The 72089-nt window shown below is 39.2% G+C and overlaps 2 protein-coding genes across 2 annotated transcripts; both read right to left on the bottom strand.

Annotated features, from left to right (window-relative positions):
• Window positions 1–27821: 27821 nt before the first annotated feature.
• LOC132624070 (uncharacterized) lies at window positions 27822–28730 on the bottom strand. The gene has a single exon (XM_060338904.1). The coding sequence runs from the start codon at window positions 28728–28730 to the stop codon at window positions 27822–27824; it is 909 nt and encodes a 302-aa protein (XP_060194887.1).
• Window positions 28731–41675: 12945 nt separating this feature from the next.
• LOC132624069 (uncharacterized) lies at window positions 41676–42377 on the bottom strand. Its single transcript, XM_060338903.1, has 2 exons — window positions 42204–42377; window positions 41676–42056 (listed from the first exon to the last, which is right to left on the bottom strand). Exons 1-2 carry the CDS (start codon window positions 42375–42377, stop codon window positions 41676–41678), a joined length of 555 nt encoding a protein of 184 aa, XP_060194886.1.
• Window positions 42378–72089: the final 29712 nt, after the last annotated feature.

Genomic DNA, 72089 nt, shown 5'->3' with positions numbered 1-72089 from the left:
TGGTTGTTGTGTTGTGGATTTTATGTTGCAAATAAAAGCTTAATGAGCTTAGTGAAGTTTAGTAGTTGGAGGTTTGTTTTGGAAGTGTATGTAAATTGAATCTAATGTTCTTGCATGTATGGAATATAATGTTGTTAGTATGATGTGGTTAGTGCATAAATTATTAGGTTGTTAATATTCTTATTGGAGTTGGAAGGTCTTGGAGGAAGTAGTATATTGATTGAGTTGTTAGAATGTACCTTGGGTTGATTATTGAAATTGTTAGTATGACTGTGGGCATTGTTGTCGATGGTTTGGCCGGGTTGAATTCCCGGATTGTTGTTGATTCAAATTGGCCAAGTTATATTTTTGGGAATGGTGTATTTACAGGGGAAGTGCTGCCGAAATTTCGGTAGATAAGTGTTACTTTAACTTTCCACTTCTAGGGGTTCTAATTAATGTTTGGTAAATGTGACCATTTGTAGATTTTGGAGAATTTGGAACTTGAGTTTGAAGTAGCGTAAGAAGCGGAAAAGGTATGTAAGGCTTTACCCTTCCTTCTTTGGCACGTCTTAGACATAATAGGTTTGGGTACGAGCCTTGGGGACAATTCAATTCCCAGAAATCCAAGTTTGAATTTGACCCTTTTTCATTCAATAGCATTGAACTAAGTTTTCATGTTTTGTTGAAATAATTGCTTTAACATCCATAACTTGCCCCAAACGGAACCGGATGACGCCAAGACTTTCGTAAGTGACTCCATAAAGCCTAATGTACGTAATTTGAGTACGCCACCTCTGTTGACCCGAGGTAGGCCCACTATTTCCGGATCCTCCCCTGTTATTCTATTTGACTTATCTCCGCACGGTAAGTGAAGGAAACCTTTGGTTATTGTTTCGACGTTAAGATTTCACATTTGTTTTCATATCCCCTTGATCTCGAAAGTTAGATGTCATGACCCCTGAAGCTACGATTTCATAATCGCTCCCGTATTTTACTTATTTTTGAAAGATAAATGTTTATGACTCTATAGCATGATCCTCGTAATAGTAACTCGTAAATGTTTTCCCAAGTGTCTATATCTTCCCGAATAAAGGTTTATGATTTTGTAAGTTTATTGACTACAACGACGGACACGTATTTACAATGATAATGGTGATGCCAAAGAAGAGAATATGTCTAGGATGGTTATGACAAGAATGGCTTTATGTCTAAAAGTGTAAGTTAAGAAGTCAATATGAACATAAGAGGGAGGAGTTAGTTCTTGATCTTTAACTTAATTCCTAGAATACGACTCTATTTCTAGAGATTCTAAAGTGTATGAATAAATGTTTTATAAAGCTTATGATCTTGTTCCACGCTTTCTCTTAATTCCATTCTTCCTTGACAGTCTCGCCTTATAAAACTAGTTCCTTCAAGGTGAGGCAGGGCGATCTTGATTATTCCATAATGTAATCGGAGGTTACCGACCTTACGTCACTCCGATAGAGTTGTAGCTTTCACTTGGGCTCTCATGCATGCTTTTATATTTATGTATGATTTATTTTATGACACCGCGCCGTCCAACGGGCGGCCGGGCAGATACATCACTGCAGTGGGCAGATTATAATTACCCCGGACGCGGGCTTATTACACCGTACCTATATGGTCGGGCAGATTACTTACAGATATTTACATGTTTTGTTTTGAAAGCTAGCATGCATGGCATCCGCCCTAAGGGGCATTCAGATGTACAGATTACTCCTTTACCCTATGATATGCTCAGATAGAGTTACACCGTACCTATATGGTCGGGCAGCATTACACCGTACCCATATGGTCGGGCAGCATTACACCGTACCTACATGGTCGGGCAGTTTACTTGAGATTGCTATATGTTATTTCTAGAGGTAAAGTTAACTTGTATGATATCTGCCTTAAGAGGCAAACAGAGGTACAGGTTATATCCCTTCTGTATGTCGTGTTTTATGTCTTTTATTATGATCTTATATTACTATTCATGCCTTACATACCTGGTACATTATTCGTACCGACGTCCCTTCTTGCGGACGCTGCGTTTCATGCCACGCAGGTAAGCAGGTTGACGGTTTTGATTCCTAGGAGCTCCACCAGCGGTATATTGAGAGTGCTCCAGTTCTTCCGGGGCTCCGGCTTATTGGTACTATTTTGTGTACATATTCTGGCACGGCAGAATCCGGCCCATCTTGTATATTTATGTATCCTGCTTAGAGACTCGTAGACAGATCTGTACAGTTAGATGTTTTGCACCTTTGTTTGTCCTTGAGGTTGTATAATATGTTAGTAAAGTTTAATAACACATGTTTATAATTATGTTATTAATGATGGTATTAAGTAAAGAAACGACGGCCCACTTAGTAGTAAGAGTAAGGTACGAGATAAGAGGTGCTCGGTATAAGTATCGGGTGCCCGTCACAGCCCTAGTCGGGTCGTGACAGAGAATCTAAGGCAGAAGGACATAGCTGTTCAGGACTATTACCTCAAGTTTGTGTCATTGTCCAGACATGCTCCTCACATGGTTCCTGATATGAGAGCCGTGGTTAGAAGATTTGTACTTGGGCTTAAACCCGAGTTGCACAGGGATGCCAACACGGCTTCTCAGAATGACAAGATGACTATTTCCAAGATACTGGCATTCATGCAAGGTAACGAGACTAGGCTGAAGGAACAAGAAGCCCTGCAGAAGCAGAAAGATAGGGAATTTAGTAAGAAGGCTAAGTCTACAGGAAATTTCAGTCAGGGTGGAACTCAGGGAGGCAACAATTGTAAGTTCTTCAAGAATAGGTCTTCAGGACCTGCTCCGTCTACAGTCAATGTCCCATCTCAGAGGTCCAAGTTTAGCCAGAAAAGCCAGAATTTTGGTGCAGCCACATATCCTATTTGCAGCAAGTGTGGGAGGAGACACCCAGGAGCATGTCGTTCGGGCATGGGTGGTTGCTTTGGGTGTGGTCAGTAGGGCCATTATCTGAAGGATTGCCCATCCGCAAGACAGAATACTGGGGGAAATGTAGCTCAGTCTACCAATTCAGCGGATCCCCGAAATTCCCAATCCCAGCAGGGGCGCGGAGCAATAAAGCCCGGCAATACAGGCAGTGGTCAGAACAGTCTGTATGCATTATCAGGTCGTCAGGATACAGAGGCTCGTGGAGATGTTGTCACAGGTATGCTAACAGTCTTCACTTTCGTGTATTTTCTCTTATGGACCCAGGATCCACTCTATCTTATGTAACCCCTTACATTGCTAAGAAATTCAGGGATAAAACCTGAAAAATTGCATGAAGCCTTTGAATTATCCACGCCAGTTAGGGAATCAGTTATAGCTAGACGTATCTATAGGAGTTGTCTAGTGTTAATCTACCACCGCAACACCATAGCAGACTTAATAGAATTAGAGATAGTAGACTTTGACGTAATTATAGGTATGGATTGGTTAGAGTCCTGTTATGCCTCAGTGGGTGGTAGAACCAAAATAGTAACCTTTGATTTTCCCGATGAACTTACAGAATGGAAGGGTAATTCAGTAGCACCGAGAGGTAGATTTGTTTCCTACCTTAAAGCCAAAAACATGATTTCCAATGGGTATATTTACCACTTAGTCCGAGTCAGGGATGCAGATGCCCAGACTCCGACTCTTCAGTTAGTACCAGTTGTCAGTGAGTTTCCAGAAGTCTTTCCAGATGACCTACCCGGAGTCCCTCCCGATAGGGAAATTGACTTTGGGATTGACCTACTTCCCGACACTCAGCCGATATCTATTCCGCCATACAGAATGGCTTCAACGGAGTTAAAAAAGTTAAAACCCAGTTAAAAAATATTCTCGACAAGGGATTTATTAGGCCCAGTGTTTCGCCTTGGCCTGCGCCAGTCCTATTTGTCCGAAAGAAAGATGGGTCTTTACGCATGTGCATCGACTACTGCCAGTTGAACAAAGTCACCATTAAGAACAGATATCCTCTTCCCAGAATAGATAACTTATTTGATCAACTCTAGGGTGCCCAATGTTATTCCAAGATTGACCTCAGATCAGGCTACCATCAGTTAAAGGTTAAGGAAGTTGACATTCCGAAGACCGCTTTCAAAACCCGTTATGGTCATTTTGAATTTCTTGTTATGTCATTTGGGTTGACGAACACGCCAGTTGCTTTCATGGATCTTATGAACAGGGTGTTCAAGCCTTATCTCGATTTATTCGTCATTGTCTTCATTGATGATATTTTGGTATATTCCCGTACTGAGGCTGATCATGCTAAACATCTTAGAATAGTGTTGCAGACCCTTATGGATTGCGAACTTTTTGCAAAATTCTTAAAGTGTGAGTTTTGGCTTAAGTCAATGGTGTTCTTAGGCCACGTGATCTCAGGGGATGGTGTTAAAGTTGATTCTCAAAAGATTGATGCCGTAAAGAATTGGCCCAAACCCACGTCAGCATCAGACATCAGAAGTTTCTTGGGTCTGGCAGGTTATTACAGGCGTTTTGTTGAGGGATTTTCTTCTATCTCAGCTCCGTTGACTAAGTTAACTCAGAAGAAAGTCAAATTCCAACGATCAGATTCATGTGAGCAGAGTTCGAAGAGGTTGACTTCTGCTCCAGTTTTAACGCTACCAGAAAGAACCAAAGGGTTCGTTGTTTATGTGATGCCTCAGGAATTAGTCTCGGATGTGTTCTAATGCAGCATGGTAAAGTTGTGACTTATGCATCTAGACAGCTTAAGGCTCATGAAAATAATTATTCGACTCATGACCTAGAATTGGAAGCTGTGGTTTTTGCACTTGAGATATGGCGTCAATACTTGTATGGAGTGCATGTGGATATTTTCACCGATCATAAAAGTTTGAAATATATTTTCAAGCAAAGAGAGTTAAAATCTTAGGCAGAGAAGATGGCTCGAATTGCTTAAGGACTATGATATAGATATTTTCTATCATCCAGGGAAGGCGAATGTTGTAGCCGATGCTCTTAGTCGGCGTTCCATGGGAAGTTTAGCTCATGTTAAGGCAGACAAGCGAACTATGACAAAGGAAGTCCACCGCTTAGCAAGCCTAGGAGTTCGACTTCTAGACTCCGAAGATGGTGGCGTTGTTCAGAATAGGGCTAAATCCTCCTTAGTAGCAGAAGTGAAGGAAAAATGTGTTTAGTGATCCCTACCTATTACAGCTGAAGGAGGGAATTCACAACCACAAGACTACTACCTTTGAACAACGGGGAAATGATGGTACTTTGAGGTATAGGGGAAGACTATGCGTTCCAAACATAAATGGACTCAAAGATCGGATTATGTCTGAAACCCACAATTCCAGGTATTCTATTCACCCAGGTTCCATAAAGATGTATCATGATCTTAAGGAGATTTATTGGTGGAATGACATGAAGAAAAACGTAGCAGATTTTGTGGCTAAGTGTCCAAATTGCCAGCAAGTCAAAGCCGAACAACAGAGGCCTGGTGGGTTGGCTTAGAACATAGACATTCCCGTCTGGAAATGGGAGATGATAAACATGGATTTCATAACAGGTTTACCTCGCTCTTTTCAAAAGAATGATTCGATCTGGGTGATTGTAGATCGACTTACCAAGTCAGCTCACTTCTTGCCAGTGAAGACTACAGATTTAGCAGAAGATTATGCCAAGTTATATATTCAGGAAATCTTCCGATTGCATGGGACTCCTTTATCCATCATTTCAGACTGTGGTGCTCAGTTTACAGCGGACTTTTAGAAATCCTTTCAGAAAGGATTGGGCACAAGGGTGAATCTCAGCACAGCTTTTCATCCTCAGACAGATGGCCAGGCAGAGCGTACTATTCAGACTCTTGTGGACATGTTGGGAGCATGTGTCCTAGATTTCAAAGGTAATTGGGATGACCGTTTGCCTCTCATTGAGTTTTCTTATAATAACAGTTACCACTCTAATATCCAGATGGCACCGTTTGAGGTCTTGTATCGGCGGAGATGTAGGTCACCAAATGGTTGGTTTGAGGTTGGTAAAGCAGAGTTGTTAGGGCTAGACTTGGTCTATCAGTATATGGAGAAAGTCAAGTTGATTCAAGAGCGTTTGAAGACGGCTCAGAGTCGCTAAAAGTCCTATTAGGACATGCGGCGTAGAGACTTGGAGTTCCAAGTTGATGATTGGGTGTTTCTAAATGTTTCGCCTATGAAAGACATTATGAGATTTGGGAAGAAAGGGAAGCTTAGTCCCTGCTATATTGGGCCATATAGAATCCTGCGAAGGATCGAGCAAGTGGCTTATAAGTTAGAATTGCCACCAAATTTGGCTGCTGTTCACCCAGTATTTCATGTGTCTATGCTGAAGAAGTTCATGAGAGACCCGTCTCTGGTTGTTCCTACAGAAATCACAGGGGTTAAAGATAGCCTATCCTATGAAGAGATCCCAGTGGCTATTCTTGATCGTCAAATCCGAAAGTTGAGAACTAAAGTGATTGCTTCAGTGAAAGTACTATGGAGAAATCAAAAAGTTGAAGAGGCTACGTGGGAGGTCGAAGAGGACATGAAGTCCAGATATCCTTATCTCTTTGAAGAGCAAGCAGAAAATGCTTAAGGTAACTAACCTTTTCATTCAGATCCTTATAGTATAATCTCTATGTTTTCAATATTCAGTCAGTTCAGTAGATATTCAGTTTATTAATCATGTATTCATTCAGTCAGTTCAATGATCATGTGGCTCAGTCAGTTAGTTTTAGGTATCTTAGTTACAGAATAAACGCTGCCAAACTTCCATAGAGTCTCAGAATTAGCCGCGATTATAACCAAGACCATCATTCGAGGATAAATGATCCTAAGGGGGAGATAATGTTACACCCCATATCTTAGAACTAAGGTTAGACTCACATCATTAGAGTTTTAGTGGAAAAACTGAAGGTTTGAACGTTTCGGGCAGCCATAACTCCTTGATTAGTTGGGAATTTGGGAAAGTACCCGCAATGAAAGTTGTAGTACGTAGAAATACCTTTCTAACGATATAAGGATCAGGCCAATAAGAGATTGGAGCAAGGAGGTATGATCGTCTCAATATGGCTAACAGTAAGGCACTTAAAATTCTATAGAATCGGCTAAGTTTTCGATACGTCTGCCTTCCAGTCAAATTTTGTGAAAATTCATTGTGAATTTTAGGAAACTTAAAGCATGAAAGTTGTAGCCCTTTTAAATACCTTTCCAACTATATATTATAGATCCTGAACAGGGCTATGTTCAAGAAGTTATTCTCATTTTACCGAACCCTGTGCAGAACCAACACAGGTCCCTTTTGAGGGCACGTGCGCTGGCCCTGCATCACGGGACTATCGCACAAAAACACCCTCTCTGAATATTGACCTACAAGGGGTCGGTGTTGCATGTGCATCGCAGGGCCATTGCATAACAGGTCGGGTTTCGGCTCAAAAGTTGGGATTTCACGTTTTAAGTTATATTTAAGCTTGGGGTTTATTTCCCTAACACCTCTAGTCACGAAAAATTACCGTAAAGTTAGAGGGAAAAAGTCCCAAGCCCCAAGAACCCTCCGAGGTAAGTTTTATCATGATTCTAGGTTGAATTCAAGTCCCTAATCCCTTTCTAACATGAGTAAACCCTTCTAATCAATAAAGTTGTGAGTGGAATATTATTGTTAGGCATGAAAACCCTAGAACCCGAATTCAAGAGGATTGAACTTCAAAAAGGTAATACTTCTACTCTCTAATCATTTATAGTTGTGAATTGATGAGTTCTCGGGAGAATCGTAAATGAGTTTGATAGAGAGTATCATATGAACTATGCTAGGGTTTTGGATTATTAACTTAGGATTGTTGTAGTCATATGGGTGATGGAGAATGATATTACTTTTATCAAATTGAGATTGTAGAATCACCTATAAGTAATAGAATGAGAATTGGGTAAAGAAACACCATTAATGGAGATTGTGGAGCTTTATGTCCACCAACTGTTTGATAAAATGCTTAGATGACCAAAGCATAGATATAATTGCTAATATAAAATCCCTTTGACTTATATTGATATAGATTAAAGTTGGAAGGGTGACGAACGTTGTATTACGCTCAAAGGCTAGAATTAAGTTATGTGAGGCTAACTATCTATGTTAGGGAATATTCATGATTCTCCCTACGCCTCATTCTTCATACTTGTCAGTAATTTGACTCAGATTATAGTTTAGCCCTAGTTTCATGATATGTTGTAGAACTGTTATCTTCTAGGGTTGCAGTTACAGAATTCGTTCATGGTTGTCAATTTGAATATGAACTCAACATGAAATCTTTATAGACTTATGCATTGTTACCACATTAGTCTCAGTTTAGAAATTCAGTATGCTCAGAAACAATTAATGTTTTCAGTTCAGTCCAGCATGTCTAATTCAGTTCAGTATTGTTCATTGTTATTATGGTCTCAGTCTTTATTAATTAACCATAATTGAACATATGTGATTTTTTCCAAGGTCACAGTCTTATGTATATGTATACATGGCCGAGGGCATTGACTGACGCACTACTAGGCCGAGGCCATAGCGTGCATTTATTATTGGGCCGAGGCCATACATATACAAACACATATAATACAGATGATTCAGATACAAAGCAAGGAGTATTCATATCTCTACTTCCTTGCTATTACCGTTACATTTATCAGTTTCAGTTTCAGTTCCAGTATTTTATTGCTTCAGTTGCTTTACATACCAGTACAATTCAAATGTGTTGATATCCCTTTTTATTGCTTGGGGGCCTGCATCTCGCGATGCATGCAACGACATACAGGTTGATGATCCAGCTACTTAAGAGTGTTCGTATCAGCTACTTTGGTGAGCCCCAGTTTCCTTCGGGGCGATATCAGTCATGCAGTTCTTACAGCTTTCTAGACAGTTACCTTTTTGTATTCATTAGAGGCTTCATAGACACAGTTCAGACAGTCAGATATTTGTTATGTTAGTCTTGTTGATAGTTATACTCAGTTGTTCAGTTGTTTTAGTTTAGCCATGTTGGCTACTTTCAGATATTTTCACATTGTCTAAGTATTTCCACAATGTTGGCTACTTTCAGATATTTTCAGATTGTCTAAGTATTTCCGCATTATGATATTTCAGTCAAACTTTCAGTTAATCAGTATGTTAGAGTTTTATTTTATAAGTCAGTTATGTTTTGGTATCACAAGTTGATTCTGCCAGCCAGTTGGTTCGCTCAGGCACCGGGTGCCGTGTTATGTCCAGGCCCAGGTTCGGGCATGACAGTTGTTGATACTCTTATGACACAATTGATATCATCTCACAATAGTTGATCCCCTAAGAATAGATAAGGTGATAATGATGATGTGCTTTTATTTATGTACTCTCTTATATGTGTATATGTAGTCATGTGTGACACCGAGTCCCGAAGGGGCCGGGTACGATATTATCGAGTCCCGAAGAGGCCGGGTACGATATTATCGAGTCCCGAAGAGGCCGGGTACAGATACCACTGAGTCCTGAAAGGTCCAGGTACGGATACTATCGACCTTTACTATGGCCGGGTACGGACGCTACCGAGCCTTACTATGGCCGGTACGGATACTACCGAGCCTTAATATGGCCGGATATGGATATTACTGAAGCTTACTATCGTCGGGTACGGATAATACCGAGCCTATATGGCCGGGTACGGTGTTGTATTGTATTGTATTGTATTGTAATGTATAGGTAGGGACGTAGATGTATGAAATTTCTTCTAGAGAAAGGATAAGTAAGTATGACGAACGTCTTGAAAGGTATTATGAGATGCAAACGGTTCTTTTATCTTCCGTTATTTTTCGTGCTATTATTATGTTACTATTCATGCCTTACATACTTAGTACACTATTCGTACTGACGTCCTTTCTTGTGGACGTTGCGTTTATACTCGTAGGAAAGCAGGGAAACAGACTAGATCCTTAGGAGCTCCATCAGCGAAATCTCAGAGGCGCTCTAGTTGTTCGGGGCCATATTTATTGGTACTACTCTTTTGTATATACACTTAGGTATGGCATAGTCCTGCCCCGTCCTTATGGATTCATGCGTTCTGTTTAGAGGCTCGTAGATAGATGTATGTAGCTAGATGTTCCTTAAACATCATCAGTTCTTATTGTTGTATAATATTTTGGTAGCCTTATTGGCTTACACTTATGGGCATAGCTATTGATGACTGTATTAAGTATGATATTCATGAGTTGTCTCCTGTCTTTGTGGTCCACCTAGAAATGATTATGAAATGTATGTTCAGATGTGCTCGGTGGGTTAGCCTCGGGTGCCTGTCATGGCCCTCTAGTTGGGTCGTGACAAAAGTGGTATCAGAGCAACTCGTCCTAGGGTATGTCTACGAGTTGTGTGTAGTAGAGTCTTGTTTATAGGTGTGAAGTGGGCCACACTTATCAACAAGAGGCTGCAGGGCATTTAGGAATGATTGACCTTTCTTTCTCATCTTAGATAGTGTCGTAGAGCTAAATTACAAGATGTGATGTCCCTGATTCTAATCCTAAATGTTTTGATGGTGGATGAGCAGTTGATTATGCCGCTATGAGGTAATTGATAAGAATTGAAGTTTTTACTCCGAAAGGTATGTTTCCTGCCTTATTGATATTGATAGAATTTGACATAAGCACTCGAGCTAGATGTTACGAGTATTTGTGATCGCCCTATGAGGCATTGGATGTGTTTTCTGGGCTGTGTGCATGAATGAGGCAATAAGAAGTACAGAGGAAACTCTGCCAAAATTTTTACAAATTGAATTGTTTGAAAGTCTATGCTATAGAGAAATAACGAAGGGAAAATGTGACAATCGGATGTTTGGTAAGTCATGATTGAATGAATCATTATGAGATGCTTTCAAAGGGAAGTTTTAGAATGATTTTACTTTAAGGAAAGAACCCTAGAGGGGAAGAATGATTAGTAATTAAAGGAGGTGGAATGAGTGCATTCGAGATTTCGGAGAATTGAGATTTATTGAAGATATTGCGAAAGTTGACACTAAGAATTCAAATGCAACACTAAGATTTATAGATTGGTGAGTAAGAGACAACGAAAAGATATTGATATGGGAAAGGAAGTTAACGAGTAGGGGAAAGTTTTACTCTGGAAATTTATACATATACATAAGATCAGGACGGGTTGATGACAGGCACTCAGACTCGTTTTATCAAACTTTTCATATATGAATGAGTTTACATTGGGATTTAGAAGTCACCAGTCATTCGACTTCAAGGTAATTTTGAGTATTTGATAGTTGGTACTATTCTGAGAATCATTATGGCCGACCTACTTCGGGTATTAATAATGACCTTGAACTCAAGAATGAGAAATGGTTAGGTCAGTTGGTTTGTAATTATGATTGTTTTCTTGATTGTTTATATAACTTCTAAATGTGATGTTGCTTGGCCGATGAAAGAAGTAGATATTGTATCAACTTTAAGAATATGTAGTGTATTTCTAGCGAATCTTTGTAAGAAGGATTCACCTCAATTTTTTTTTTCAGACGGGTGTTGTGAAGGTTATTTGACGATAGAGAAATTAGGTGTCACGCTGGTTTATGTGTAAGGAGAGGAGAGAGTAGGTGTACAAGTGAAGATAAAATATCGCAAGGATCGATTCTGTTGCTATAGGAAAGTAAAGGATGCGAGGTCGATTATCTTAGACAAAGAAACAGGGTACAAGTACGAGTAAAGATTTTAAGTAAGTTATATCGCCAGGGCTCACAGTCAGGACATAGAAAGATATGCTAGGAAGACCTACAGTTTTAGACATACCGGAAAAAAAATATGAGAAACCAGAATAGCCCGAGGGAAATTAGGAGCATATGAGCCTTACAATTAGAATTCTCTGGCTAGTTGGTTAAAATAGACGGGAGATGTATTAAAGCCATAGATTCAGGACAAAATCAAATGGCAATAGGAGATCTCGCAAGAAAAGGTGTTGAAAAGCAATAAAAAGATAAGTCGCGAGTTGTTACATCGAGTACTATGTATACCCTTATGATTGATGTTACAACATGTTAAAAATATTGCTTGTGTTATATGTCAAAATTGAGGTAGCAAGCAATACGGAAAGAATCAGCATTGAGTTTTCTTGGGAATTAAAGTCGAAAAGCGGTAACGCGACCAAATATGTAAGCATGAGCACTGGCAAAAAGAAGGTTATGATATCATGAAAGGAAGATAAACTTAGACGATAAAAACGTATACCCATTGAGGATCAGATAATACAAGTGAGGAAAGGGTTAGGATGAAAGCAGGAAGGTAGACGATAGGATCAAATTTAAATAAATCAACAGGAGATAGAGTAATGTTGTACGTGACAAAGGATGTACTTTGTGAGGATTTCATGATAAGAACAAGAACCGGCAGAACAATAGAAGGACTATAATGCATAGCTGTGATGCCAACAAGTAGTTAAGAAGAATGACGTAACAAAAAGAGCTAAGCTAATGAAAGGACGAGTCGTGGGAATGGATGGTGTGGAAAATTAACTTTTAATCATATAGTATAGACATAAATTGGAATTAGGAACCCAGAGCAAGGAGAATTTCAAGAATATTAAGAAGATAGTCGTGGAGAAAGACTAGGGCTAAAGGAGCAAAGTATAGTCGGACACTCCATAAGGAACTTAATGAATTCCAATGTCCCATTAATTCATTAGCCTAGGGGACTACTAGTCATGAAAGGTAGAAGTGAAAGGATAATAAAGAAGATTATATCCGATATGTATAAGCATTTTTATTTGATATAAGAACTCAACTATCAAAAAGGAAAGTAAGTTAAACTATGTGATGAAAAGAACTCCGGCATTATATGGAATAGAGAGGTTGGAGGATCGCTAAGGTCAGCCAGATGACTATCAAAGACAGTTAACACTCAAGGGTTGGGGGTATATGAGAAAATCCTTTTAAAGGGGGGGTGGGGGGGGGGGGGGGGGAGAACAAATTCAGTTCTAAGATGAGCTAAAATATTCCCAAGCTCAAAACAGGGAAATATATATTGGATTGAAAGAGTCAAATTTCGAAATGAACCGATATGTCAAGAATGTACTAAAGAAAAGTGAGAATGGATTAGATGCAGGTATATCATGAGACAAATATGGGAAGGAGCATAAGTTTCGCCAATGTGATACGTTGCATTCTAGACTATGACTCGAATCAGTCGCACTGAAGAAATTTTAGGAACATTTAGATATGCAGTAAAGTACTCCAACGGGGTAGCAGAAGGAGTAAGGAAGGCCGTATGTGACTAAGGATAAGTATAAGAGACAATCGGGATTACAAAAAAGATCTTATAACACTAGAAGAAATGAAAGCTTTAAAAGAGGAATATTTATAGGAAGTTCCATAATCTCCAAAGGAAAGGAAGATAGTGTGCCTATGGATAGCAAGACAGCAGTACTGCCTGAGATTAGGGAGTATCTCGTAAGTCGTGAAATTCCAAGCTACTGGTTATATCAATTGTGAGAGTATATGACATAGAACTATTTTATGACATAGAACTATATAAACAATCGCCATGATGAAATGGCTAACAGAATAGTGCAAGGACGATGATAAGAAGCCAAAAAAGATTGGAGGTTAGTTTAAGTCTCAATTAGTCACCGGTATAAGCGAGCCAAGGACTTAAGGAGCGAAGCATATGCGTATTGAAAAGAAATTATGATTAAGTAGGATTTTATCTTAGTTCCATGTTCATGAGTTTATTTTGTAATTATGCAAAAAAATGAGGAGATTATATGGTATGTATATAAGGTCGACTAGTACAAAAAGAGATAATCTTAAATAGCACCAAAGAAGCAAGTAAGGAAAGGTGTCATATCTGAACAAGAGAATTTGTCTACTAGTAGAGAAATAAGGAACAATGCAAAAGAATACAAAAATTAAGAGTGCTCACAGATCGGCAGGAAGCCGTAGAAATCATGAGTTAAGGCCATCTTAATGGCAACAGGTCCCAGGACAGTAGTTGGATATCAGTTGACCACCAGTTACATATATGAGGACATGAGCATATGAAAATAATGTGTGAGTTTGACAGAGATTTAAGGAAATATGAAAGAAGACTAATGAGCCCATGGTATAACAACATAGAGAACAACAACTAAAGGAGGATAATCCTTTCAAGAAATTAATGATAGCATCGTAAGATTGCAAGCTACAACATTTGAGGACGAATGTTTCGAAGGGGGGAAGGATGTTACACCTCGCACTTTCAGAGCATGAGCATGAAACTTACCTAACCGTATTAATGGAGTATCAGAGATGTCCCATGAAGTCTTGGAAGGTACAACCCATGGGAAGTACGTAATAATGAAGTAAAGGATGAATTACAATCTAGTAAGAAGTAACCGGGAAGGACAACCTTGGAATCAAAGGACATGACCATTATCAAGTATAATTAATGATAAATATTATGTATGGAGAGTTTCGGAAGATTCTGGGACCAAGCAAATCGAAGAAAATAAGTTTGTAAAAAATTTGGAAAAAAAAAAGAGTTAGCAGAATTTTGGACAGAATTTTAGGTCAACTTTGAAGGGGTATATCTCCAGGTATATTAGGAGTTTTAAGGTGTTTCAAAAGCCTAAAATGAAGTTCGTTGAGTCTAATTTCCAACACAACAAACCGCTTGTCAAGCAACCTCAGAGTAAGGAATTATGGCCATTTTAAGATAACCCTTCAAACTGCCAAATGGCTTTCGCGGGTCCCACTTGGGAAAGTCGATTCCATCGACTTTCAAGGGGTATAAAAACCCCCATTTTCAGCATTTTACACTCTCATGAGTCCTATAAACCTTCTAACACATCCCCCAAACATTTATAGCCCATTAAATTAAGAATTTAATAAGATTACACCAAATTAGTCCATGAAAGGTGATTGTTCTTGCTTCTACTTAATGTTGTGGTGAGTTTGGTCTTGAAAAAAGTTGGTGTAGCTAAAGTTCTTCAAGTATAAGGTATGTTATTTATCCTATCTCTTATTTTGAGTTGATTTGAAGGTTTAGCAAGGCTTAAAAATGAAAATAGTTATGGATGAAAGGTCATAAAGTGTTGTGTTGTAGTTGTTGTGTTTATGGACTGTTTTGAGCATGTTGTGGCTGTGTGGTTGGGATGATTTACATTTATATGAATGGTATCTAATGTTGTTGGTGTGTTGATGAGATTATGCTCCTTGATTGGGAAGAAAGGAAGTGTATATTGTTATTGTATGTTGAAAAACATCGTGCGGGATGTTTTATGGAATATTTTGGTATTGATGATGATGTTGTTGATATTAGTATTGCTATTGTTGGTATTGTAATTTCGGGCTAGGGATATAAACAGGAGAGATGCTGCCCTAATTTCGGCAGATTTTAAAAGAAGTTAATTTGAGGGCTTAAGATAAGTATATAACGACAAGCTTTACAATAATATGAATTCTCTTGAATGTAGATTTACAAGCCTGGGAGGATAGGCGTCAAATAGTAAAAGTTAAGGCGACCGAAAAGGTATGTAAGTATAAACCCATTCTTTCTAAAGTCATGATTCCTATGTTATGATTCCATACATCTTTCCATAACCTCCTTACTTCCAAAGGATAGAAGTTCATGATTCTTAAAAGCTTCTTATGATGCCAAAGATAGCTGTTTTCCATGATGAAAATAATGATGATGATGATCCCATTCTAGAGATTCCAAAGATTATGGATTTGATGCTATTATGAGATTATTGAGCTTATTTCATGATTTCCTTGATTTTATCCATTTTTGTTGATCGCGCCTCATAATACTTGTTCCTTCGAGGTGAGATATAGCGGTGATGATAATTCCATTTCCAATGCCATCCAAGTTCATCGTTCTTGATACTCTCATGACACTGTTGATCTTATCTCACAATAGTTGATCCCCTAAGAAAAGATAAGGTGATAATGATGACGATGATGTGATTTTATTATATACTCTTATATATGTGTATATGTATTCATGTGTGACATCGAGTCCCGAAGAGGCCGGGTATGGATATTACAGCGTCCCGAAGAGGCCGGGTACGGATACTACCGAGCTTTACTATGGCTGGGTACGGATGCTACAGAGCCTTACTATGGCCGGGTACGGATACTACCGAGTCCCGAAAGGGCCGGGTACGGATACCACCGAGTCTATATGGCTGGGTATGGATACTACCGAGCCTTACTATGGTCGAGTACGGATATTACTGAACCTTACTATGGTCGGGTACGGATAATACCGAGCCTATATGGCTGGGTACGGTGTTGTATTGTATTGTATGGTAATGTATAGGTAGGCACATGGATGTATGAAATGTCTTCTAGAGAAAGGGTAAGTAAGTATGACGAACGTCTTGAAAAGTATTATGAGATATAAACAATTCTTTTATCTTCCGTTATTTTTTGTGTTATTATTATGCTACTATTCATGCCTTACATAGTCAGTACACTATTCGTACTGACGTCCTTTCTTGTGGACGCTACGTTCATGCCCACAGGAAAGCAGGGAAAGAGATCAGATCCTTAGAAGCTCCATCAGCGAAATCTCAGAGGCGCTCTAGTTGTTCGGGGCCGCATTTATTGGTACTACTCTTTTGTATATACACTTAGGGATGGCAGAGTCCTGCCTCGTCCTTATGGATTCATGTATTCTTCTGTTTAGAGGCTCGTAGACAGATGTATGTAGCTAGATGTTCCTTAAAAGTCATCAGTTCTTATTGTTGTATAATATTTTGGTAGCCTTGTTGGCTTACACTTATAGGCATAGCTGTTGATGACTGTATTAAGTATGATATTCATGAGCTGTCTTTGTGGTCCACCTATAAATGATTATGAGATGTATGTTCAGAGGTGCTCGGTGGGTTAGCCTCGGGTGCCCGTCATGGCGCCCTAGTTGGGTCGTGACATGTTATTTTCTTGGCGAAAACAAAAAGTGAGAAATAATAATTGAGTATATGAGTGAATGATGTTCTGTAATGAAATTCATTAGCAGAATAAAAAATAATTTTATTAATAATTATCTATTTATACAAGTGAAAGAAACCGGTAACAAATAACTTTATAAATATATTTCAATGCAACTATTTCAAAATATACACACGCATGCATGTAAATACATATATACATACTTAGCGGTCGTTTGGTATGATGGATAAGGAAAAATAGTCCTAGGATAAAAAGTTAGTACGACCATATCCCTTGTTTGGTTACTAATCCTGGGATAAGTTATCCCAGGATTAAAAATAGCATTGGAATAAGATGATGAAAATGACAAAAGTAGCCCTGAGGTCCCTCAAACTCTTTTTCTACTAAATAATGTGGAGGATATTTTTTTTACACAAACAACTTTTTCTTAGAAATTATGCAATGCATCTTACTTTAATTACAATAAGCTAAACAATCAATAAGAAATAATATCAGAATAATTAATCCCAACATAACTAATCCCATTATAACTTTTCTTGAACCAATGGACCCCTTAATACATACAATATTAAAATGAGGAGGAAATGGGCGCACGTTAGCTTCTAGGCAAATTCTCGCGATGCAAATAGCAAGGAAGAAATTGTGACTGGATAATGGACGATGACACACGACAATGCAAGCTCTACCATCGCATACACTAATAACGCCGGCAATTGGAATTCAACAGAGGCTCCTTCCGCTAACTTTTTAGACTTTTCTACCGGAGGAATTCCAATCAATTCCTGAGAAACATAATGATAGTAGTCTCGAGAAGGAGGTACAACTATGCTCTATTAAGGCTGAGGGGAAGGAACTGGCGGTGCAACGACTGCAACTTTTCAGATGTCGGTACAACAGATCATCCTACACCTACTGCTGCAGAAATTATGCAAGGAAATCGCAGTGATGGTATGTCCTTAATCTATGTACCTCCGACTATGAAGGATGGAGTACTAACTGTTATGATTGAGGAAGAAGATATTAAATCACAAAAGGAACACTTGAAATCTGCACTAATAGGGTATGTTTCAGGGGATACACCTTATGCGAAGTAAATGGAGGGTTACGTTACTCGAGTTTGGAATTTTGTTTCTATAGCACTGATTCTAATTCATGATGAAGGTTACTACATTTTCAGGTTTAATTTGATTCCGGACAAAGAGCAGGTGCTAAAATTTGGGCCATACTATTTTAATAACAAACCTCTCATACTCAAACCGTAGGAACTGGACTTCAATTTTGATCAGGATATTTTGAGTGTGATTCCTATTTGGGTGAAATTTCTTGAATTGCCTGTGAGGTATTGGTCATCAGAAGCTTTGAGTTAAAGTGTTTAGGGCAGTTGGGAAGCCACTGTTTACTTATGAATTCACTGCAAATGCTGCGAAAATATCATATGCTAGAGTTCTTGTTGAAACTGATATGTCTCAACCCCTACCAGATTGTGTAAATGTTCAAACCCCATAAGGCTATTGCATATTATTGGAAACCTAAATTTTGTAATGAATTCATTAGGTTTGGCCATGATGAATTTTAATGCTAGAATTATAGAGATTATGAGGAGGAAGCGGAAGTTCATGAGGATGCAAGGCTGTTTCCTAAGAAGAAGAAGAAGAAGAGGAAAACTAGGAAGAGGAAGACTTATAGGAAATAATGGCATTCTAAAACTGTACCAACCTGGGGGTACTTCTCAGGTAGTTGAAGAGGCAGAGGGGAACACTGTACCCGGGCAAACTTCTCAACCTACTGATCAAACTGAGGACTCAAAAGGGAATAGAGTACTGCAGTCTAGGCTTTCTTTGACAAAAGGCGGAATAGAGAAAACTAGCAATGTGCCAATGGAAGGTGTTAACCCAAGAAGAGAGCATAGTAAGAAGCATCCAGTTCAAAGGAATGGTAAGAAAATATAGACTGAATCACCTAGTTTCATGCTAGTAACATAAATGCTACTTTGGGATAGCAGAGTGGTTCAAATGGGGCTGGCACTTCAATACCAGCTTTCCATCCTCCATGACCATTTCCACATGGAACATAACGGGGCTTTAATTAGTCCCACAAGGAGAAGGAGTTGAAGCTCTTTGTTGCTAAGAGTAAAGCAGAAGTGTCTAGGTGTGTTGACATAAAGGTTAGGGAGAAAAGATCACAGAAAATTCTGAAATAAGTAGCTTAGGGTTGGAACTCCTGTTATAACTATAATGGGGCACCTAATGGAAGGATATGGTTAATTTAGAGGAGCAGCATGAATGTTACTATTCTTGAGATTAAGGATCAATTCATACACTGTCTGATAAAGGATCCTGGAACTCAAGTTACAATCTACCTCAGTGTATGCCAGGAATGAATGCCAACAAAGAGAGATATTGTGGAATGAGCTAAATCAGATAACTTTGCATATGCAAGTTTCCTGGATCCTATGTGCTGACTTCAATAATGTACTCAGCTCTGAAGATAGAATTGGACCAACTGTAACTCAAGCTGAAATTTAAGGATTCCAAGGATTACTTGATACACAACAACTCACCCCTATTAGATCTAAGGGATGGAATTTCACTAGGTGTAACAAACAAGGTGGTGATGGTAGGGTGTACAGTAAGATTGACCGGGCTCTTGGTGATTTTCAGTGGATACAACAGTTTGGACATGGTCAAAGGCTGGACTACTACAGGTCTGGGAGCACCCTCAGGGACTGGAATATTGCCTAAACATTGGGCCATGACAGTAGCAGGATGCACCCCTATAGTCTGGCCTGCTCGAGAGTCTGTACTCCCACTCGAGTCTGGGAACCACCTGGAATAGAGGCACCACCTACGGCATGCTGGACATCAAGATGAAGAAGTACACGAGCCATAACATCCTGAAATGCCTAATCAGACATGGCATCGGGGTCAGTCTCGGCTGGTCCCTTACCTCTCCCGGCTGCCTGTGCTCTCTGGGGCTGACGCTCTGGAGAAGCTGAACGTGCTCGCCTCTGTTCAGCCACAGGGGCCTCACCCCTAGCCGGTGTAGCTCCACAGCCTCTAGCTCGGCCACGACCTCTCGCCTGTCATCGTCCTCTGCTACCTACCCCAGCAGTAGGCTCGGGCACCTCGTCCCTCGCAATATTAACTCGTATCCTCACCATCTGTGAGAGAATAGAAATGTATTAGATACCAATTAGCAAAAGCCAGATATCAGTTTGAATAAAGTAGCACGAAGGAATGAAATAATGTGAAATTTTCTAAATGTCCTATAGCCTCTCGCAGAATGGTACGGAGCACAATGCACTGATCCGCAAGACTCTACTAGATATGCACTTGTACTTATAGACCGAAAAACCTAGGGCTCTGATACTAACTTGTCACGCCCCAACTAGGGGAACGTGTGGGCACCTACCATTTCTCATCTCAGTAGGCGAACCCGTCCGTTATTCATAATCAAATAACAATGAAGTAAAATCAAATAACCCAAAATTATATAATAAGTCTAATATAAATTGGTGAATATAATAAGTGTGGAAGATATATCAAAATCCCAAAATCTGGTTTGAATAGTACAAGAGTCACTGCATAATGTCTAGGAAATTCAAGTCTCAACTATCCATAAATAACTGTCTAAATGATAGAATATAAAGACAGGAATAGATAAGAGTCATCCGGGCAACAAATCCATCCAAGTTCTCACACTAGAATGCTTATCGAACTAGACCTAATCAGGAACAAGAAAGTCGATCCGGTCACGAACTCTGCCCGTAGAAAAGAATGCAGCAAGGTAGAATCAGTACAACAACACGTACTGAGTAGGCATCATAGGCCGACAACAGTTAGATAACATATGCACAAGAAAGAGCCTGAAAAAGTAGACATGCTCACAATCAGATATAACTCAACACAGTCCAAAGTATCAAATCCAGTACCAAGTTACCAAGTCTAGCATATCTCCTTAAATTCCACTATAAGTCCGAAACACAATCTCAAGAACCACTATCAAGTACACGTATCACCAAAGATCAACCAACAAGTCCAATACAATGCCATTTGTAAATATAAGATGAATGCAATGCCAATACAATGATACACACGCGCTTCGAGCAGAATATCTTGTCATCTCGACAGTCATGACCCATGGGGGACCGCTAAGTCTATGTACCTGTTGTGGCACACGGCTCGATCCAATAGTTAATGTAGCGGAACATGCAATCTGATCCCAGTCGGTGTTGCGGTATGTGCAACCCGATCCAAGTAAGTGTTGTGATGCGCAACCCGATCCCAATGTATGTATAAATGAGTGAACACATGATAACAATGCCAGCAAGAATATATGAATCAACGGTGCCACACATGGACACATGTCTCAATTACAATATCAATTTCATAACCTTACTTTCCCTTCCAATAACCTCAACCATGACAAATATGATCTTGGGTGGTGAGAAAGATATTGGCATCTAGGGAGTTCGTATTGCAAGGGCAAACAAATCCTGGTACTTTAAATACTTCTTTGGTTGCAGCTCAACAAGGACAAATTTTCTCTATCAGAAAGTTTTATATGAACCTGCTACCTCAACATCTCAAAGTTGAATGGAAGAGCAATAATCTGCAATAGGATCCATCCCAGATACAAGTTCATTCTTTGGCTAGCTTTACATTACACGCTAGCAGCTGTGGGCAGGCTACTGAAATTTGGCATTCAGGTTCCACCTGATTGTGCTTTTGATGGCAAAATAGGGAGACATTCACATACTTATTCTTTGAGTATCAGCAGACTAACAATCTTTGGAATAGGTTATGTGTATGGTTAGACTATCAGAGAACCATTTGGGACTGGAACACAGAGGTAAAAAGGGCTTGCAACTTAGCTAAAGAGAAAGCAGGTCTAGCTGAGATTTCCAGTTAAGCATTTGCTATGATTGTTGATGTTATTTGGAAGAGAAAGGAACAAGATCAGGTTTCAGCAAGGTACACTTGTAGCTGCTCTGGTGCTGAAGGAAATGGTCGTGCATTTACACACAAAAGGTGGAGCTAATGCTAAATGGCAGGCTGCTTTGCAGAGGTTGAATACATTTCCATAGCTGCAATTTGCTTATTATTTTATCTTCTATTGTAATGAAAGATGTAAATATTAATCTACTAGTTGCTAGTGAATTCAATAGTTAGCTAAGTATAGTAGAGTAGATATTAGAGGACTTCTTTGAGGATAGCAATTAGTCCAGAGCTGCTTCTGCTTTGTATGTAAATATTTTGGTCATTAATGAAAGATGTTGTTTAACCAAAAAAATATCAATATAACCTAGATCTAGGTGGATTAAACTGGGTGATGCAAATACAAAGTACTTTTCTGCTGTAGTCAAGGAGAGGAGCTAGAGGAAGCAAATTTCATAACGTACTAGTGTTAATGGGATCAAGTTGAGCACTCTTGATACCGTAAAAGATGAAATTATCTAATTTTACAAAGGTTTGATGGGTCCTCCACACCTGTGTTAGATGTAGTAGACAAGGAAGTTATGAACAAAGGGCCTAAGTTGACTCATGATCAGCAGCTGCTTTTGTGTGCAAGTGTTACTGAGCAGGAAATAGTTGAAGAGTTAAATGTTATTACTGATGATAAAACTCCTAGAGTGGATGGCTACAATGCCTTCTTCTACAAGAAGATATGGCATATCATTAATGAAGGTGTCATAACAGCTATAAATAACTTTTTAAGACTGGTTAGCTATATAGAGGAATGAACTGTACAACAATAACTCTAGTGCCAAAGATTGAAGCTCCAATCACTATCAAAGACTATAGGACAATGCTTGTTGCTCTGTGCTCTATAATAGTATATCTATATTCCTAGCAAATAGAATGCAAAAGGTGATGCCTTATATTGTCTGTGAGGCACAAGCAGGGTTTATTCCAAAAAGGAAAATTTCAGACAACATTATCATGGCGCATGAGCTTGGGAAGTCCAATACTAAGAAACACATTTCTCCTAGATGCATGGTTAAGGTTGACTTACAAAAAACTTATGACTCTGTAGAGTGGAAATTTATGGAGCAAATGCTGGATGAAGTAGGCTTTCCTGTGAAGTTTTCCAATTGGATTCTTGAATGTATGCAGACAGATAACTACTCTATTATCATTAATGGGGAACCTACTTTGCCTTTAATTTGATGCTGCTAGGACTGAGATAGGGGATCCTCCTTTCCCTTATCTTTTTGCACTTGCTATGGAATACTTGAGTAGGAAGTTAATCTGCCTTCATGAGGAGCACACTCTTAAATATCACCCCAAATGTAGCAGACTTAGAATCACCCACTTATGTTTTCCTGATGACCTATTGATGTTTTTTTTCTTGGGGAGATTTACCATTTGTAATGGCATTGCTTTCTGGTTTTATCCAAAGCATCAAGACTCCAAGCCAACATGGGGAAGAGTTCTGCCTATTCTAGAGGGATCGGTCCTAATGACAAAGCCATTATCCTATGTCACCTAAGTTACTCTTGTGGTGAGACTACCCTTAAATACCTTGGAATCCCTCTGTCCACTAAGAAAATAACTTTGATCGAGTGGCAGCCCCTTATTTTAAAAATAGTAGCCCGGATTACTACTTGGACAACAAAAAAGCTCTCCTATGCAGGAAGAGCTCAGCTAGTTCAAACTGTCTTGTTTGGAATTCAATCACACTGGTCACAACTATTTGTTCTTCCTTTCAAGGTGGTGAAAAATACTGAGGCTTTTTGTAGAAGTTATCTTTGGTCAAGAGTCAACACCATCACTAAGAAAGCACTGGTTGCTTGGGGTAGAGTTTGCTTACCTAAATCTAGTGGGGGCCTCAACTTGATCAACATTCACATATGGAATGGGGCTGCAATTGCCAGGATCCGTGGGGATGTGGAGCACAATACTGATAAAGTTTGGATCAAATGGATCCACACCTACTACATAAAGGGGCAACAATTTGTGCAAGTGTTTGTGCCTAAGCAGTCTTGTTGGATGTTAAGGAAAATATTTGATGCTATAAGAGACAGACCTCATTTGCATAATAGTGGGAACGGGAAGCCTTCAATCAGGCAATACTATCTGCAATAACATTAGAGTCACTTGGAAGTGCTTAAGGTTTGGCAATGTTCCCCGACCTAAGGCTCAGTTCACTGTGTGGTTACAGGTGCAGAATAAACATCTAACTACTGATAGATTACTCAGCTGGGACATTAATGTTGATCCAGCATGTGTTTTCTGTCAAGTATAGATGGAGTCCAGAGATCACATCTTTGTAGAATGCCCTTTTGCTATAACAGTATGGAATAGAGTTTTGAAGTGGCTGGACAGAGCAGGTTATATGCCTAGAAACTGGCAACAACTCCTGAGTTGAGCCATCCAAAATGCAATGGGAAGATCAGTTGCAACTCAGATTTTCAAACATATCTATGTAGAGGTTATACACTCCATATGGATGGAAAGGAATCGGAGAAAGTTTGAACATGTAATCCAGAGGAATAGAAGTCATTTGTAGAGAAGTTTCTTATATGGCAAGCGTTAGAGCCACTGGCAGGAGTAGTTTAAAGTTACAGTCTTGTTGGTTTTGACTCTAGTTTCTAATTTTAGCTAGATTACTGTTTAGTAGAGTGAGTTAGTAGTGTTTAAGACCTGTATAGTTGGCTGTGTTGGCCATGCAATTTTTTTTTTATTTGTACAGCTTACTTGGTGATGGATACAAAAGTTAGTTATAAAAAATAAAAATAAAAATCACAAAAAATAGCATTGCATTTTGTGACAAATTCATAAAAGTATTATTCTACTTATAATGTTAATATACTTAAATAAAATTCAAATATGAAAAGGTATTACATAAATGGAGGATTGAAGGATAGGATAAGAGAGAGGGGGGGGGGGGGGGGAGGGGGGAGGGAAATGTCTATTATTCAAAGTTGAGGGGGAGTTTGATTTTTAAAATAAAGTTAGGGAGGTGAAAATCATTTTTCACCCTGAAGGAGAACTTGCGGGAAAATTTAATAGTAAGACAAAAAAGATGCTATAGAAAGATAAGTTCGGTCAAAACCCAGAAGTTTAAATATACATATATTATCTATTCTTTAAAGGTTGGTTGAGAGAGAGGTGACAACCTCACATATTAATCAGAATTAGGAGCCTTTTATGAATGACAATAATAGTTTATTAATCACAACAAATAAAAGAGTGTGTTTAAAAATTTTGGTATAATTATTAGGCGAGGTAACTAATTAAGATTATCTTGTTTTAATATTTAGATTTTAGCTTGAAGTGTCGGACTATATATGTTGGTACTCAAATTTTAGCCTGAAGTGATAGACTATATATGTTGGTACTCAAATTGATTATAACATTCTTGTGATACCCGAAGAAAGAAGCTATGGGTTGATCAATAATGTGATAAAATGTATTTCCTGTTTGAATTTATATTTTTCATAATATTTTATTTTAATATTTTAACCTATCAGTGCTTGCATTATATGTTCGGAGATTTCTGTATGGCATGATTTCTTCTCTTATATTGATCTAGCTAAATATGATTAATTTGGATTTACTTATTTAAATAAAGTTTCACAACTATTTTTTATCATTTTATATTTTATATAATTCATTTTTCTTGTATACAATTTTTTGAATTAACGCAATACACACGTGTAACGCACGTACATTAGAACTAGTTCTTTAATAAATGAATGATGCTTAATAGTAGCTTTATCATTTATAGAAATAAGAAGATTGAGAGTAACGCAAATAACAAGTCGTAGTATTGCATATTACTATTTGAGAGCACTGTGAAAGTGAATATCACTTAACTTTTTTCTAAAAAATACATCGCCGAATTTTACATCTTCATTTGTCATTAGTCTTCATGTGTTTTTCCTATGTCTCTAAATTAATATATATATATATATATATATATATATATATATATATATATATATATATATATATATTTGTTATTTGAAAGTAATTTTATTTTTATTCATGAAGGAGTGATGTTTTCATTATAATATTAATAAAGTTTATTGATTTTTTTAGGGAGGTAAATTGCATAGTAACATAGTATACATTTTAAGAAATTGTGATAATAACTTTTATATCATTGTATTATTTGTACTTGTAAAATCATGTTAGAAGTTTTTTTCTATGAGTTTCTTTAATCATATTTTTAATTTTTTTGTAAAAACTATTAATGTATTTTCTATAATTTTTGAGTTATTATACTATTTTACTATATTATAAATAAATAATGCAAAGATTTATGAGACATATACCCTCATGCCTCGGGACTTACGTCTCATCCCATACTAAATAAAAGACCCTGCCTCACGTCCCCACCTTCTAAAATACTAATTTAAAGTGGTGATTTGGATTTTGGAGCATGTTTAGGTGCCAAATTGATACCCAGTTTAAAAGACTAGAAATAGAATCCCGTCCAACTTATTCGGCTATTTGAACTTATTCTTAAACTGTCAAGAAAATATATAAAAGCAAATATATATAAAAAAAAAAACTCTTTCCATCCTAATTTATATGATACTCTTTTCTTTTTAGTCAGTCCCAAAAAGAATAACATCTATATTTAGTAAAAACTCAACTTTAAATTTATCTTTTTACCTTTAATGAAATAATTTCTAGCCACACAAATTTCTATAGATTGTTTTGGACCACAAATTTTAAAAATCTTCCTTTATTTCATAAATTTCGTGTCAAGTCAAATACATTCGGAATGGAAGGAGCAAGCAAATCAAAGAAAATGATCATCACGTTGCAGGAGGGGACAATCTGTTTGACATGGCACGAGTTGATAGTAACAATCATGTCAATTTCCTTGTACCCTTTCCACCTCTTTCCTATTTTAGATCTACCTATTTTTGTATTATATTTTAAATAAATGCTGGAAAAAAAAAGTGAAAGAATTCTAAAGAGTGAGTTAAGAGAAAAGTCCCAATCACTTTCACATTCTACAACAAATTCCTGAGTCCGATTTGTCAACTAATTGTAGGTAACTAAGATCTCGTGTGAAGTTTTCTCTTTGCTTCACAAATAAAATATTCACCCGACTCGCCTTATGAGTCAAATCTCAACTCGCTACTCACTACTCACTTTCTCAGTCAACTCAGCAACTTACTCATCGTATAACAAACATAGCATAATGGGGTCCACCCAACAAGACATGATCAACGGTCTATATCAATGCCAAGGAGATTTGTCCATGCCGGATAGCACCACGTGTCTAGCGCGCTCTATGAGTCAACTCACCGAGTTGTGTCTACAGACTTGTGGTGGAGCTCTACAATTACAAGGTGTTTTCTAAAGTATGATAATAGTTCTTTTTTGGACTCAAGAGGATAAAACTGTGGTGATGAAAAAATGAGGGCCATCTAATGGGTTTGATTTAGATGAAATGGGCCGAAGGGATGCTATTCTGGGGGCGCCTAATGGGCGGTAATGGGCTTTATAGGGTTGGTGGGTCAGAGGATGTACAAGGTATGGCCCAATGTGTGGGTGATTGGAATATGGCCCAATGTCAAGATTGCTTATCTGAGGCGATCGAACGGTTGAAAAAAGAGTGTGATGGTGGTGTTTATGGTGATATGTTTTTGGGAAAATGTTATGCTAGGTATACAACTGGGCAAAGGCGAATCCAGAATTTCATAAGGATGGATTCACCATTGCTTTTAAGATATGATATGAAAATTTATAGTGACATCGACTTCCCGAGCAAAAGATAATTAATTACATTTTTTTATGAAGTAAGTTGTTTTATAAATTACAATGGCATCAAAGAGATGCATAGTTACAAAAGAAGAGGAAATATCAACTCATACAAAGATAACAAAAACCTATCATAAGTCTAAAGAGCTGACAAATCCAAGGGCCTATTATAAGACTAAAGAGCTAATAAAATCTAAAAAACTAAACAACCCTTCTATTACAATTGTACTCGACGAGGCTTCATCCTTTGAAAACGATCCATAATAGCATCATTGCTTATAGTTGCAAATAGCTTATGCTCTATCTTACAAACTAAACAACCATTCAGAAATTCTTCACCAATGTTATTGCATAGATCATTTTTTATGAGTTTCGTTGAGGAGAATGCTCTTTCCACACTTGCAGTAGTAACAGGTAAAATCAGTGTTAGCTTCACAAGTAAATAAACAAGAGACCAAGTTTGATCCAATTTTGTTTTTGCCATCACAATATCAAGATCCTTAATCGCTTTCAAGTTGAGAAAGTTGCTATCACGCTGTAGAGCATAGACAATGAAACTATCAAGCTGGTAACTGAGATCTCGAAGTTGGTTATCACCAAACTCACTTTTGTAATACCCGACCAACTTCATTATCCTATTCTTCTCAAAATTAGGAAATGAATCAACGGGATTCAAACTAGCCATACCAAGGAGTGAGTCACTAGTCGCAACATCAAAACGATTATTGAGCTCCTGAAGTTGCAAATCAATAACCGCATAAAATACTTCCACATGAAAGTGATTTAAATATGAAACTTCGGACCTCTTATGCTTCAACCTTGGATAATCATCAGCCATTTTGGGAATCAAAGTATCATGTTTGCCACAAAATGAATAAACCTCATCCATCATAGACTCCAATTCACTTTCTCTCATTTTTTGCAATCTTATCTTTGCAAGATTAAGCAACTCCATAGCATTGATGATATCTTGATCTTTCTTTTCTAAAGGTCTGCTCAATTCATTTTTAAAAAGCAACATCTTGAACATCAAATGCAAAATAAAGACAAATTCAAATTCTTGAATATTATCCAAAGGATTTCCTGCTGCAAGTTTATCAAGCTCGAGTGGAGAATCTTCTTTCATATCTTTAATCACATTAGCAATTGAAGAAAATATAATCATGAAATTTTCCAAGGTCTTAAAATCAGATCCCCAAGGAGTATCACTGCCGTTGGAGACCACGTTCTTGATTCAATCCTTGCCTAGTAAAAATTTCTCTAGGTTTAAGTAATTCTTCCAACTTCTCCAATTGGTGTTGTCGAAGTAATTCCCTGCGCTTAAGAGATGTTCCAATAGTATTCAATACATTAGTAACAATATTGTTGATACCTGATTTTTGACCTCCCGTAATTTAATTTATTTACTCAGGGTCCTTGGATAATAAATAAGATAATTTTTCACACTTACAAAAATTCTAAATAATTTAAAAAAATTATTCAGGTTAAAATTTTACTTCCATAAATTAATAGGGGAACCTTCAAAGCTTTATTAATTATTCAGAAATTTACCAGCATTTTACAGTATTTTCTATGATTCACCAGCAGCAGAACAATTTCAAACAATTGTTTGTTTAATTCAGCAAAAATCAAGAAAATTAGATAAAAGGCAATTTATTTATTTATATCCAAGGAATTTGAGTAATTAAAATAATTTACCACTTTTACCCCTCGAGCTTTGACTTATTACTATATATGTATGTTTGTGCCAATTTTGGCAAAATTGTTTAAAATTATGATTTTTAGCCTAATTCTTGTTATTCTTGCATAAATGATCACCTCATAATTAACCAACACATGGTTCAATACAACTGGGGATCAATTTTGCAAATTCTGAATTTCGGACGGCCTTAGTTGAAATGTCCAAGCCATGGTCAGATTAACTAAGGACGTTAATGCAAATTAGTCTTAATTGGTTAAATTAAATACCAAAATAAGGCTACATTTGCAAATAGTTAATTGTAAGGATATTTCTGCAATTAATTACAAAGATTGGCCATAATTGCAACCCTCCATCAATTAAGGGTCAATTAAGGGCTATTTCTGCAAAATGAGTTTTAAATCGCTTATTAATTTCTTTCTTTAACCGAAACGTCCTGGGGGGAAGGGCCCACTGTAGCCTTCAGGGATCTATACCGCAGGTTCGGAGATGTCATTGGATACACCCTATATCAAAAAGAATTTAGGAGCCGAGAAGAGTGGGAAGCTGCTAGACCTTTAGCCTTTGCCATAGCCTTGTTAGGCATTATGGTTTTTCCACAGGACGAGTCGTTGGCCATAGACACCAAGGTGATATACCGGGCCCATACAATCTTCCACGAGAAAACCAAAGATCAAGAGACGAGGTATTTTGACCTGGCACCCATCATATTGGCCGACATCTTCCGAGCTCTTGACAAATGCCGCAATCGCTTCCGATACTTCTAAGGGTGCAATATGTTGTTGCAATAGTGGATTATCAAACACCTTAACATGGCCAAAGAGGTTCAAGGTTGGAGTCGACAGAACCGAATAGACCGCCTCGTGAATTACTGTGCAAATCTCGGGTATATGTCCAAAAATTCCTAGGCTGAATTCTTCACCGACTTGACTGAAGATCGGATCCGTTGGATGTTCCCCGATTTCATATCCGAGACTATGGTAGTCCGAGGCAATTTCTCATTTGTGCCGCTAGTCGGGGTTCGAGGAATCCGTCCTTACTATCCGTCCAAGGTTTTAAGGCAATTCGGCAGAAGGCAAGTGATACCTTAGGTAGGAAACCCCGAGCAATTAATCATTGAACACACCAAATAGAGAATCAGGCACGCTGGGGTGACCCTTAGAGAGTGGAATGGCCGTGAGGCCTAGAAACTCTAGCTCCCGACAGGTTCGAAGCAGGGTGTGACCCCGGGTATCGTGTATGGCTACAGGGACACTTGGCTCTTACACCTGCGCCGGAGCCCGTACCTCCTTAGGAAGCCTAAGAAGAGGAACGCATGAAAGAATGCTTGGAAGGCACGGACGAGCATTTGGCTAGAATCCTGAAAGAAAAAAACCCGGTGATTGTCAGAATGAAGCTCTATCAAGCATGCCTTCATATCTAGACTACCCTCCGAAGGGTCAAGAAGGCCAGAACGAATCAAGCCTCGAAATCAGCTGCTGGAGGACCTCTTTGATTGCTGATTTTCTTTTCTTTTTACATTTGTAAGCGCCATGTCCACTTTTTTGTCATCACTTTTGTAATCCCTATGGGAAAAAATGTTATTATTATCAATTATGATGGCTTTTTCGGGGCAATGGTTCACCTTCACAAATGGCACTAACATGTTTCAAACGACTAGGAAAGACTTGACTCAAGAGGCCTTAGGATCGCGAGTAGTATAAATGACTGTAAATTATATGCTTATCTGCTACGTGCTTCGCATGCTTACCTGCTATATGTACAATCGTGTATTGAGATCGGGTACAATTGATCTAATAATCTAAACTACATACCCGAAAGAAAAACCATGAGGTTTGAAACTTACCCAAATTTATCTCCAATAAAGGTTCACTTGCAATGGCGAACCAAGGTAGGCAAGAAGCACGGACTCTGGGAGAGACAACTGAGATATTACGAGGCAAAGTGCTACAGATGGAGAAGCACCTCCAAGAAATAAGGAAAAAGATTAAAGAGGTTGATGGATTACTGGACATGATTGGGAATCCGCCGAAAGGCATACCTCAAGAACAGTATTATGAAAATGTCCTCGAAGAGGTGAGAGAGTTAGTGTTGAACTACATACACTAGAAAGAAGACCTGTAACACCTAGGGAAGGAACCCTATAGGGAACCAACAGAGAACAAAGGGCAGGTTTGGACCCATGGGTGTTCGCACCAGACCCACAGGAGGGAGCAGTGCCCGGGGAAGAGGACCCTGAACCTGTTAAGGAAGAACAGCCGGAGGAGGAAGAAGAGCTAGAAGAAGAAGAAGATGAACCGGAGGAAGAGCCTCCAGACATAGAAGAGCCTGTCAACGTAGGGGTCGAAGGAGGGGAGATCCCGTTTGATATGTTCCCCGAGTTCCAAAAAAATGACACAGATGACGAATCTGATTATTACGCCCCCACTGACGAGGGAACAGACTTCTATGCGCCTTCGCCCATGCTGATGCCCGCCACCTCTACTATGGCTTCAGAGAACTTTGGAAGGGAAAATTTCCCCGCACCAGCTCCATAGAGCATAGTCTTCAAAGCTCGATCTTCTCTGTTTAGAGTAGCTCTGTTGCCTCTCACCTGTAAGGAGGCATTCAAGAAAATGATAGCCGCTGGGATGGAATGCGCCACTAGGGCTAGGTTACCGGTCCCTGACTTGGTATACGCCTATAAAAGATGCTCGTTTCATCTCAATCAGGCACACCTTGAATGAGTGTCTAGAATTAAGGAGGAGGATTATTAGTCTCATAGACGACAAAATCGCTGGGACTTTATGGGGGCCGCATACTTTGCTGGTCTATGACTCCATCCCCCCAGGAGAGAGAGTTACCCCCGAAACCCAGATATGGCAGTATGATTTCACTGTCTTTGAGTAGTCATATGCTCGCCTCTTCTCAATTTTGGCTTCGTTGAGCAGGATTAGGCCCGTGGAACCTGTCTACGAGCCTGCACCGTTAGGGCCCAACAAAAACAAGTTCTACCTGTACCATACTGGGGCCAGGGGACGTGATATTGAAGGATGCCATGCTTTTAAGCTCGAACTCGAAAATATGATCAGAACCGAACAGATTTTGGTCCTGCTCCCACTGTGGTTCTGAGTAAGGAAGGTTCGACGCGAGAAAGCAAGTTCATAAGGACAACGGTTTGCAGGAATTATACTTTTGGGTAGATATTAGGTATCCAGTATTTTGCACAAATGTTACCCCCACCCTCATAAAAAAAATGTAAAGGAACCGCGCTGACCTGATGTCCTAGTGGAGGGATACACGGGAAGTCTTAGTCGGGCCTGATCTGCGGATGTCCGTAGCTAGGATTAGTCAAAGGAAATTTAGGAAAATGTATATCTTGCTTTGTAATCGAACTACGTAAGGCCTGATTTCCCACGGCGGGATATGTAGGTAGTCTACATAAGACTCGGTCCCTTCCTGCTTCAAACTTTAAATTTCCCATCCGCCTAAAAACAAGCCCAAGGGTTCGCCGTGCTAAGTCAACCGCGAGTCCACCAAACCAAGACCCACAGGAACATAAAAGCCCACGATATCTAAGACTTTAGAATATCGGATCAAGTGTACTCAAACTTCAATATACGATCTTATGTGCTACTTGTGCTCTAAATATCCATATTTGATATTCTGCCTTTATATTTGATGTGTGGAAACTAACTTTGTTTACCGTTGAGTTATTTTTATCTTATAGAAAGGGTCCGATTAGTGTGATATTGGAAGCTGGAATATTTCACAAGATCCAAAGACGCATTAGCATCCCTCTCTGATAAAGGAAAGGACAAAATGACTATTACTCCTGAGGAAACAAGAAATGAGCTCGCTCTCTGCAACAGGGACACCCAAGACTCGCAAGAGGCTGCATCCCAAGAGGATGTGATCGCGACATTGTTAACTACCATTGCTACTCTCCAGGAGAAGGTAGCCCGAAGAGAGGCGGCCGATGCAGAAAAGAACGCCTCCGCCGAAGGAAAATATGCCCTCCTCCCTTTTCCTTGTTAAGCTCCGCAGTGCCCGGGAATTTTCCCCTCTACCTGCCAGGAACTATGCCCCCGCCACTAAACATCGCCAACCTAAACCATGCTGGCCCCTCTTACTGTACGCCACCACCGGTAAAAAATGCTCAAGTCCCAAGGACCACTCACTCAGTCTCGACATATCGAACCCTTCAGTCGATGTTCTTCAATCAAACAAGCCAAGCACACGCGCCAGTCCCGCCTGCTGGACAAAACACCACTATCCCGTTTAACCATACCACCCCCCAGGTATCCTTCTTCACTCCCACCATGCTAAATGAATCCTCCCTGGGACACAAGGAACTGGATCACTATGAGGAGATGGAAAGGATTTGGAGGGCTAAACAGGACAAGCGAGAGAAAAACATGGAGAGGAAGATGGAGAAGTTGTTAGAAAAGTCCAACAGGTCCACAAGGAAGGCGACAAGCCTAAGATATGACGACCTATGCATGTACCCTGATTTAGGAAGGTGCTATACTCCTGAAGAGCTGGCCCAGAATGCCATGAAGAAAGAGAATGCTCAGAAATGAGCAATAACCGAAGGAGGGGCCGAAGATTTCTGGCGACATATGTAACCCAAAGATTATTCCATTGTTGAGCATTTGAAGAAAACACCGGCGCAAATCTCGGTGTTGCCGCTGTTGGCTAGCTTATCATCTCATAGGCATGCCCTCATGAAGGTATTGGATGACGCATACGTGCCAGCGAGAACGAGTAGTGAAGATTTGGCCGGGATAGTGGCCCATATCATTGGGGAGCATAAGATCTGCTTTTCTAAGGAAGAACTACCCGTCGAAGGGACATCCCACAACAAATCCCTATATATCACCCTGGAATACCATGACAAGGCCATAGGAAGGGTGCTAGTGGACAATGGGTCAGGTCTCAACATCTACCCCGCGACTACCCTGACACAACTTGGCTACGATTTGGGAAAGATCCGCCAGAGCACGACAAACGTCAAAGGATTCGATGGATCCTTAAGTGACTCTTTAGGAGAAGTCGCCCTATAGATCCGATTCGAGCCTGCCTCCTTCACAGCAGAGTTCCAAGTCATGGTGATCACTGCAAATTACAACATGCTCTTGGGAAGGCCCTGGATCCACTCTGCTGGTGCAGTATCGTCAAGCCTTCACCAGGCCATAAAATTCAAATGGCAGGGACAAGAGATCGTAGTAGCGGTTGAGAAGGATACTCAGAAGCATCCTTACAACACCGTCCCCGTGATTGAAGGGAGTCCTCATTTCTCCAACTTCTATAGAGTGGAATACGTGGGGGCCACATGCTGAAGAAGAGATCGGCAGGCCTATACCGGCAGTCTATAAAATGATCGCCTCCACCATGCTGATGAACGATTTTGAAAAGGGAAAGGGCTTAGGAATAACCCTCGGAGGGATAACGGAGCCTGTGCCTATCCCAAAAGAAAACTACCATTTCGGTCTAGGGTATACCCCTAACGAAGATGAGCTCACGAGGGCAATCAGAAGAGAGCCCAGGATGGGGAAACTACTTCTTCCAATCTCGAGTCTGTACTAGGCATTCTCCAAAAAGATGTCGATGCTAAATGAAGAGGAAGCTGATGAAAGTCTTGAATCACTGTTTCAAAAAGAGGGATGCTATGCGGTTGCTGAAGAAAGTTAGGAGACCCCCAACATATGTAGTCTGAGGCCAGAAGAATGCCTGAACAATTGGACATCCATCCCCCTTTTAGCTCCTCGGAAGAGAAACGAGCTTTTCTTGAAATAAAACCTTTTGCTAAAAAACGGTGACATCGGCCGAAGCCCGAAAGATCGCCCCTTTCCTAAAAAAGTATTTTACGGTGTTTTAAAATGAAAATGGCTCGACGTTGTTTCGGACAAGGACCGCAGTTGTAATCAATTACCCTTTTGAATTAATGAAAGCTACGATTCGCACGAGTCACTACTTTCACTGGTTAATAATAGATGTTTCTTTTATAATTAAGTAATAACAACCAATAATAAGCCTAATTTACTTCACCTCGAATTTTCAGTAATAATCATAATAAAACGACAAAAAAGGTCATGACATGTCACGAAACGAGCGAAGAAGGTGACCAGTGCGAGTACGAAGAGTACGCTGAATCAACAATGATGCTGGAAGGGCTAGTAGAAGAGTTAGAAGAATTGGAAGAAAAGAAGAAGCCAAATATGGACGAAACTGAGGTAATTGACATCGGTGATGGAGAAGATGTCAAGGAGACACGAATCAACGCTCATTTGGGATCCCCACAGAGGGAAGAGCTCATAGAATTACTAAAGGAATATGTGGACATTTTTTCTTAGTCGTACGCAGATATGCCAGGGCTGAGCACTGAGATAGTGGCCCATATATTGCCCATCAAGGAGGGTTTTTCCCCAGTCAAACATAGAATGCGAACATTCAAACCAGACATGAGTATCAGGATAAAGGACGAGGAAGAAAAGCAGATCGAGTCAGGAATAGTGGAAGTAACATCCTACCCCACTTGGGTAGCCAACATAGTGCCGGTACCCAAGAAGGACGGAAAGATCCGAATCTGCGTAGACTACCGAGATCTCAACCGGGCCAGTCCAAAGGATAACTTTCCTCTCCCGAACATCCACATCCTGATAGATAACTGTGCCAAGCACGAGCTACAGTCATTTGTATACTGTTTCGCCGGGTACCACCAAATACTCGTGAGCGAGAAAGACGCTGAAAAGACAGCCTTCATCACCTCTTGAGGATTCTATTATTACAGGGTAATGCCGTTCGACCTCAAAAATGCTGGAGCCATATATATGAGAGCCATAACCACCCTATTCCATGACATGATGCATCGAGAGATTGAAGTCTATGCGGACAATATCATCATACAATCAAGGGAAAGCTCGGAGCACACCGCACACTTGTGCAAGTTCTTCGACAGGCTTCGCAAATTCAATATGAAACTGAACCCTGCTAAGTGCGTATTTGGAGTGCCCGCTGGAAAGTTATTGGAATTTATAGTCAGCCGCAGGGGCATTGAACTAGACCCTACCAAAATCAAATCGATTCAAGAATTACCGCCACCCAAAACCAAGAAGGAGGTCATGAGTTTCTTGGGAAGGTTGAACTACATTGGGCGGTTCATAGCTCAGTCCATTGTAATCATGGATCAAATCCTTGAATTGCTCAAGAAATATGCTCTTACGAACTGGATGGAGGAATGCCAAGGGGCATTCAATAAAATCAAGAGATACCTCTCCAATCCCCCCGTTCTGGTGCCGTCCAGGCAAGGGAGTCCTCTCTTACTGTACCTGTCAGTATCAGAGAACGCTTTTGGTTGTATGTTGGCCCAGCATGACAAGGAAGGTAAAAGGAACACGTCATCTACTATCTGAGCAAGAAATTTACATCCTGCAAGGCGCGATACATGCTCGTAGAAAATACCAGTGGCGCTCTGACTTGGATCACTCAGAAGATGAGGCACTACCTATCGGTGTTCACCACCCACCTCATATCCCGAATGGATCCATTGAGATACATTTTTAGGCAACCGATGCCCGTGGAATAGTTGGCTAAATGGTAGATGCTGCTAAGCGAATTCGACATCATATACGTAGCACAAAAGGAAATCAAAAGACAAGCCATGGCCGACCTGCTGGTAGCAAGCCCCGTCGACAACGAGCTGGAGCCTTTACGGACATTCTTCCCAGATAAAAAGGTACTAGCTGTGGAAGAAAAACTAATGGAACCACGCAAGGGATGGAGGCTGTTCTTTGATGGGGCGGTCAATTACAAAGGATCAGGTATCGAAGCGGTGTTGATATCGGAAACAGGACAACACTATCCGATGGTCGCGAAGCTCAACTTTAGGTGTACTAACAACATAAAGGAGTACGAAGCATGGGTCCTCGGCCTCAGAATAGCGTTGGACATTAACATACCAGAGTTGTTGGTAATCAGGGGCTCCGATTTTCTCGTAAATCAAATAAAAGGAAGTTGGGCGACCAAAAATGATAAGATACTCCTGTATGTGAATTTGGTGCAAAGACTATGTGGGAGATTCAAGAACATCAAATTCAGGCATACCCCAAGAGCCCAAAATGAGTTTGCGAACGCGTTAGCTATGATAGCCCCCATAATCCAGCACCTCGAAAGCTCTCACATCGACCCTCTGGAGATCACGATAAGGGAAGAAGCTTTTGGAAGTCTGAAAAAAAAAAGGATTTCCAAGCTTGAAAAAGTTTTAAATTAGTTTTGAAAGGTTTAAGAGATAAAATCTGGAAAAACAAGCTTTATACTTGATATTTCGACTGAAAAGCATTAGTTAATATTTTAGTGCATTTCAGAGCTTTTTAATCTGCTCTTCTGTTAAAAAAATTCATTTTGTGTTTTTTCTTGGCTGAGTTTGGGAGTTGGAGGAGCTCGCAAGTCTATTCTTGATCAAGGTTGTGCCATCAAAAGGTAATTTTATATTTTTATTTATTGCTTTTCCCTTAGTTTTGTACATAATTGCTATTTAGTTGGTTTTGTTTTATATGTTAGTTACATAGTCTAGTCTTTGTATGCTCAGTTGTATAGATTAATTTGTGATAATCAAGTGTTTAAGGTTTGGGATAGGTGGTTTAGAATAATGTAGGATTTCAGTGTTTCATGTTTGGTTGTGAGACTACAGATTTGACAGAATAAGTGTGAAGTCTCTTGAATAATCTTGCTTTCTTTATTGATTAATGGAATAATCTTGCCTAAGTTTGTGATGATCATATGACCCTGCTTCTGTGTGTATTAAGCCTATTACCCCATTTTTGTAAGGACAGTTTGGCTTATTCTATGCCTAAGTAAGAACAATGAATCATGGATCTTCCTTTAGTTATCTATGTTGCTGTTTGGATCCCTGAACATGCTGCTTATCCTCTTTATCTTGGTTGTATTACTTCATGTGTATGATTTCACCAACAATGTCTATGGTATAGCAGCCCTAGTTGGTCTAGGTCGTATGGTTCTTAATCTGGCTTTATCCTGACATTCTTGTGTTGTTTTAATAAGACTTAAGTGTGGAGCTTGTTCTTGCTTTATCCTAGTATTAATGAGGGTTTTATGCTCTTGAATTAGTGTGACATCTCTTGGTTTGAAGTTCTTTCCCAGTTACAAGCATAAATGTACTTATGAGTTAGTTCGGTTTTGCTAGGATCATGACCTATGACTATCTTTGTTTGCTATACTATTGAAAAAAGTTCAGGTCTGCGCAAGGTGCTCCTCCTGAAAGCAGGAGGAATCTGATTATTTCAGTTCTCCCCCCTAGGCTTGTCTGCATTAGTATGTATTTGAAAAAAAAAAATGATTACTGATGCCATATGTGTGCACCCCTGCCCATGTTGGGTGATTTCCTTATGTGTGTGCCACTGCCCATATTGTGTGATTTCCTTCTGTTGACAAGTTTTTTTTTATGAAAAACATGTGTGTGTGTGTGTGTGTGTGTGTGTGTGTGTGTGTGTGTGTGTGTGTGTATTGTGAGGATCTCCTTATCCTTCCTCGAGCCTCAGCCATCCAACATGCTCTTATCCCTTTCCTCCCCCTCATGTCTGTGTGTAGCCAAGGTGTTTGTGTGTTGTCTGTGCCATGCGCTGTGTCCCTTCACCCCTTTTCAATCAATATGCCTCTTGCTCTATGACTAATTCACTCTATCTATGTTTTCCAACATGATATACTTTTCTTTTATTTATTTGAACCCCTTTATGTCGTGACTGATTCTGTGCTCATCAAGGCAGTGTATCCTTGGACTTTCACATGCCTATGCTTTTTTTTTTCTCTAGGTGGCTTATGTGATCTCCCTTCTCCCTGCACATTTCATTTTGCTTGTCATTGTCACACCCCGACTAGGAGTGTGAGAGGCTCCGATCCGTAAGCCGGGAACCACTTGACTTAACAGTTACTTTGAACTTTTTATACCGTAACTCATAGAATACCTGCACGCAGAAAAGGGCCAACATAGAAATATCCGATAGTCCAACACATATACATATGCGAATCGACAAGGTCACCACAATTTCCTGAATATCACAAAGCCCGCAAGGCTAACAGGAAAGTGTCACAGACCAAAACAATGCCAACATGACCATATGCAATACTTACATACCCCACAATGTCTATGAGCCTCTATGAATGTATATATAAACATATATTACATTAACTTAAAAGTACCAAAAGATAGCAAGTCCGGAGTAGTGGCACTTGCCGACACCGCTGAAGCTGGAAGTCCTACTGCGGATTCTCTCCAACAACTCTGTTAGAGCCTGCAGCACGAAATTCACCGTCCCGTGCAATGGGACGTCAGTACGGATAAAAGTAATGAGTATGTAAGGATGGAAGCAAAAACATAAGTAGAACGGAGATATAAAGAAGTAACCTGCCATCTGAGAACGTACAATATGTAATGCATGAATCTTAAAAAAAATCATATGCAAGTAATATATATATATATATATATATATATATATATCTTATAAGTGTCAGTGCTACGGAACGTGCAACCCGATCCATAAATGTTAGTGCCGAGGGACGTGCGACCCGATCCATATATATATATCACCTGTTAGTGCCGAGGAACGTACGGCCCGATCCATAAATATAATATGTTAGTGCCGAGGAACGTACGACCCGATCCATAAATGTAATATGTTATACCCGAGAAACGTACGGCCCGATCCATAAATGTAATATGTTACATACACATGATATAGATAATATGCATGAAAGCTCATATGAAAGCTATAACTTATCAGAGTGACGTAAGGTCGGTAACCTCCGATTTATATCATGGAAATTCATGTCGAATCCAAAGAAATAATTTAACGATGATAAACATGATAATAGACCAAGAATCAATCAAATAACTAAGACATTAAGATTTGAGCTTCATAACATGGGAATGGAGTGATTTTATTATGGAACGTTCATGTTCATGCTCTAGTTGGATTCATGCCAAGGAAAGAGAGAGAAACGAACACCTTACATACCTTATTCACCAAGCTCCCACTCAAGGAATCCTTTACTTCGGTGCTTGCCCTTCACCAAACCTATATATAACGAGAAATACATCTTTAGTCACATTTTCCCATCAACTTATTCGTACTAGTTATCGAAGACTAGTTTGGGTTGCGAAAATTTGTGCAGCATTTCCCCTATAATCTTTACTTCCTCCAAATACCAAATAAACTCCCAAACAATACCAACAACATCAACAACAATATCATCAATATTCTACAAGATAAATATGTGCAATTCCATCCAAAACTTTCTTCAAACCTCAATCCGCAAGCCAACAATACCAACACCATAAACTATGACTCTTATTATCGTAAATATCCTTAAATCAATATTAATAAAGAGAGATTCATACCTTACCTTTACTAGAATAGGAAAATCTTCAATATTTACTTTGAATCCAAGCCACCTCCAACGCAAAACGAATCTATAATCGCGGCTACACGCTATCCGGATACCGATTAATACTCCGTCGCTCAAAATTACTCAAAATACTCACTTTGTGTTATGTATAAGCTCTCATATGCTTGCTGAGCTTTTTCGAATATTTGGGAAATTTTTGGTGGAGAAAAATGGGGGTTTTACCCCTTATATAGTGGATTAGAGTCAGTTGGCACCTACTCCAAAATCCTTTTACGCGTTCGCGTAGAGTTGGCCAGTGCTACTCTGTGCTTTAGTGCCACTCTTTGGCTCGTTCACATAGGGTTAAGCCCTGCATGGCAGTCCGTCTTAAAATGCTCATAATTCTCTATTCCGATGTTGGATAGACACGCGGTTTGTTGCGTTGGAAACTAGACTTCCCGAGCTTCAATTTGGGCTTTTGTTTCCCTTCAAAACTTCTCATATACGAAGATATATCCTTTCCTCAGGTAGGCCCAAAATTGCCCCTCAGACTTTCTCTAAAATTCCGACAAACATAATTCTCTTGATTCACTTACCCTCCAATCCTTCTGTAACTTATTATATGAACTTAAACCCTCATAAACATAAAATAATCGCATCTAATCTCATGTATCCTTGGAGGTAACTCTAATTTCCATACTTAAAACAGCCAACACCTGCGAATTTCAACGTACCAAATTACGAGGTGTAACATCCCCCCCCCCCCCTCCCCCCTTTAAAGACATTGGTCCTTGAATGTTGTAAACTTAAGGGATAATCATACATTTCAAATTTTATGGAACTTTTGTAAAGTATCTTTTGCAATTGGAGCATTGCTAATTTCTTGCTTATCACAATTCCAATTTCTATGTCTTGTAGGATACCGTACTCGACGACAATTAACATGCAGTAATTAGAATAAAATTTCCCATCACATTGATTCTCAAGGGATTAAATATGACTTTTACCTTGCAAATGAATTGCGGATAAAGTAGCATCTTGTAAGGATTCCTCCGGAATAGTGTAATCTGTGGCAGGGAATAAATGGGGATACTTGAACTTCATTTCTGCTTCAGCTTCCCATATTATCTCTTTCCTATCTTTACTCCTCCATAGAACCTTTACTGAAGCCACATCTTTGTTTCTGTGTCTGCGGACTTGTCTATCGATAATAGCAATTGGTTCTTCCTCGTATGTCAGATTTTCTGTAACTTGTATATCATCAACAGGTACGATTCTGGAGGGATATCCAATACATTTCCTCAGCATGGACATATGAAAAACTGGATGAACTGCTTGCAGTTCTAATGACAGCTCCAATTCATAAGCCACCTGGCCTATCTTTCGAACAATCTTATAAGGTCCGATATATCGGGGACTGAGCTTACCTTTCTTACCAAATCGCATCACACCCTTCATAGGTGATATTTTCAGAAACACCTAATCACCTACCTGAAACTCCAATTCTCGTCATCATACATCTGCATAAAATTTCTGACGACTCTGAACTGTGCGTAACCATTCCTGAATAAGGTCTACCTTTTCAATAGCCTGATAAAGAAGGTGTGGCCCGAATAAGTTTGCTTCTCTGACTTCAAACCATCCGGCAGGAGACCTGCACTTCCTGCCATATAAAGCCTCATACAGAGCCATTTTGATACTGGCGTGATAGTTATTGTTATAAGCAAACTCTATCAGAGGCAAATGATCATCCCAACTTCCTTGGAAATCCAATACACAGGCTCGCAACATATCTTCCAAAGTCTAAATTGTCCCCTCAGCTTGCCCTTCTGACTGCAGATGGAATGCCGTACTAAGATTTACTCCAGTCCCAAGGATTTCCTGAAAAGATTTCCAAAACTTTATCGTAAACTGAGCGCCTCTGTCCGAAATAATTGACATCGGAATGCTATGAAGACGCACAATCTCCTTAAGATATAACTTAGCATAGTCTTCAACAGCATAGGTAGTTCTTACTGGCAAGAAATAGGCTGATTTAGTTAACCTATCAACGATCACCCAAATAGAATTCAAGAACGGGGCAATCCCGTGATAAAATCGATATTAATCACTTCCCACTTCCACGCTGGGATCTCCATTTCTTTTAATAAGCCACTGGGTTTCTGATGTTTGATCTTTACCTGTTGGCAAGTAGGGCATTGAGCTACGAAGTTACCAATATCTTTCTTCATAACATCCCACCAATAAAAGCCCTTGAGGTCATGATACATCTTGGTGGATCCGGATGAATTGAATACCGGGAGTAATGAAATTCTGACATGATCCTAGCTTGAAGCCCGGTTATATTTGGAACGCACAAACGACCTCAATATTTGAGAATCCCATTTGAATCCAGTTCAAAGGCTGAAATTCGATTTTGTTGCACTCCTTCCTTAATTCTAGCTAAAACTGGATCTTCATTCGGCTGAGCCTTTACATCCGAGGCAAGAGTCGATTGGGATATATTCAGTAAGATAATCCCAGTGTCTTCTGAATCCAGCAGGCGAACTCCCAAATTTTCCAAGCGATAAAGCTCTCTAGTCATTTCCCACTTTTCCGCTGGCACATATAATAGGCTACCCATTGACTTGTGACTTAGAGCATCAGCAACAATATTAGCTTTGCCAGGGTAATATAAAATCTCAGCATTGTAATCCTTTAGCAATTCGAGCCACTTTCGTTGTCTCAAATTCAGTTCCTTTTGCTTGAATATATATTGAAGGCTTTTATCATCTGTATAGATATCAACATGGACTCCATATAAGTAATGCCGCCATATCTTCAGAGCGTGAATCACAGCGGCCAATTCCAGATCGTAGGTTGGATAATTTTACTCATGTTTCCATAACTGTCGAGAGGCATAAGAGATCACCTTACCATTTTGCATCAGTACACACCCCAAGCCTGTACATGACGCATCACAGTATACAGTGTAACCCTCGATGCCTTCTGGAAGGGTAAGAACCGGATCGGATGTCAACTTATCTTTCAATTTCTGGAAACTCCGCTCGTACGTTTCTGACCATTGAAACTTGGCCCCCTTCTGAGTTAGTTTTGTAAGAGGAACTGCAATGGAAGAAAATCCTTCTACAAATCTTCGATAATACCCAGCAAGACCCAAGAAACTTCAGACTTCTGAAGCGGTTGTTGGTCGGGGCCAATTCTTAACGACCTCGATATTCCGATCACCCACTTTAATACCTTCATCTGACACAATATGGCCTAGAAAAGCTACTGAAGTTAGCCAAAATTCGCATTTGGAAAATTTGGGATACAGTCTTTGATCTCGCAATGTTTGCAACACCTTTCGGAGGTGATCAGCATGTTCCATCTCCGAACGAGAATATACCAAGATATTGTCAATGAACACTATAACAAAAACATCCAAGAAGGGTCGGAATACTGTGTTCATTAATGTCATAAATGCCGCAGGAGCATTGGTCAATCCAAAAGACATAACTAAGAATTCAAAATGCCCATATCTCGTTCGGAAAGCTGTCTTTGGAATGTCTTCCCCTTTTATACGTAATTGATGATACCCTGACCTTAGGTCAATCTTCGAGAAGCATTTGGCGCCATGTAGCTGGTCAAACAAATCATCAATTCTAGGCAATGGATATTTGTTCTTAATAGTGTCACACCCCGACTTTACTAAGGTGTGATGGGCACCCGACCCCATATTCGGAGCCGAGCGAACCCATTGACTCTTATTACACATATAATCTTTTGAACCAATTAAGAAATAAATACATAGTAAGCTCTCCAATCCTTTTTTTTCTTTTCATAAGTAAAGTCTATCATCATGTGGGACCCGTGACATGAAACATAATAACATATCGACTGGCGAAGCCGTCTACAAAGCTGACACTCTATACCCACGACTCTGTCTGCAAAGTCTCTAACCTCGAACATAGCGTCACAGTACACACACTCTGACTTGGCAGCACTCCAGGACAAGTGGAGCCTACCAACTCCGCTGGAACATCTTCTATGCTAACTTCGCATCCTTTAGGTGTACTTGCGAAGCATGAACGCAGCCCCCGAAAAAGAGGGTTCAGTACGAGCAATGTACTGAGTATGTAAGGCAAGAATAGTAACATAGTAAGAAATATGCGTATGAATAATAACTGCGTGGAAACATAAAACATGTCATAGAATAAAAGAGTAACCTGTACATATGAGTGCCGCTGAGGGCGGATACCATGCATACTTATCTGGTCATGTCATATCATATCTTATCATATCATCTCATGTCGTATCATATCGTATCATATCATGTCATGTCATGTCGTGTCATAGCATATCATGTCATAGCATGTCATGTCATCTCATGTCGTGTCATATCATATCATGTCATATCATGTCGTGTCATATCATATCATGTCATAGCATAGCACCGAACAATGTCGGCTCGCCCACATAGCGCCGAAATACGTCGGCTCGCCCATATATCCCGCGTCCGGGCATCCCGCATCCGGGATGATAACGCCAGCTAACCAGGTGGCAATGAAACATGTTTCCCTTCCCATTCCCCATGTATCCCTTTCCCCCACCCCATGTGCATATACATATCTTATATTTATATGTCATGTAAGCATGAGGAGAGCCCAAAGAAAATCATGTATCCATCGGAGTGACGTATGGTCGGTGACCTCCGATTACCTTATGGAATAACCGTGGTCGCTTTGTCTCACCTTGAAGGAACGAGTATTTTGAGGCGAAACTATCAACGAAGAATAGCGTTGAAAGAAACATAGAAGGAAGTCATGGATGTCATAGAAGTCAATTCATCTGCTATGGAATCTTTAGAAGATAGTGTCATAACCAAGAAATAGGATTAAAGATCGAGAACTAGTTTGATACTTTCATACTCATATTGAATCCTTAGCTCAAGACTCTTAGTCATGGAATCATTCTTGTCATAGGCATATTCTCTTTCTTATCATCATCGTTATCATTATCATCATAGAAGTATCCCCGTTAGCATAGTTACAGTACTTGTCATTTGATGAACGGAATAAGGATCAAAAGTTTCCTTTGGATTCTACTTCAAGATAAGTCAAACAGAACAATAAGGAAAATCTGGGAACAATGGGCCCCCCTCGGATCAAATGAGGCGGTGTACCAAATTTACGTACATTACATTTCATGATGTCACTTGTGAGGGTTTCAAGGTAGTCGGGTCCTATTATGCAAGTTCCAGATGTTTAGGTGGTTTTTCCAACATTTCACACAATTTCTAGTTCAATTCTACTGAATGAAAAAGGGGTAACTTTAGGTGCGGATTCCGGAGAATAGAGTTTTCCCCGAGGCTCGTATCCAACCTAGTATGCCTAAGACATGCCAAAGAAGGAAGAGTAAAGCCTTACATACCTTTTTCCGCTTCTTACGCTCCTCCAAATTCAAGTCCCAAATTCTCCAAAATCTACATTTAGTCACATTTACCAAATATTAATTAGGGCATTTAGAAGTTGAATCTTAAAGTAACACATTGTCTACCGAAATTTCGGCAGCATTTCCCCTGTAAATACACCGTCCCCAAGAATCTATCTTGGCCAATTTCAATCAACAACAATCCGGGAATTCAACCCGGCCAAACTATTATCAACAATACCAACAAGTATTCTAGCAACACTTCAATATTCAATTCAATTTAATTCAACGTACTACTCCATCCAACTCCAATAAAAACAATAACAACACATTTCCTTTTCTTTCAAATTCATGAACTACACAATAGCAACATCCTATTAACAACACCACATTAACAACATTACCTTCCATGCACGCAAGAACATTATATTCAATTTACATAAACTTCTAAAACAAGTTTCCAACAATTACCACTTAAACTAAAATTATTAAGCTTCCATTTTCTACGATAGATTTCACTACAACAACAACCAACATACTACATAAAATGGATTCATCACTTCAATACCATACAACACATTTTCGGCCAAACATGGCATGTACTCGGCCACAACACTACATACACATTTCCATGCATTTTCATCCATTTCTATATATTACAATAACACCCAATATGCTTCATAAAATTAGTCCATCTTTCCTATACAACAAGGCATATCCACGGCCAGCACCAAACATATACACGGCCACTTACAACATCATTTTTTTTTCAAGAATTTCATTCATTCCCACATACTCTAACATGCATAAATCATCCATACATATGTAAAAGAAGAGTGAGTCTCACCTTTTTCACTTAATTCTCCAACTTGGCTAGGGCTTGAGATTGCAAGAATAAATAGCTTTCTTGTTCCAACAATCACTCCATGTTAATTAGGGCCTTCAACTTGCTTTGAATACTAGAAGGAAATAATTTTTCTTGATCAATTCCCATGGGGTAAATTTTTGGAGCTATGGCCGAAATGGCCTTTAAGTTTTTGCTCTTGGAATTTCTTGAATTTTCATGACAATTTGGTCTTGCTTGGTGAGCTCTTTCATGTATATATAATTCCCATAGTCATGTGAGGGGCACATGCCCTCTCTAGAAATTTCTCTAGGAAAGATGACTTATTTTGTCATCTCTTTCTTTTTTTTTTCTCTAGAAGTTTCCTCCATTTTCTTGAAATTTTCTTAAATAAAAAGATGACCACTTAACTTATCTCATAAGCTTTGTCCATATGTCTTATTATTATTTTGTCCACCATTTACCTATATATACACTTAATCCCCTCGACTTTCCTCAATATTACCATTTACCGTTTTGCAATTTCTCCTTTTTACCCTTAACCTTTCTCAATTTTTTTTCGTCCAATAATATTCATAACCAACTTATGCACTAAAATAATTTTGAAAATGGTGTCGCCCTTAACTTTCCACGACGATTTTGAAATATCCAAACATACAAAATACGGGCTATAACATCCTCCCCCCCTTTAGAACATTCGTCCTCGAATGTTCAACTGACCTTGTGGGGTCTTGTATCACTTCGGGAGGGGGGGGGGGGTTCCTTTATAGTTGCCCTTTTCTCCATGTCCATTCCATATCTGTTATCCTACTTTCCTTACTATCAAACTCCTGGATCCTTACATGAGTCCTCATTCCATGTCATGAGTTTCTTTTATAGCTGCTCTTTCCATCATGCCCGTTCCTTATCCTTTACCTTATTTTCCTTATAATCGAACTCCTTGACTTTTCATGAGTCACTGCTCCATGTCATAGGTTTTTATAACTCACTGTGTCACCTCATTATCCTTGTTCTTTCCGGGTCCTTCCTTTTCTATTAGTGTCTCGTCACCGCACCTTAACGGAAGCCATGTCTTAGTACAAAATCCTTACTTAACGATTCAATGTAGCCGTAGGCTATTTCTTTATCCTCAGGTCTATCTCTTAGTATACTCATTGGTATTTCGCTTCTACTCTTCTCCCAAGTATTCTTGCAACACGCCGACATATTTTAAACTCTGATTCCAAGCTAATAGATTTCCTTTTCTGACACTTGATAGTGTTGCAATTCCTTTTTAGGTCTAATATAATATGGTTTCCCCCCCCCCCCCCCTTTAGGGGGCTCCTTATATGCTAATCGTCTTCGAGTACCTTCCTTCTCTTGTTATTTCTTCATATGGGTTCTAAAACTCGTGAACTATTCCTTTGGCCCTACTTATTGGAATCGGTCCTCAGACTCCACATTTTTCCCTTTTGATCTATATTGCCACACTCTATCCCTTCTCACACCTATCTTTTAAATTTTTGGCCCAAGTAGTCTCGTGTCTTGTCGATAGCTGCTCTCGGGGTTTCCCCTTACTAGATTTTCCTACTTTTCTTTCACTGCGATTTCTTATCGTTCACCCTTCCGTGCCCTTTGGTCTCCTTATGTTCCATTAGCTCACTCTTTTTCCTTTCCAACCATTAATGTATTAGATTCTCCAGTCTTAAACTGTCGCAGAGGCACTAACAGCTTACCTTATAGCACCAGTACCATTTACTTTCACTATCACTCGGGCTTCGATTCCTTTGTTTGATTAATGCCCTCCTTGCCATAGTGCCGGTTACTGGAACTCTGAGATTCACCTGTACAATCATTTTAGAATATCCTACATCTTCACATTTATATGTATATAATTACTATCAGCTAACCCACAAAGTACGTCCAAATGCTGTTCAAGCCTATCCTAATTCCCGAGCTGTGATGCACTTTCTGTCTCTTCACCACTCTAATTTGTCTCGTCCTACGCGCCTCCTTATGGTCTCTAACCATCCTATACACTCTATTTTTCCTTAGACTATCCTAGCTTTTCATTTGTCTATTATGTCTCAATCTATAGAGTTTCTTGCCAACTTCCCAGGGGGTCACCCCTCATGGAATTTCTCCCACCTGAGCACGCTTAACCCAAAAACTTCACTGGAATTCGATGTCTTAATGCTGATATTTTTGCGTCCGCTTCCTTACATGACCTTTATTACATGTTCTGGGGCAAGTCGAAGTCTTACAGGTCCCGAGACATTTTCGTAACACGCCCTTCCTTTTACAATTACAATTTTACCCTTTTTGATTCCCAATGTTCACCTTTCACCTGTGTGTATGGCTACCTCCTATCCTGGACTTCCAGATTCCCGATAGTAGTGATCGCACCTTCATCGCCACGCCAGACCCATAGGTCCTCTAGAACAACACATCCTATTTATTATCTGTCTGCGGCATTTCCTTCCCATGTTTTCTTCTGTTAAGCGTATCCATTCTAGTAAAATCTCCTCTACCATTCCTACTATTCAAGATCTGTGCATAGCAAATATCTACAATACCTCACAGAACATACGGTTATATGACATATTCCAGTCATCCTGAACTCCCAGTTCCGAGTAACAAAACAAATATCCCGACTTACCTTTGTGGCTTGCGATGTCATCACTCACTTTCTTCCGTCGATACTAGGCGTCTTGCGGAATTCACGATTAGTATAAGAAATCTTATTTCCTATGACTTGGCTCTATCGCACGATCTGATGACAAAAAGAAGGTCAACAATCCCTAGATGCCCCCCAGCCTCTTGTTTATAAATGTGGTCGGCTTCACATCCATAAACAGGACTCTACTGGACACGACTTTGCAGACAACCCTTAGACCGACCCGCTCTGATAACACTTTGTCACACCCCGACTTTACTAAGGTGTGATGGGCACCCGACCCCATATTCGGAGCCGAGCGAACCCGCTGACTCTTATTACACATATAATCTTTTGAACCAATTAAGAAATAAATACATAGTAAGCTCTCCAATCCTTTTTTTTTCTTTTCATAAGTAAAGTCTATCATCATGTGGGACCCGTGACATGAAACATAATAACATATCGACTGCCGAAGCCGTCTACAAAGCTGACACTCTATACCCACGACTCTGTCTGCAAAGTCTCTAACCTCGAACATAGCGTCATAGTACGCACACTCTGACTTGGCAGCACTCCAGGACAAGTGGAGCCTACCAACTCCGCTGGAACATCTTCTATGCTAACTTCACATCCTTTAGGTGTACCTGCGCGGCATGAACGCAGCCCCCGAAGAAGAGGGGTCAGTACGAGCAATGTACTGAGTATGTAAGGCAAGAATAGTAACATAGTAAGAAATATTCGTATGAATAATAACTGCGTGGAAACATAAAACATGTCATAGAATAAAAGAGTAACCTGTACATATGAGTGCCGCTGAGGGCGGATACCATGCATACTTATCTGGTCATGTCATATCATATCTTATCATATCATCTCATGTCGTATCATATCATATCATATCATGTCATGTCATGTCGTGTCATAGCATATCATGTCATAGCATGTCATGTCATCTCATGTCATGTCATATCATATCATGTCATAGCATGTCATGTCATATCATGTCGTGTCATAGCATATCATGTCATAGCATGTCATGTCATCTCATGTCATGTCATATCATATCATGTCATAGCATGTCATGTCATATCATGTCGTGTCATATCATATCATGTCATAGCATAGCACCGAACAATGTTGGCTCGCCCACATAGCGTCGAAATACGTCGGCTCGCCCATATATCCCGCGTCCGGGCATTCCGCATCCGGGATGATAACGCCAGCTAACCAGGTGGCAATGAAACATGTTTCCCTTCCCATTCCCCATGTATCCCTTTCCCCCACCCCATGTGCATATACATATCTTATATTTATATGTCATGTAAGCATGAGGATAGCCCAAAGAAAATCATGTATCCATCGGAGTGACGTAAGGTCGGTGACCTCCGATTACCTTATGGAATAACCGTGGTCGCTTTGTCTCACCTTGAAGGAACGAGTATTTTGAGGCGAAACTATCAACGAAGAATAGCGTTGAAATAAACATAGAAGGAAGTCATGGATGTCATAGAAGTCAATTCATCTGCTTTGGAATCTTTAGAAGATAGTGTCATAACCAAGAAATAGGATTAAAGATCGAGAACTAGTTTGATACTTTCATACTCATATTGAATCCTTAGCTCAAGACTCTTAGTCATGGAATCATTCTTGTCATAGGCATATTCTCTTTCTTAACATCATCGTTATCATTATCATCATAGAAGTATCCCCGTTAGCATAGTTACAGTACTTGTCATTTGATGAACGGAATAAGGATCAAAAGTTTCCTTTGGATTCTACTTCAAGATAAGTCAAACAGAACAATAAGGAAAATCTGGGAACAATGGGCCCCCCTCGGATCAAATGAGGCGGTGTACCAAATTTACGTACATTACATTTCATGACGTCACTTGTGAGGGTTTCAAGGTAGTCGGGTCCTATTATGCAAGTTCCAGATGTTTAGGAGGTTTTTCCAACATTTCACACAATTTCTAGTTCAATTCTACTGGATGAAAAAGGGGTAACTTTAGGTGCGGATTCCGGAGAATAGAGTTTTCCCCGAGGCTCGTATCCAACCTAGTATGCCTAAGATATGCCAAAGAAGGAAGAGTAAAGCCTTACATACCTTTTTCCGCTTCTTACGCTCCTCCAAATTCAAGTCCCAAATTCTCCAAAATCTACATTTAGTCACATTTACCAAATATTAATTAGGGCATTTAGAAGTTGAATCTTAAAGCAACACATTGTCTACCGAAATTTCGGCAGCATTTCCCCTGTAAATACACCGTCCCCAAGAATCTATCTTGGCCAATTTCAATCAACAACAATCCGGGAATTCAACCCGGCCAAACTATTATCAACAATACCAACAAGTATTCTAGCAACACTTCAATATTCAATTCAATTCAATTCAACGTACTACTCCATCCAACACCTTCCAACTCCAATAAAAACAATAACAACACATTTCCTTTTCTTTCAAATTCATGAACTACACAATAGCAACATCCTATTAACAACACCACATTAACAACATTACCTTCCATGCACGCAAGAACATTATATTCAATTTACATAAACTTCTAAAACAAGTTTCCAACAATTACCACTTAAACTAAAATTATTAAGCTTCCATTTTCTACGATAGATTTCACTACAACAACAACCAACATACTACATAAAATGGATTCATCACTTCAATACCATACAACACATTTTCGGCCAAACATGGCATGTACTCGGCCACAACACTACATACACATTTCCATGCATTTTCATCCATTTCTATATATTACAACAACACCCAATATGATTCATAAAAGTAGTCCATCTTTCCTATACAACAAGGCATATCCACGGCCAACACCAAACATATACACGGCCACTTACAACATCATTCTTTTTTCAAGAATTTCATTCATTCCCACATACTCTAACATGCATAAATCATCCATACATATGTAAAAGAAGAGTGAGTCTCACCTTTTTCACTTAATTCTCCAACTTGGCTAGGGCTTGAGATTGCAAGAATAAATAGCTTTCTTGTTCCAACAATCACTCCATGTTAATTAGGGCCTTCAACTTGCTTTGAATACTAGAAGGAAATAATTTTTCTTGATCAATTCCCATGGGGTAAATTTTTGGAGCTATGGCCGAAATGGCCTTTAAGTTTTTGCTCTTGGAAGTTCTTGAATTTTCATGACAATTTGGTCTTGCTTGGTGAGCCCTTTCATGTGTATATAATTCCCATAGTCATGTGAGGGGCACATGCCCTCTCTAGAAATTTCTCTATTAAAGATGACTTATTTTGTCATCTCTTTTTTTTTTCTCTAGAATTTTCCTCCATTTTCTTGAAATTTTCTTAAATAAAAAGATGACCACTTAACTTATCTCATAAGCTTTGTCCATATTTCTTATTATTATTTTGTCCACCATTTACCTATATATACACTTAAGCCCCTCGACTTTCCTCAATATTACCATTTACCTTTTTGCAATTTCTCCTTTTTACCCTTAACCTTTCTCGATTTTTTTTCGTCCAATAATATTCATAAATAATATTCATAACCAACTTATGCACTAAAATAATTTTGAAAATTGTCTCGCCCTTAACTTTCCACGACGACTTTGAAATATCCAAACATACAAAATACGGGATATAACAGATAGTTACCTTATTTAATTGCCGGTAGTCAATACACATTCTTAGTGAGCCATCCTTCTTGTGTACAAATAGTACTGGTGCTCCCGATGGAGACGTGCTGGGCCTAATGAAGCCCTTATCCAGGAAGTCTTGCAATTACCTTTAATTCCTGCAATTCAGCAAGGGACATGCGATAGGGTGGAATAGAGATTGGTTGAGTGTCCGGATATACATCAATAGCAAATTCAATTTTCCTTTGGGGAGGGAGACCTGGTAATTCATCGGGGAATACATTCTGAAATTCATTAACTACAGGAACGGATTGCAAAGTTGGCGGTTCGGCTTCAGTGCTCTTAACTTGAACCAAATGATAAATATAGCCTTTGAAAATCATTTTCCGTGCCTTAAGGTAGGAAATAAACCTACCATTTGGAGCTGGAGTATTGCCCTTCCATTTGAAAACTGGCTCACCCGAAAATTAAAATTTCACAGTTTTGGACCAACATTCAACAATGGCATAGAAAGAGGCTAGCCAGTCCATACCCATAATAGCATCGAAATCCACCATTTCTAATCTCACTAAATCGGCAAAAGTCTCACAGCCACATATTGTAACCACACACTTACGATAAACCTGTCTCGCAACAACGGGCTCCCCGACTGGAGTAGAAACTAAAAAAGGCTTGGGCAATGATTCGGGCTTAATACCAAACTTATCAGCAATATAAGGAGTGATATAAGATAGTGTGGAACCTGGGTCAATCAACGCATAAACATCATAGGAACAGATGGATAAAATACCTGTCACAATATCTGGGGACGACTCAAGATCCTGCCACCCTGTAAGTGCATAAATACAATTTTGGCTGCTGCCAGAACCTGACACCTGACCTCTTCCCCTACCTCTGCCGGCTGGAACTGAAGAAACCTGCCCAAGAAGGCGAACAAAAGATGAAAAGCCTGCGATTAGACCTGTAGGTTGTGCCGGACCACTTCTGCCGCGAGTTGGACAGTCCCGTATAACATGACCAGGCTGTCTATAAGAATAACACACCCCAATACCCTGGCGGCACTGGCCAAAGTGTCCCTAACCGCACCGATCACAACGGAGTAGTGGGGGCCTTGCCTGGCTCGATTCTCCCCTATAAGAAGGAACTGACACTTTCGAACTCTGACCCAGTCCAGAATAAGTGGATCGATCATAACGCTGCCTCGGAAATCAAGAGGGGGCACTAACTGCTGAAGGAGTTGTTCTTCTATAGCAATAGGGCCTATAACCTTCCTGATAAGCGCCAGAGTAACTTATGGATCTGGCCCGCTTATAACGGCCATTATTCGGGTCATGCTCAGTCCGCTGTTAAGGTTAAAGGTCATCCAAATTATGAGCATACGCCTGAATACGAGCAATATCCATGCCACCTTGTAAAGAAGCCTTCATACAATCCATAATCAAGTGAGGCCCAAGTCCAGTCACGAAACGGTGTACCCTATCTTCCATGTCAGCCACCATTGTTGGAGCATATCTAGCCAAAGATTTAAACTTCAAACTATATTCCCGGACGCTCATATTATTTTGGCGACGTAATAGAAACTCATCAGCCCTAGCCCGGCGAACCTCAGCGGGCAGATAATGATCTAGAAAGGCCCTGATAAATTCGGACCATACTGCTGAGGTGCATTCTGCCCTCTCGACTATTGCCAGGACTCATACTATACTTCGGTCACATCCTACAGTCTATAAGAAGCTAGCTCTATTGATTCTGTATCTGAAGCATGCATTACCCTCAAAGCGCGGCCCATTCGATCTAGAAAGTTCTGAGAATAATCCTTAGGGTTTGTCCCTATGAAAATAGGAGGGTCCAAAGTAAGAAACTCATGCATGCGGGAACTAACAGCCCTGTTCGGAAGGCCAGCCTGCCGATGAGTCTGTGAAGCCACCAATCTGGTCAATAAGTGGACTACATCTCGCAAGTCCTGATCTGGATTAGCAGGGGGAGGGGCTGGTGGCTGAGGAGCCGGAGGGTCTGTAGCTCTATCATGCTCTTCAGCAATTGATGGACTAGAGGTAGTATGCAAGGGAGTAGCGCTCTGAGCCTCTCCATGTGTTATATCCCGTATTTTGCATATTCGGATAATTCAAGATAATTGTGGTAAGTTAGGGGCAAGGCTATATTTTTGACCTTGTTTAGCACACAAGATGTTCATGAAAGTTTTGATGTGAAAATATTAAGAAAGGCTAGGGGCAAAAAGGGAAATTCGCAAGAAGGTTCATGGAAATATGGAGGAAGGCTAAGGGCAAATTTGGAATTAGGAAAATTATTTTTCATGAATTCCAAAACAAAAAAAAAGTCTTGAATAAAAATGGCCAAGTGGGCCGTCCAAATTGGGGTGGGCTTGACCCAAACAAATGAATTGAACATGGGTATATTAGAAGACTTAATGGTCATAATTTTCATCTTTCCCCTTAGAAAATGCAAAAACCTTGGAGAGGAAACGAAAGAAGGTCATTTCGGCCATGGCTTACCAAACAAGCCTTGGAGAAATCTTGATAAAAAAAAAATATTTTCTTCTAGCTTTTCTACTAATTGGAAGGTCCTCTTTAACATAGAGTAATTGTTGGAGTGAGCAAAGTACTTGTTGTGCAAGTTGTGGACTCTAGCCGAGAAAGAAGAGATAAATGGAGAAAGGTGTGTATTCAATCCTCTTTCTCATGTGTTATGAATGATTTGTGAGTATTGTAGCATGTAGAAACGGATGAAATTCATGAAACATGCATGTGGAGGTTGTGGCCGAATGGGGTATGTTGCTAAGATAAGATGAATTGATTTTTATTTAGAAGTTTGATTGTTGTGTTATGGATGATTTATGCATGTTGTAGTATGTGGAATTGGATGAAATTTATGAAATATGTGGGTGTGTGGTTGAGGCCGTATAGGGGCTGCCCTAGTTGGGTATGTTGAGATGATTTTACTTAGTATTTTGGTTGTTGTTGTTATGGATTATGCAATATAGAATGAAGGTTTGGTGGCTTGAAATGAATTTGTAATTGTTGTGGGATTGTTGAAGAAGTTAAGGTGACATTAGTATGATTCCTTATGCTTGTATGAATGATATTGTTAATATATAGATTGTTGGTGTAGTTTATGAATTTGGAAGGAAAGAAAATATGTTGTCATCGTTCTTGTTAAATTTGGAAGGTTTCGGGTGAAGTGGTATGTTGATTGAATTATTTGAAGTGTTCTTGAATCATGTTAGAATATGTTTTGAAATAATCGTTGAAGTTCGAGATATGATTGTTGGTATCGTTGTTGATAATTTGACCGAGTTGAATTCTCGGATTTGTTATTGATAAAGTGGCCGAGTTGGATTCTCGGGGATGGTGTATTTACAGGGGAAATGCTGCCGAAATTTCGGCAGATTATAAATGAATCTATTTGAAAGACTAAGACAAGTGTGTGATGATGTGTTTAATGATTGTTTAATTCTCTTGAATGTAGACTAGAAAGTTTGGATGAATAAGCGTTGCTAATTGGACGTGGGACAGGTATGTAAAGCCTAACCTTTCTTTCTTTTGGCATGTCCCAGCGCTGAGTAAGTTATGATACGTATCTTGGGGTAATTCCATTCTTGATTCCGAGCATGTTAATGATTCATATTCACTTCTTGAAGATGAGTACCCTTAGTATAGTCGAGCTTATTGCACGATTGAATAACAAGCAAAGCATAAAGAGTTCTTGTTTTCTTTTAAAAGAGTTCTGTAAGTCGTAATGTCCCTAACTTTCGTGGATGGTCTCAGATTGTCTTGGGAATGTACGTAGAGGTTTCTACAATGAATAACATTCCTAACATGATTGTTGCGTTGATTTTCCAAAAACAGCTTCTGAAACGTTCGTAGAAGGTTCTGTACTTCAAACGTTTATAACTTTCTTATACTAAGTCGGATTGACCTGAAACGTGTTTATGATCTGTGACAAGTACGAAACGTAACGATACCTATAATGAGTCCATTCCTAGATGTAAGATATCCTGAGTTCTTCGACCTCTTAAGCCCGAAGGGGGCATTCTTAAGTTGTGCGATTTCATAATGTTGCCTAAGTCCCGAAGGGGACATTCATAAAGTCTTTCTTTTACCTATGCATTTTACATCTAAGTTGTGAGTCTCGAAGGAGACAAATAAGAAGGGTTTGATTTCATACATGATATCCATAATAGTTCTTTTTTTAAAATGATTTCATGACGCGACTGAGCGTGCTGTACAACATACGGCCTCAGTTTACGTTATGCCAATTGAGTTGTGCATATGGTTCCACTAATAATTTGGAGGAAATTAATTTTATACTAAAGGAAACATAAAGTTAGATTTTCAAAACCACTCCGAACGGGGTGTGAGATTTTATTATTTAAACTTCCAAAAACCACTCCGAACGGGGTGTGAGATTTTATTATTTAAACTTCCAAAAACCACTCTGAATGGGGTGCGAGATTTTACTATTTAGATTTTCAAAACCCCTCCGAAGGGGGTGCGATGGCCTCAGCTTATGCCTGAGTGTGCGATGGCCTCAGCTTAGGTCTGAGCGTGCTATGGCCTCAGCTGATCACTGAGTGTGCTATGGCCTCAGCTTACGCCTGAGTGTGCTATGGCCTCAGCTTTTGTCTGAGTGTGCTATTTTCAAAACCACTCCGAAAGGGGTGCGAGGTTTTACTACTTCATTTCATTTACGACTTATGTTTACTTTACACATTATCATTATTATTATGCCCGAAGGGGCCATTATCATTATTATTATGCCCGAAGGGGCCATTATCATTATTATTAAGCCGGAAGCGGTTGCCCGAAGGGGCCATCATTATTACTGAGCCGGAAGCGGCTGCCCGAAGGGGCCATCATTATGTTATTATGCCGGACGTGGCATGCCCGAAGGGGCCATCATCATTATTATGCCGGAAGCGGCCGTCCGAAGGGACTATTATGTTACTATGCCGGAAGCGGCTATCCGAAAGGACTATTGTAATACTATATTTGTATTGTGCATTCTAAAACTTGTGTATGCCGTATTTATATTGTGTATGCTAGAATTTGGGTAAGGTACCATGTGGCACGGTTCAAAATGTTGTTCGAGGTATTCCCGGGTTGCTCCTAAACTTGTTTACTGTTGCGCCTTTCCTTGCTTATAATTCAGTAATGCTTTACATATTCAGTACATATTCCGTACTGACCACCTTTCTTCGGGGGCTGCGTTTCATGCTGCGAAGGTGCATACAGATGAGTAGAAGATATTGCTAGAAGATGTTCTAGCTAAATTGGTGAGCTCCATTTCCTTCCGGAGTGTTGCCGAGTCTGAGTATTCATGATTATGGTATTTCATCTATATTAGAGACTTTGCAGACAGCGTCCTGTGGTACGTTTGTCGAGATGTCGACAAAGTGATGTCAGCTGAACCCTTTGTGTATGTCAAAAGAGCCTGTATTTTAGATGATTTCAGTTGGGTCAAAGTACGTAGTTGATTGAAGTTTTCATGATCTGTATAAAGATAATGACCTCTATTTGGAAAAGTTTCATGTTTTTAAATTTTTTTGAAATGACAGGTTTTGGTAAAGCGAATGTTTAAGGGTTCGCTCGACTCTGAAGAGAGTCGGGTGCCCATCACACCCTATCAAGATGAGGGTGTGACACCATGCCCTAACTCGGCTGGGGATACTCGGCTCGGGCCTTTCCCTGCCCCGTCCCGTATTTTTCTAGCCTTCTTCTTTCTCTGAGGCATCGCTGAAATTTAAACAGGAAAAGATTAGATAATGTCATCTTTATTTGGCTCTATCACACGATCTAGATTATGAAGAAGAGCATCTTCCTAAATGCTCTGTAGCCTCCTGGATACGGTGCACAACATACCGATAACCAAGACTCTACTGGACACGGCTCATAGATATCCTAGGACTAAACTGCTCTGATACTAATTTGTCACACCCTGACTAGGAGTATGACGGGCTCCGATCCGTAAGCCGGGAACCACTTGACTTAACAGTTACTTTGAACATTTTATACCGTAACTCATAGAATACCTGCACGCAGAAAAGGCCAACATAGAAACATCCAATAGTCCAACACATATACATATGCGAACCGACAAGGTCGCCACAACTTCCCGAATATCATAAAGCCGGCAAGGCTAACAGGAAAGTGTCCTAGACCAAAACAATGCCAACATGACCATATACAATACCTACATACCCCACTATGTCTATGAGCCTCTAAGAATGTATATATAAACATATATATATATATATATATATATATAAACATATATTACATTAACTTAAAAGTACCAAAAGATAGCGAGTCCGGAGTAGTGACACTTGCTGACACCGCTGAAGCTGGAAGTCCTACTGCGGATTCTCTCCAACAACTCTGTTAGAGCCTGCAGCACGAAATTCACCGTCCCGTGCAATGGGACGTCAGTACGGATAAAAGTACTGAGTATATAAGGATGGAAGCAAAAACATAAGTAGAACGGAGATATAAAGAGGTAACTTGCCATCTGAGAACGTACAATATGTAATGCATGAATCTTAAAAAAAATCATATGTAAGTAAGCACATATATATATATATATATATCTTATAAGTGTCAGTGTTGTGGAACGTGCAACCCGATCCATAAATGTTAGTGCCGAGGAACGTACGGCCCGATCCATATATATATATATATATATATATCACCTGTTAGTGCCGAGGAACGTATGGCCCGATCCACAAAAATAATATGTTAGTGCCGAAGAACGTACAACCCGATCCATATATATAATATGTTAGTGCCGAGGAACGTGCGGCCCAATCCATAAATGTAATATGTTACATACACATGATGTAGATAGTATGCATGAAAGCTCATGCGAAAGCTACAACTTATCGGAGTGACGTAAGGTCGGTAACCTCCGATTTATATGATGAAAATTTTTGTCCAATCCAAAGAAATAACTTAACGATGATAAACATAATAATAGACCAAGAATAAATCAAATAACTAAGACATTAAGATTTGAGCTTCATCACATGGGAATCGAATGATTTTATTATGGAACGTTCATGTACATGCTCTAGTTGGATTCGTGCCAAGGAAAGAGAGAGAAACGAACACCTTACATACCTTATTCACCAAGCTCCCACTCAAGGAATCCTTTACTTCGGTGCCTGCCCTTCACCCAAACCTATATATAATGAAAAATACATCTTTAGTCACATTTTCCCATCAACTTATTCGTACTAGTTATCAAAGACTTGTTTGGGTTGCGAAAATTTGGGTAGCATTTCCACTATAATCTTTACTTCCTCCAAATACCAAAACAACTCCCAAACAATACCAACAACATCAACAACAATATCATCAATATTATACAAGATAAATATGTGCAATTCCATCCAAAATTTTCTTCAAACCTCAATCCACAAGCCAACAATACCAACACCACCAAATATGACTCTTATTCTCGTAAATATCCTTAAATCAATATTAATAAAGAGATATTCATAACTTACCTTTACTAGAATAGAAAAATCTTCAATATTTATTTTGAATCCAAGCCACCTCCAACGCAAAACGAAACTATAATTGCGGCTACACGCTATCCGGACACCGATTAATACTCCGTCACTCAAAATTACTCAAAATCCTCACTTTGTGTTATATATAAGCTCTCATATTCTTGTTGAGAGTTCTGGAATATTTGGGAAATTTTTGGTGGAGAAAAATGGGGGTTTTACCCCTTATATAGTAGATTAGAGTCAGTTGGCACTGACTCTAAAATCCCTCTGTGCATTCGCGTTGCCTTGGGGCGTGTTTGCGCAGAGTTGGCCAGCGCTACTTTGTGCGTTCGCGCCACTCTTTGGAGCGTTCGCGCAGGGTTAAGTCCTGCACTGGCAATCCGTCTTAAAATGCTCATAATTCTCTATTCCGATGTCGGATCAACACGCGATTTGTTGCGTTGGAAACTAGACTTCCCGAGCTTCAATTTGGGCTTTTGTTTTCCTTCAAAACTCCTCATATACGAAGAGATATCCTTTCCTCAAGTAGGTCCAAAATTGTCTCTCATACTTTCTCTAAAATTCCGACAAACTTAATTTCCTTGATTCACTTGCCCTCCAATCCTTCTGTAACTTATTATATGAACTTAAACCCTCATAAAAATAAAATAATCTAATCTAATCTCATGTATCCTTGGAGGTAACTCCAATGTCCATACTTAAAACAGACAACACCTACGAATTTCAATGTACCAAACTACAGGGTGTAACAGTCATTCCTGCTTAATCTTACCTGGGTAGCTGGTTTTTCTTTTCCCTTTGAAGATCCTTGACTTGCATTTTACTCAAATCACCTACACAATTCTCTATTAGGCTTAACCTCTCTTTTGACCAATTTGTATAACTAGTTAACTGTCCTATACTATTTTAAAATGGTACATGAAGCGTTTTTTCCTTTTTTGTCAATTTATGGCTAAGTGTAATCCTTTTTCTTCCCCCTCCCCCCATGACATGTGGATGTGGTGCATTCATGTGAGCTGATTGTTATGGCATCTTCTGTTTGCACTCTCATCTTGCTCTGTGCCTGTTTTCACTCAACACACCATACTATTGTACTCGTTCCATTGCTTCTGCCAAACTGAAAGGAGACCCCGTGTGACTCCTCTATGTGCTATGAGTCTTCTTCTCATTATACTTGTCTTGTTCTAAGGGTCATAAGTGTTGTAAGGGTAACTTATCCATGGTTGTATGCATATAATTTTTACTTGAGTGTCTTGAAATGGGGGGAATATTCTTTCAGGACGTGCTGTTTTGACTCATATGAGTATAGTTTTCCTTAATGTGGCCTTACTGAGTTAGTTTTATTATAATACTGCTTTGTGTGTGTAAATTATCTTGTTTGCATTTCATGGTTTAGGTTTAAAAAAAATGACTGGATTGATTAAGTTCCTTGCATTCATGTGAGAAGAAGTAGTGAATGATTGCTTCTATCATATCGCATGCTTGCTTAAACCTATTAACTATTGGTCTGTTTTTCTCTGATCATGCCATCCAAGTACATGCACCTTGACTTGAGGCCTGTTAGTGTAGCATCATCTCTTTTAGTTAATTCTAGAGGCCTAACTTGAACTTGATGTTAGCATTGAGGGTCTGCTGTCTTGCAGCTATGAAAGTGCAGTGCTCGTTCCTTGTTTTACCCCATATGTGATGCAAGAAAAGTGATCTTGTAGTAGTCTCTTGATCTTGATTTAGAATCTTCATTGGTTATGTCTATGAGGGATCCAAAACCATGCTTAGATCATCTATGCCAGCCTATAATTACCTCTGTATTGTCTGCATATTGGAAGATGTTAGCCTTGATTATATACTCTCTGTGCAAGATGATTTAGAGTGTCTCTATCTATTTCCTTTTGAACCTGACTGTGCTTGTATGTAAAATCTGAGTAGATAAAACATTTTGATTATGTCATGTATGCACCATGGTCTGTGATTGCTGGTCCCTTCCTCCTCTCTTCTCTCTATTATACCATGCCTAAAAGAGTAGAATGAGGTGTTAGTGAACACTTGCAGCTTGTGTGAAGTGCCAAGTTCTATCTCTGTGTGTTCAAAAGGCTTATCTATTTCAGCATGAGTAGTTCTTTTTCCTAAGTCTGTGGTCCTTTCACCTTTCCGCATCTTGTCCTGCATATTTGAATGTGGGTGGAATTTATCTCTGAATGCCCTTTTGAACACTGTTCTTAACATGCTTGGTCTCTGCATTTTGTTTTGAATGTTATTTTCCCTCAGTTTGCCTCTGTACCTTGTATGATTAATTGGTCCAGTGTCCTGATTTTTGTGCCATTTGTTTTGAGATTTTAGGATCCCATACTTATGCTGTCAAACCTTACACTAAGTATAAATGAACACTACCCTAATTACTTGCTTTCCTTTCACACATATATGTCCTTATCCTTCATTCCTCTTAGCTGGAAATTAAGCTCTGCATACTCCATGTCTGGCATCTATTGTTTAATGTCATATTGTGCACTTTGCTTGATAGCCTGCACTATAGAAGCACTTTGTGACAACCCTGTGCATGTGAGAAAGCCAGCAGCATCAGGCATACCTTAATGATATTGGAACTGATTTTCTTTGTAACTTATGTACCTTGGATGACTATTATCACCTGCTCTCTTTTCCAAATCCCCATCAGTTACTTTGCATATACTTGGCCCGTAGTTTCTTTGTGTGAGGCCTTCTGGTATTCTTACCTATCATGCTAGTTGCTCAACTTGAATCTTACTTCCATGACATGACCTGTGTGTCCTTTCCTTGGCTGAACTCATTACTCCTTTCATCACCTTGACTCTTGCCTCACTAAGTCTGAACTATTGCCATGATCTTGTCTTGCTTGACTGCTGATCTAAAAGCCCATTTCCCAAAAATGATAAAACTGGATTTAGATAAATGACTCATTTCCACCAAGACTTGAAACACGAACCTTCCCCAAGACCTCTGAAATTAGTTTTGCATCACATATGATTTTAGCTTTCTCCTTGCCCCTTTTGCTCACTGCCTATGATTGATGTAGTTGCTTTTGAACCTCTTTGTCCTGTGCTATTGACTGCCCTGTGGTTTCATTGGACCACAGCCATGCTTATGCGTTGAACTATCTACTCCTTCTGCTGCTATTCACCTTACCTCTGCCCTTTAGCTTATTTCCATGTGTTGAAATAGGCCTTGCCATCCTCTGATTGATACTAAAACTGTTTGGCCACTATGTATGTTATCATTTTTTCAGTCTGGTGAAAACACTTTGACAATCTCTTTGGCTGCCACTGATTTGTTTATGTTGCTTGGATCCTTAATAATATCTCACTACATCTACCTAGTGTATCATTTTCTGTGCTTGTCTATCTTCACTGAATCAGTACTGTCTGCCTCCTTGTATTCTATCTTTTCTTTATGAAGTCTATACTCTCTCTGCCTTTTCTAATAAGGTTCAAATAAATTCAAGACCAAGTGTAGTTATTCGGGGTTGTCTAAATCTCTCAGTGCTAGTCATGCCTGGGATTCTTCGAAACCCCTTGGAACTTGTGCGACATCGGAAATACAGGATCCAGACCTAGTCCCCATGCTACTCTAAGTTTTGGATTAGTTTGAATGTCATTTAGATAGGGAGAGGGGTAAGTATAGACTGAGTTTGATTATCTTGAATATGTATATACGAGTTCGTACACTGTCTTATATGTGTATAGGTTCATATGTGTTTACTATATATATGCGTGTGTGTTTATACATTTTAGTCATTTACTTTAGTGATAAGTTCAGCGATTATAAACTAACCGGTATTTTCTTTTCTTTCCTCCTCCTCCTCCTACCACGCGGCCACTCGGGTCACAAATGCATAAAACCACCTCTTGGGCCCTAAGCCCAAGTGGGAATACTACTTCAAAGAGAGTCCGGGAAGACAACGAAGATAGTAAGGTGCGTTAAAGGCCCAGCCTTGGGTGAAAATGGCCAACTAGGGGCTTGGTACGCCCCTAGTCTAACTTAGTCTCTTTATATTTTGTTGACTTATTTCCAACTTGATGTACTTGTAAAAAATGTGTATTCAAACTCATATTATAGTGGAAAATCCTTATGATTGGAATTAGACGTCTTAGGACAATGATTCTTATGCCGTTTATTCGACATTAGGTCCCCGTACGCGTTTTCAAAAATCACGGACTTAAATATAACGTTTATATGACTAAGTATGTGAATTTAATAACTCAAAACTGATTTTAAGTTCCAGATAAGACTGAACGTACCAATACGGATTAACCCGGACCCGGTGTATGAGTATAAAGAAAAATAGCCTACAAAAATAACATTCCTTTTACACTTTTTTTTTTTTTACAAACTAATACTTATTCCTTACATATAAGGAGAAATTACTTATACTCGGATATAATAAGTCCAAAACTACGATACCCTATAAATAAAGGGGATATATTCAAATTCTTCCGAAAAGAAAATGATATGCAAAAAACTATGTATGACAGTTCTTTACGGGAAAATAAGCACAAAATAAGTAGTTTAAGCAAATACTCATACACTGGAATTTGAAGGTCAACCGTATAGTACGGATCCTTAATACTGGGGTGCTTAACACCTTCCCTAGGGGATCATCAGAACCCTTACTTAGAACTATGGATTACGAAGGTTTTTTCACGGTATTTGAATAAAACCCTTCAAAACTGGTTTTCCTAATTTACTAAAAATTAGGTGGCGACTCTTTTTCAAACAAGTCCGAAAGAGCGTCAACTAGTTCGTAGTAGCCTTTTTACGCCTTAAACCCACGCGAAAAAGCGACTGTTACAAACATAAAAGAAATTTTTCACATCCGAGTGTTTTTTAGACAGAATGACAAGTGCTAATTGCAACTGATGAGCAAAACAGTGAATAAAATATGCAGATGGAGCATCTTGCAAAATCAAAGACTTTAGGCCATTTTTTTCTCCTTACATATTACTAGCTCCATCGTAACCTTGTCCACGTAATTTCGATAAACATAGCGAGTGATACTCAAGTAAAGAATAAATTGCTCTCTGTAATGATCTTGCAAATGTATCACTCCCATGAACAATGCCCAAAAATTCCCTCTATCAACTCCCCACTTTTGTCAATGTATCGCAAGACTAGGGCCATTTGCTCTTTATGTGAGATGTCCTTTGATTCATCAACTAATATTCCAAAATAATCACCATCCAAGTCTTTGATGATAGCTTCAATTATTTCTTTAGCACAAGAATCCACGATCTCCTTTTAAATTGTCAAACAAATCATCATATCATTTTTTGGAGCATGTTGTAATATTACCTTTTCCACATCTGGATGGTTATTTCCATGAAATTCCTAAAGTTCAAGAAAAAGACCTTTGTATCTTCACTGTCATCATGACCATGAAATGATAATCCATTTCTTAGGAGAAACCTTACCACATTAATCGAGGCATTTAAGCGAATTCAATAATCACTCTTGTCTTTCTCACTGAGATTGAAAAAAAAAAAAGCTCGAATCGATTGACATTGATTTTTCAAATCTAGCATCCTATTGAAACATTTATTGTGAGTACTATTTACTTCACCAACATGTGATTTAAGTCTCACCAGACCATGGTTCCAACTCTTAAAGCCACCGTCTGCAAATGCTCTCCCCGCATTACCACGACTTTCAAATTCATTTTTGAACAAATAACAACACAAACAAAATGCAGCATCATCTTTTATGCTATATTCCAACCAGCCAGAATATGGAGGCTTATACCAATCAAGATTAAATTGACGCATCTTGTCCCCAAACTTAGTTTTAGGAATTTTTTTCGGTTCCGGTTGATAAGGCCCCATCTCAATATAATATCTCCTCACTTTATCTCGAATATTAGGACTATACTGAAAAATGGTCTTCTTTCTTTGGGATCGAGTTCAAGAGACCCCAACTCAAGACTATGGTCAACATTTGAAGGAGGGGGCGAAATTGTCTCTCTTTGAATTTCCAGAGCTATAGGCGAACTAACGGATGGACGGCTACTAGAACTTGGTTGTCCAATGTACAACTTAGTCACGTATTTATCCATTTTGATTCCTACAAATTTAAACAACTATTCAACTTAGTCACAAATTTATCTTTTACAAATTCATAATAAAATAGGGGAATCACACCCCTTTCGCATTAAAATATAAGGGCATCGCACCCTTCCAAATTTGTAATGAAATAGAGGAATCACGCCCCTGTCGCATTAAAAAATAAGGAAATCACACCCTTCCAAATTTTAGTAAAATAGAGGAATCACACCCCTTTCGCATTCAAAAATAAGGGAATCACACTCTTCCAAATTTGTAATAAAATAGAGGAATCACACCCTTCCAAATTTATAATAAAATAGAGGAATCACACCCCTTTCGCATTCAAATATAAGGGAATCACACCCTTCCACATTTATAATAAACTAGAGGAATCACACTCCTTTCGCATTCAAAATTATAGAGAAGCGTTAATTACCGTCTACTGAGCTCGAAATTTAGTGCAAATACGATCCCAGAGGTCCAAAACTTTACGACCGCAGTGCAAATGGTACTTCTCCTTCGAAACAAAATGATGACTCTAACTTGAAAATGAAAATTTGTCAAATTCCTTAAAACCCATAAACCCCAAAATTCAAAAGATTATAAGTTTAACATCCAAAATGTACTGATAAAGTGACAATCATGATCTGCTACTCGCAGTGGCATTGTTCTCGTTACTTCTCCTTTGTTCTTTTCTGTTGTAACTAAATTCAAACTAGAAAAAGCCATCATGAAATGCTTTTCCAACTAGAAACAACCGTATTATCAGGCTGAAGCCATTAGTATCTTTAGATAACTAAAAAAGAATTTACTTAATGAAAAATTAGAAAAACTTTAAATCTAGTCCATTTGAGTGTGAAGACTAAAAGACTTTTTAGAAATGTGCAATAGTTGATTGATATTAGAAAAAAAGAGTATTTTGTAACTGAATGTGCAAATGTATGAACCCACATATGAGCTAAAGCATGTCCCTTCAGAATTCTATATTTTTAAAAGTGAAATTATCAAAACCCATAAATCCCAAAACTCAAAAGAGAATATATTTTGTCTTTTGAAACTTGGGACTTTGATTTTACCTGATGGATTTTGGTGGGTTCATTGCACCTTAGCTATGAGTTTCTTGATTGTCGTCGTTGCAGCCAGTTGCAGATTATCCCATGGAGTTTTTTTGTTTTTTTTTTTGTTTTTTAGGACTTGGTATAATTAGAAATAAAGGAAAGAAAATTCATCTGATGCAATATAAAATAGAAGCACGTTTTTACTTGGGTAATAATATAAAAAGGAAGGTCAAAAGGTAGCTTTAGAAAATAATAGCAAAAAACCAAAAACGTGCAAGAGCTGGGAATTTGAACCCGTGATCTTGAGGATATAAACATAGCCTCTAACTAGTGCTCCACTCAGCCTGGTTGATCATGCATTCCTTTAGTTAATATTAGATACATTTTCAGAATTATACACATAATATATCGAGTTTAGTCGAGTGACCATGTGTTCACGTGATCCAAAATTTGTACATAAATTCGCCCCTGCAATTGGGGTAAAGATCCAGTCCAGTACTATTGCCTCAAGTAATGTTCAGTGGCCTATTAGATTCATGCCATGTGGATCATAAAATAATTTATGGTTGAGATTTATTTCAAATCTTACACTTAACAGAAGAACAAAAAATGATAAAAATAATGCATCCATTCAAAACTAACCCCCACGTTTTTTACTTATTCAACTCCCAAAATATTTCCCATCTCACAAGATTACAAAGCTCCAAATGGTCAGAAGTCACAATTACTTACACTCAGGCTACAAAATGGACAAATCTTAGATGTAAAACACAATCAAAGTTCAACACTTAACCAAAACATTCTGCTGTGCTGCTAGTAATGTTTGTGGGAATAGGAGTAACATCATCCATTTACATTTAAAATAAATAATGCTTTTTAATATGCATCTGGTGCATTTTGCTCCAGTATGCACTTAAAAGGAAGAACGTACTGCAAAAAAAGAAGAAGAAACGTGGGGGTTGGATTTTAATCGATGCCGTTAGTATTATTGTTAGGTCGCACGACCTACGTCCTATTCTATGAAATATCCAATTTTTGCTTAAGGATGGAACATGTTACTCTACCTGTTCTACGTACGTGTTTGCACAATAATAATGAACATGAAAGTAAAGGACACGGTGATTTTTACGTGGAAATCACCCGGCTCACAAGGGCGATAAAAACCACGACCTACACCTCTATAGGATTTACCCCAACCTCCACTACAATGGCGAGCCTTTGCAAATTTAAGTTACAGAATCTGTAACCTAGGAACTAACTGTCACGACCCAGCCCCGTGGGCCGCGACTGGTGCCCTATTTGGGCACCCCAAACAGACTTACTTACCAAATCGTCATATTATAGCTTAACTAAAATTTAATATTCATCATTTTAAATAGACTGAAGACAACTATTACCTTAAGCGGTCGCGCGTACAAAATATCATACCAGAACCAAAAGAGGCGGCGGAATACACATCGCCGGATATATGCACATATACAAATATACAGGTCATTTTGGCCGCATCCAAATCTGATAGGTTGGCGGAATACACATCGCCAGATACATACACGTATACAGACAAATGGGCCGTTTTGGCAATAATAGTAAACGGGACCGCATTAAGATGCAGATCATAACAAACGAACACACACATGACCCATGACCCACATATATGACTACAGGCCTCTACACATCATAACGAAAACATAGGTCGGGACAAGGCCCCGCCATACCCCAAATAGTCAAATATACAGGAGCATATACATCACAAAAGATATATATACCAAAATATGGGCTCCGAATCAAAGGAGCACTCTGTGATAGCAGAATGTGTGGCCTACACTGGCGGATCACGAACCTCTGTACCTGCGGGCATGAAACGCAGCCCCCGAAGAAAGGGGGTCAGTACGAAAGATGTACTAAGTATGTAAAGCCTAGAATACAGAAATCCAAACCACAACTGAAGTGAAAGGTACAGAGAGAAAATACCGAATCAGAATATCAAAAACCTGTGCCGTAAACATACGTACATAATGCAAACCAAAAGAAATCATGCATAAGGCTCAGGAACGTGGTCGCCACTCCGACGCTGGCGCCACAACACAGCATACTCCAGAAAGTTTCAAATCTCCGTACAATCCCTGAACATATCGTATCATCATACATATCACATCATCAAACATAACATATGCCATATCACATCACAACACCGTATGCAAACGGTACCCGGCCCTATGGCGAGGTCTCGGGAACCGTAACACATCAAACTGTCGAATATATCATAGCGCGCACGATCACAAACCGGCCCGGGAACCGGCGAACGATATCATAGTAGTAGGCACGAGCAGAGTAGTGCGGAAACCATATGCATATACACATTTAAATTCCAAGACTCGAAAAATAAATATATATACATACATATTGAGATCAGAAAGCTCAAAGTAAGTATCGAGTCTGTCGAAATTAGTATACAAAAGATGTGAGCCTTTAAATTTACAAAACTTTTGAAAAATACCTCATAAGCCATTTTCTGAAAATTTAGTATCATTCACATTAAGGAGCTTTCAAATAACTTATGGAGCAAATCAAACAGAGCTTTAAATTCATAGGCAAAAGTCCCCTTTTTATATCATACAAAAATAGATCAAATAAGACAAACGAAGGAAGTCTCGGGACTAGTGGGCCCACCTCGGGTCAAGTCGAGGTGGCGTACGTAATTTACAAACATTAGACCTTATGGAGTCATTCATGAAAGCTTAGGGGTGATTCGGTCATGTTTATGAAAGTTACGAATGTTTGAACACTCTTTCCAACAAAATGTCAAAGTTCTAATTCAATTTTACTGAATGGAATAGTGTTAAAAGTAAACTCGGATTTCTATGAACAGAATATTCCCCGAGGCTCAAATCCAAACCTAGTATACCTAGGACATGCCAAAAGAAGAAAAGGTGGGGCTTTACATACCTTACTTGCGTCTTATGCTCGTCCAAACTCAACTCCCGTTTCCACCAAAATCTACAATTGGTCATAGTTGCCAAGTATGAGTTTCAAGCTTTTAGGAATTCAAATTTAAATCCATATTTGTCTACCGAAATTTCGGCAGCATTTCCCCTATAGATTCAACATCCCCGAGAGTTAACTCGGCCATAATATCAACAACAACACCCAGAACAATACCAACAACATCAACAATCGCAACAAAACACATTCTAACATATTTATTCTTCTTTTCTACATAATGCAACACTTCCATTCCAACTTCACACTATCAAACTAATATCAACATTTTTCCATATTCATTAACTAATTCAATATTGCTCAAACACAATTTGGAGGCATTCCATATCATTCTACAAATCATTTGCAAAACATACAAAAATTCCACCAAAATCATAATTCATCCAAAACCTCCATTCTTCGACATAAATGTTCATAACACATTTTCGTCTCCCAAATTCATCAACAACAACCACGATTTGTACCTTAACAATTTCATTCCCGTAATTACATAATCTAGAATATCATCACATACTTTCCGACAACAACTTAACCACAAATTCTTCATGCCAACTAAAACTAGGATTCTTCCATTTGCATTAAAAGGCCATTACAACACAATTTAGCATAATAAATAAATTTGATCATTCCTCTTCATCCACCACCATTTTCGGCCACACACATATATATCCATAACACAAAATTCTCATGCTTTACATTCACCTCCATATACTACAACATATATATATAATTCTTCAAAGCTAAAAAGAGTAGAATTATTACCTTTTTCCAAATTCTCTTCTTTGAAAAAAAAAAACTCTTTTGCTTCCAAATCGGTATCACATAAAAGAGGACCTTGAGCTTAGTATTAATTCAACAAGGGATGAATTTTTGGACTAAAGATTTGAGCTCAATTTTTTTTTTTGAAGGGGGCCGAACCCCTCTCTCTTGCTCTTGCTCTCTTTCTTTGTTCTTGAAACTTCTAGTTGTTGACTAGAAAGGGTCCTTATTTGTATTTAATTTGGTCTTATGTTGACCATGGGCTTGGGCCTTGGTGGGTTGGCCTTGGCCGGCCACCCCCCTTAGATGGGCCTCAATTTTTATTATTTTTTTTTAGCCTAATAATCTATGGATCTTATTTGTAATTCCCGAAACTAATTTCTAAAATTCTCATTTTGCCCTTGGACTTCCTCCGTATTTTCGCATCAATATTTTTCATGAATATCACACATATGTTAAATAAA

This window comes from Lycium barbarum, chromosome 12 (assembly GCF_019175385.1).
Source record: "Lycium barbarum isolate Lr01 chromosome 12, ASM1917538v2, whole genome shotgun sequence".
Taxonomy (NCBI): domain Eukaryota; kingdom Viridiplantae; phylum Streptophyta; class Magnoliopsida; order Solanales; family Solanaceae; genus Lycium; species Lycium barbarum.
This window is presented reverse-complemented; position numbering and strand designations above follow the sequence as displayed.

Excerpts from the sequence above, each read along its gene's own strand:
- LOC132624070 (XM_060338904.1), bottom strand. The coding sequence starts at position 28,730 with ATGAAAGAAGATTCTCCACTCGAGCTTGATAAACTTGCAGCAGGAAAT.
- LOC132624069 (XM_060338903.1), bottom strand. The coding sequence starts at position 42,377 with ATGGCTCTGTATGAGGCTTTATATGGCAGGAAGTGCAGGTCTCCTGCC. Across the intron at positions 42,057-42,203 it reads GTCAGAAATTTTATGCAGAT|GTGGCTTATGAATTGGAGCT; the intron begins GTATGATGACGA and ends AAGATAGGCCAG.